This window comes from Canis lupus, chromosome 23 (genome assembly GCF_011100685.1).
Source record: "Canis lupus familiaris isolate Mischka breed German Shepherd chromosome 23, alternate assembly UU_Cfam_GSD_1.0, whole genome shotgun sequence".
NCBI lineage: Eukaryota > Metazoa > Chordata > Mammalia > Carnivora > Canidae > Canis > Canis lupus.
Genome location: NC_049244.1, coordinates 9068869 through 9140589, shown reverse-complemented (window position 1 = coordinate 9140589; position 71721 = coordinate 9068869). Strand labels below are relative to the sequence as shown.

Genomic DNA, 71721 nt, shown 5'->3' with positions numbered 1-71721 from the left:
GGGATCCCTGGTGGCGCAGCGGTTTAGCGCCTGCCTTTGGCCCAGGGCGCGATCCTGGAGACCCGGGATCGAATCCCATGTCGGGCTCCCGGTGCATGGAGCCTGCTTCACCCTCTGCCTGTGTCTCTGCCTCTCTCTCTCTCTCTCTCTGTGTGTGTGTGACTATTATAAATAAATAAAAATTAAAAAAAAAAAAAAACAAGGACAGCCTGACAGAGAAGGATGGGATGGAAGAATGAGAGATGTAGATACCCACTTCTACTCACACCTTGGTCTTGTCTCAACAATACTTAACTTGTGATAGAATGTTTTGAACATCAAATGAGATAAATTATGTTATGTGAAAACATTCTTTAGCTTGAGACTTGTAGTAGAGTTCTCCAGAGAAACAGGATCGATAGAATATATGTATTATACATAATTATACATAATACGTATATCCTATTGGTTTATATGAGAGAGACATTTATTTTCATGTGATTGTAGCAACTGGCCTGTCTGAAATCTGCAGGACAGTCTGAAGACAAAATTCTTTTTTCCTCAGAGAATCTTAGTATTCTCTCTTAAGGCCTTAGACTGATTGAATGTGGGTGGACCTGATTCAGCTCGAGGATGAGGTCCACCCACATTCAGAGGGTAATCTGCTATATTCAAAGTCTACTGGTTTAAATATTAAGAACATGTAAAAAAAAAATACCTCATAGCAGCATTCAGCCCACCTCCTCAAAATGATTTCTAATGATCTGTCACATGTTAACTCCATTATCTTCTTCCTCAATTTTGCTGAAAGCACGAAAAGGCACCTCGTGTTATCTGGTTCCCGTTTCAAGACAGGAAACAATTACAAAAGATCTCATACTCTTCCTTAACCCCTGAAAATGGTTATGGAATTTTATAAGCAAATCCTTACTTTCCACTCTCCTCCCAGGATCTGTGAATGTTTCAGCTACTTCCTCACTCTTCTCAAGGGCCGACTCTACTTTCTCCTCCACTTGCCAACATTCCTAATCACAGGTCTTTAATTCCATCACCATTTGATGTCCACTAGCCCTACTTCTTAACCAATTCTTGCTTTCCTCTTGGGGATGAGCAGTGTTTTTAATGCCCCAAGTCTACAGGGTACCTGAGTGTCTCAATTGGTTAGGCATCTGCTTTGACTCAGGTCCTGATCCCCAGGTCCTGGGATCGAACCCCGAATTTAGCCCCACTTTGAGCCCCCACGTCAGGCTCCCTATTCAGCAGGGAGTCTGCTTCTCACTCTCTACTCCTCTCCACCACTCCCACCCCGCTTGAGCTCTTGCACACTCTCTCTCTCTCAAATAAGCAAATAAAATATTTTTTAAAGATATTTTTCCTTTTTTAAAAAAAAGGTTTTATTTATTTATTCATGAGAGATGCAGAGAAAGAGGCAGAGACACAGTCAGAGGGAGAAGCAGGTTCCTCACAGAGAGCCCAGAGTGGGACTCGATCCCAGCTCCCAGGATCGGGCCCTGAGCCGAAGGCAGACACTCAACCACTGAGCCACCCAGGTGTCCCAATAAAATATTTTTTTAAAAAATCCCTTAAGTGGGGATCCCTGGGTGGCGCAGCGGTTTGGCGCCTGCCTTTGGCCCAGGGCGCGATCCTGGAGACCCGGGATCGAGTCCCACATCGGGCTCCCGGTGCATGGAGCCTGCTTCTCCCTCTGCCTGTGTCTCTGCCTCTCTCTCTCTCTGTAACTGTCATAAATAAATAAAAATTAAAAAAAAATCCCTTAAGTGAGACCCCTGGGTGGCTCAGCGGTTTGGCGCCTGCCTTTGGCCCAGGGCGCGGTCCTGGAGTCCCGGGATCCGGGTGCCACCTCGGGCTCTCGGCCTGGAGCCTGCTTCTCCCTCTGCCTGTGTCTCTGCCCCTCTCTCTCTCTCTCTCTCTATTTATCATGAGTAAATAAATAAAATCTTTAAAAAAAATCCCTCAAGTCTGTTCCCCTGTAGTTGCCTATTGAGAACATCTTGAAATGTCCAGTTTCTCTAATTTATTGACCACAATTGATGCCTTTTTCCCTAAGTTGTGGAACCTTGTCCAAATGGCACATCTGAGGGATGCCTGAGTGGCTCAGTCATTTAAGCATCTGCCTTCTGCTCAGGTTCCAGAGTCCTGGGATCAAGCTCCGAATTGGGGTCCCTGCCAATTCACCCTTGTTCTCTCTCTCTCTCTCTCTCTCTCTCTGTCTAATTAATTAATTAATTAATTAAAATATTGAAGATAAAACCCTGAAGGGAGCATCTGTAACGGTCAGTTAGGCAGCAGCTCAAGTCCTCCCAGCCTAGGAGTCTTTACATCTAGATGCAGGGATGCCTCACCCAGCCAGCCACACCCAGAAGCAGAAGGGCACACAGCAACCCTGGAGTGCCCCCCACCATGGGGTGTGTTCTTCTCACTTCTCAGCTGAAGAAGACACCCACTTGTTGCTATGATCTCAGGAGGCACACAGCTTTTGGCAGGAAATAGAACTACTCCCTCCTTCAGCCTCTCCCCCTCCTTTTTTTTTTTTAAGATTTATTTATTTATTTGAGAGAGAGAGAGAGTGCACACCAGCATGAGGTGGGGGAGAGGGTTAGAGGGAGAGGGGAAAGGGGATCTTTTTTTTTTTTTAAGGATTTTATTTATTTATTCATGAGAGACACGGAGAGAGGCAGAGACACAGGCAGAAGGAGAAGCAGGCTCCCTGCGGGGATCCTGATGTGGGACTCGATCTAGGACCCCGGGATCAAGACCTGAGCCAAAGGCAGACACTCAGCGACGGAGCCACCCAGGTGCCCCAGAGAGGGGATCTTAAGCAAACTCCCCACTGAGTGAGGAGTCTGATCCAGGGCATCCCATGACCCTGAGATCATGACCCGAGCCAAAATCAAGAGTTGGCCTCTCAACTGAGCCACCCTGGCACGCCCCTCAAAGAAATGTTAACTCAGACTGTTCAAGGCAGAGAGCAGTGTCCTGAATTATCACTGAGTCAGCTCTCAGTACCTTCTAAAGTCAGCAGTTTTCCCACTTACTTTTGCTCATTTCTCTTCAGCACACATTCTGTGGTCTGCATATGCCTATCACTTGTCTACATGGGTTACCTTCTTGCATAGAGAGACAGAAAAAAACTCTGATTACACAGATATCCCCTCCAACCCCTGAATCCACCCCCACACACACACACCTCCTTTGCAGACAGTGCTCTGCCCATTCTCCAAATACTACATCAGAGGTCTCGGCTCAACCTGTGAACCTCCCTGGATGGGGTGGAAAAAGCCCTTATTTTATGTAATCATTCATTTATCTCCCACACAGTTTGAAGCCTGGAGGCAGGGCCAGTGAAAGACTCTGCCTTCAGTGAGTTCACCATCTACGGGGGAAAACCAGCATGATAAACAACCTTATGTCTGGTGTGGTGTCGGTTACACCAGAGTCAGCACAGTGCAGGAGAGCCTCCAGCCTCTCTGGGAAGAAGGCTATAGAGCAGGAGGGTAAGAGATGCTGGCCTTTAGGAGCTGAACCTAGAGCTAAATCAAAGGCCAACTGGAAGTTGGGAAGGGAAAGTAACAGGAAGCTCTGAATCCAAGGGAATAGCCTGTGCACAATGGACAGTGCTTAATCTCTCCTATGGGCAGGGATGGGGAAAACAGAGTTGGGGGAAACGGTCCTCCATGGGGCAACATCAAGAAAAATGAACAGAGGGAAGAAGATGAAAGTGGCCACAGGAGACAGAGTTTAAAATTAAGCTAGCCTTAGTGCATTATCCACCATATATGAATTTTTCCACCTGATTTTTTTTTAAAAGTAGGCATCATACCCAACTCGGGGCTCAAATGCACAACGCTGACATCAAGAGTCACATGCTCTACTGACTGAGTCAGCCAGGCACTCCACATATGAATCTTTTTGAGGAGTTGTGACAGATCAATCCAAGTAGTAACGGATGTCCAAAGTTTAAAGATAAAAAGATAAAATGCAGAAAATCTTCCCTTCTCCTTGCTTCTCCCTACCCCCACCCTACCTCCCAAAGGTCTAGGGAGAGAGGGGAGAAGCTATGATGAGTCCTGTCAAAGGCTGTGTCAATTTCCAAAAAAGGAAAAAGAGTCTGAAGGCTTGTGATTTTTAGGAAGCATCATGACTCAAGATAAGAAGAAGCATCATGATTCAAGAGAAGAAGGTACTTTGGGGAGAGGATTGAAAGGACATTGGAAGGTAGGGAGAAGGTGGGAGAGTGAAAAAAAGGTGAGGTGATCTGTGCAGGACCATCTGCACCAGTCAAGAGACCATCCGCAGATAATCATGAAGATTAAAGCAGGAAGATGAGGATACATTAGACCAAGAGACAATTACCACTCTATATGGTTTCCATTCTATTGCTGGGGATCTGGAATAACAATGAATAAAAACCCATGGTCCTTGCACGTGCATGTGTTCTCTGGGCGGAGATGGAAAAGCAGCTCATCCACACACACCTCGCTATTTCCTGGCTCAAGCCAGCACTCCAACACAAATCTGTGTACTACAAATCCATGATCTCTCCATTGTCCCTGCCTAGTCACCTTCTAGAGCAACTTTTTCAGTGGTTGTTCACTGAAAGAATATTTCGAAGTGCCTCCTCTGTTTCAAGTGTGGCAGCAAGTGCTGAGGTTACAAAGACAAAACAGATGCAGTCCACATCCTGGTGGGGCGGACTTTAGAGAGCTGAAAGAAAAGCATGGCAACAGAGAATCACCCATGTAAATAACACAGATGAGCCAAGTGGTCCACAAGGAAGGTAGATTAGGTCTGGGAATGCTGTAGGAGGTTTTCTTACTGTTTCTGGAACATGACAAACACACTTCTGACTGGTGGTGCCTCTGCCTGGACCACTCGTCTTCCAGATTTTACCTGAACCATTCCCTGGCTTCATGCATGTGATCAGTAGTTATCCGCTCAGAGAAATGGTCCACCTAAGGCAGCATTCTTCACCACCACACTTCTCCTTTCACCTTCTTTTATCATTCTTCAGCACACTTATTTAACTGCATTTGTGCCCATGTTCTCCGCCTTCACATCCATTACTAGATGAACTGTCCATTCTCCTATTTAAGGCCAAATCTTGTGTATTAAGGCCAAATCATGCTTCTCTCTTCCTCCAAGATATCTTATCAGCAACTCTCTCTTCATCCCGTGTCATTCATGTTTTCCCTATCATTCCCATCGCATGCAGATGTGCTTGCATTATTTCACATCTCAAAAAGATTTTTAAAAGCTTCTCCTAAAACTCTTCCATTTCTGGGAAGCTGGAATAGATACACACTCATCTATTCTTTATGCTAGGTACAATAAAAAAAAACCTGGACATTGCATATAAGACAAATACAAGAAACTCTGAATAATGAAGGAATAGAGCAGACTGTCTAGAACCCTAAGGACCCAAGGGAGGACATGGTTGTTCCCTAGCTTTGTTTTTGCCTCATATATCCTCACCAAGAGCTGAAAACTCAAACTAATGGACACAGGCGAAAACAAAAACAAAACCACCAAGAAAAGGCTTCTCTGTCTAATCTAAAGGACCAGGAAAGGAGTAGCCCAGCAAGACAGAAACCTTTAAATGATAACCATTCTACTTTAGCACCACACCAGAGGAAACACTGGCCCCACCCCTGCTCGTGTCAGCAAATGGCAAGATATATGGTGGGAGAAAAATCTTTGCAAACTACACAGCCAACAAGAGACTAAGAGCAATAATATATTTTTTCAGCTCTCAAGATTAATGGTAAAAAATGCAAACAATCCCATTAGAAAGTGGGAAAGTCATGTGAAGGACATTTCACTAAAGAAGATATACAGAAGGGATGCCTGGGTGACTCAGTGGTTGAGCATCTGCCTTTGGCTCAGGGTGTCATCCCAGGGTCCTGAGATCGAGTGCCACATCAGGCTCCCCACAGGGAGCCTGCTTCTCCCTCTGCCTCTACCTCTGCCTATGTCTATATCTGTGTCTCTCATGAATAAATAAAATCCTTATGAAAAAAAAAGAATATGTACAGATGACAAATGAACAAGCGAAAAGACATTCTACATGGTTCACCATTGGGATAATGCAAATTAAAACCACAATAAGATACTATCATATATCTCTCAGAATAGTGAAAATAAAAACAGTGACACATCAAATGTGGAGAAACTAAATCACCCATGCATTGCCAGTGGTGTAGACACTCTAGAAAATAGTTTGCAAGTTCTTTAAAAACTAAATGTACAGCTACCATATGGCCCAGCAATCGTACTCCTAGGAATTTATCCTGGAGAAATGAAAACTTATGTTCACACATGCATAAAAAATCTGTGCACAAATGTTTATAACAGCTTTATTTGTAAAAGTCAAAAACTAGAAATAGCCCAGACATTCTTCAACAGACAAATGGTTAAAAAAAAATTGTGGTATATCAATACCATGGAGTCCTACTCAGCAATAAAAAGAAATGAGCTATTGATATAAGCAACAACCTGGATGTAGCTGCAGAGAATTATACTGAGTGGAAAAAAGCCAATCCCAAAGGTTTACATACCTTTGGAATCATAGGATTCCATTTATATAACATTCTCAAAAGTACAAGATTCTAGAAATGCATTAACAGATTGGTGGCTGCCAGAGGTTAAGGATGCGGTGTTACTCTTAATGGGCAACAGAGGGGATCATTGTGGTTGCAAAAATACTTTGTTTCCTGATGGTCAATGTCAACCTCCTGGTTGAGATACTGTTCCATAAGCTCCATAAGTATGTAAGATGTTACCATTTGGTGAAACTGGGTGTACATGGAGTCTTCCTGTGTTATTCTACTATTACCTCCAAATCAAAACTTAAATCAAAAAATAAAAAATTTGGGGACCTGGGTGGCTCAGTGGTTGAGCATCTGCCTTTGACTCGGGTCATGATCCCGGGGTCCTGGGATCGAGTCCCACATCGAGCTCCCCACAGGGAGCCTGCTTCTCCCTCTGCCTGTGTCTATGCTTCTCTATGTGTCTCTCATGAATAAATAAGTAAAATCTTTAAAAAATAAAAAAATAAAAATAAAAAATCTTAAACTGACAGAAAAAAATTATAAAGCATTGATTCTAAAAACACCTCCTGAAATCATTTCCCCTTCTCTACTACAACCCATTTCTAAAACTAGAAGAAGAGGGAGGGGAGCAGAGGGAGGTAGACAGCCAGGTAGGCAGGTCCTGGCACCAGCAGACCAAAGCCACCAAGGATCTAGGAGCAAGAAACAGACCTCATTGGGGCCTGGAATTTAGCTTAGCAGGAAGATGGAAAGCCGAATTACCCAGTATTCTCCTTCACAGAAAAACTCTTTCTTAAAAAAAAAAAAAAAAAAAAAAGGTTTCTTGTCTATTTCTTGACTCCTATTTCTCTCTTTCCATTCTCTTTTAAATGCACTCCAATCAAACTTCTGTCCACATGGTTTCACCGAAATAGCTCTGACCAAGTTCATTTACTCCACCTTTCAAGCTTCTTCTAGCTGGTCTAAGAATTAAATTAATATGAGACTGATTAACAGGAAAAAAGAGCAAAGTTTAATTATGCGCACACAAAGGCCCAATCATGAAATTGAGACCCAAAGAAATGACCGAGGTAGGCAGCTTTCATAGTTTTTAGACAAAGAAACATAAATTTAGATTGGAATTGACAGGACAAAGAAAACTTACGTTTGGGAACTTCAGTTAGCAAGGAATTTTAAGGAGAATTTGGGCTGGGGTAATAAATTAGTAAATGTAACAAGGTTTGTTTATATAGGCTTCTTTGGCCCTCAATTCCCTGTCTCTGATGATAAGGATGTCTCTCCCCCTGCTGGTGAAGGCAAGGTACCTTTCATGTGGGAGATAAATTTTCTGCTTTCTAGAGACAAAGCAGGGGTCAAAGTGTTCTTCCTACCTTGCCATTTAAGTGACTCTATTTTGAAGTTTTTTTAATTTGTTTTTGTTGTTGTTGTTATTGTTTTGTTTTTTGTTTTGAGAGAGGGAGAGTGCATGCAAGTGGGGATGGGGGCAGAGGGAGAGGAAGAGAAAGAATCCTCAAGCGGACTTCCTATTGAATGCAGAGCCCAACCTGAGGCTCAATCCCACAACCCTGGGATCTCCACCTGAGCCAAAATCAAGAGTTGGATGGTTAACCGACTGAGCCACCAAGGCATCCCTCTTAATTCAAAATAATCAATATGACAAAGTGGTACATTTTAGGGTGGCCTGCCCTGGGCCCTCACATGAGAGATTGATGATAAATATAAGAAACGGGCATGATATGATGCAAACAGAGCTGTTATTCATCAGGTATGTAGTTGTAAGGCAGAGCAGTTGAAACATTTCTGTACATCTGCCCTAAAGCCTAAGTGCCCCTGGCTTCCCTGACTCTTCCCAGGAACACCATCTGCCTCCATCTCCCTAAGATCCTAAAGGATTGATACTCAGCACAGCAGGGGTCTGTAGGATCTATACCTTATTCCACACTCTATATTTCTATACCTATAGTGTGGGTTGTTAAATATTTTGTATATCATCCCTGCTAGGAAGATGGTAAGTGCTATAGAAATGACAAATAGAGCAAGACAATGGGATAAGAACAGTGATTTTTAATCGAATGATCAAGAAGGTGGCATTTGAGCAGAGATCTGTAGGAAGGAAGGGAATGAGCTTTGCAGTTCATCTGGGAGAAAACAGTCTTGTTAGAGGAACAGCAAAGGGGGCAGAAGGGCAAGAGATGAAAGCAGTGAAGTAGTGGGGTGTCAGATCCTGGTGGAGCTTCTAGGTCATTGTAAGGGCTTTGACACTGACTCTGAGTGACATGGGAGCCCTGGAGGGTGCTCGGCAGAGGCAGGATGTGATCATAGATATATAGATATGGCTGTAGGCATGGATGGCTTTAATGAAATATAATTTATATACCATATAATTCATTCAGTAAAACACGCAGTTCACTGCGTTATAGTATATTCACAGGGTTATGTAGCCATCATCAAGGTCAATTTTAGAATATCTTCATCACTCCAAAAAGCAACCCCTTCCCTTTGGATGTCACCTCCTCACCCCAGACCGTAGTAATCACCAGCCTACTTTCTGTCTCTATATATACTTACTTATTCTGGACATTTTGTATAAATGGGATTGTATAATATGTGCTCTTGTATGACTGGCTTCCTTCACTTAGCATCGTATTTTCAAGATTTATCCATGCTGCGGCACATTTCAGTACTTCATTCCTTTGTATGACCAAATAATATTCCATTGTCTGTATATACTAGATCTTGTTTATCTCTTCCTCTGTTAATAGAGTTCAGGGTTGTTCCTACCTTTTGGCTATTATGAATAATGGTGCTTTGAACATTCATGTACAAGCTTTTATTTTTGTTTGGGCTTATGTTTTCATTTCTGTTTGGTGTATACCTAGGAGTGAAACTGTTAGGTCAACTGGTAACTATGTTTAACTTTTTATGAAAATGCCAAACTGTTTCCTAAAGTGGCTGCATTTTACACACCCACCAGCAAAGTATGAGGGTTCTTTCTTCACATTGTTGCTAACACTCATCTTATTTTTATACTAATTGTCATAGTAGGTGTGAAAATGTTACAGCACTGTGGTTTCGATTTACATTTTCCTGATGACTGATGATGTTAAGCATTTTTTCATGCGCTTAGTGGCCATTTATTTTTCTTCGGAGAAATGTCTATTCAGATCCTTCATGTATTTTTTAATTGGGTTATTTGTCTTTTTATTGAGTTGCAAGTATTCTTCATATATCCTGGATTGTCAAATATTTCCTCCCATTCTGTGGGTTGCCTTTTTGCTTTCTTGACGGTATCCTTTGAAACACAAAATTTTTAATTTTGATGAAGTGCAATTTATCTATCTTTTTCTTTTGTTGCTTATGCCTTGGTGTCACAGCAAAGAATATGTTGCCAAGGGATGCCTAGGTGGCTCAGCGGTTGAGCATCTGCCTTTGGCTCAGGGCATGATCCTGGAGTCTAGGGATCGAGTCCCATATCAGGCTCCCTGCAGGGAGCCTGCCTCTCCTTCTGCCTATGTCTCTGCCTCCCTGTGTGTCTCTCATGAATAAATAAAATCTTTGAGAGACATAGAGAGAACACAAGCGTTCAGAAGGGAAGGGGTCAGATTCCCTGCTGAGTATGAAGCCCAATATAGGACCTGATGCAGGGTTCAATCCTAGGACCCTGAGATCATGACCTGAGTCGAAGTGGGTCACTTAACCAACTGAGCCACCCAAGTGCCCTTAAATCAGTCTTAAACCAATTTTTTGAGGCCTTGTCTTATCGAGGCTATGAAAAAAAAATACAAAGAATTTGGGCTTTTACATTTAACTCTTTAATTCATTTTGATTTGATTTCTGTGCATTGTGCAAGGTAGGGGGTCCAGCTTCATTCTTTGGCACGTAGCTATCAGGTTGTCCCAACACCATTTGTTGAAAGAACTATTCATTTGCCTCATTGAATGATCTTGATATCCTTAATTAATGAACCATAGATGTATGTATTTATTTCTGAATTTCCACTTCTATTCTATATATATGTGTATATCCTTACACTAGTACCACACTGTCTTGATTGTTATTTCTTTGTAGTTTTGAAATTGGGAAGTGTGGGTCCTCCAACTTTTTCTTCTTTTTTCAAGATTGTGTTGGGTATTTTAGGTGTCTTGAATTCCCACATGAATTTTAGGATCAATTGTCAATTTCTACAAAGAAACCTATTGGGATTTTGATAGGGGATGGCATTGAATCTATAGATGAATTTGGAGAATTGCTATCTTACTAATATTCAGTCTTTTAAATTATGAGCATGAGATGTTTCCATTTATGTAGATTTTCTTTAATTTCTTTCAACTTTTGTAGTTTTCAGAATATGTTTTGCATTTCTTTTGTTAAATCTATTCCTAAGTGTTTTATTCTTGTGATTGCTCTTATAAATGAAATTGTTTTCTTAATTTCATTTTTGGATTGCTTATTACAAGTATATAGAAATCCAACTGATTTTATAACTGGTATCTTATCATTTCAGTCAGCTCATTAATTAGTTCTAATAGTTTTTTTAGTGTATATCTTCGGATTTTTCAGAATATAAGATTATGTCATCCACAAATAGAGATAGTTTCATTTCATTTTCAATCTGAATGTCTTTTGTTCATTTTCTTGCCAGATTCATATTTTGACAAATGCCTCTGGCTGCCATGTTGAGAATACACCAAATCAGGATGAGAGAAAAGTAAAAGTCCAGGTGGGAAAAGATTGTGCATGGGAAAAGGCAGGAGCAGGCAGGAGTAGATGGGAGCAGAAAAGTCACAAAGTGGTTCAGGGCATTTCTCTTTGGTTCTTCTCTTATTTCCTCTTTGTTTTACTGATCATCTTGAAGATTTTTCACCTTGACCAAAAACAAAGCCAGCACTAAATTTCTTAAAATCCTCCTGTGGTAAAATTCTTAGTAAGCAGTTCTGCATGAAGGAAGCAGATACCAGACAGAAGACAAGAGAAACTCAAACCCTACATGTTCCAATTCTGCAAGAACAGATCCTACAAGACTAGTTGGACTGGAAGACCTATTTTTATGAAAGGGAGAAAAGAGAAGTATCCATCACCAGGTCTCAGAAATGCTGCAACCCTCAGCAACCAGCTAAAGATAGCCCAGGAAAGGAACTCTGTGCACAGAGGGGCCCTCAATACTGTGGGTATAGAGGATATTTCAGGCTTCTCCATCACTGAAGAAGCCATCTCAAATTATCTCAAATGATCAGATCCTTCACTTTGGGAAAACCAGCTGAACCAGTCTCTCAGGAACTTCTCCCTGAAGACAGAAATGCAGGAAAATTCTCCATAAGTCCCCCTCACATAAGCCCTTCAAATCAGATGTGATTGATCTGTCCCTCATGGTAGGCAGGACTCTAGCATTCTAATAGGGTCTGGGGGCCTAAGGTGAGGCCAGGAAGGCACTCTAACACTAGCATGACTCTGAGAGTGATGGCCTCATTAAATTGCATATCCTGGGTGCTTTGCTTTTGCCTCACTGTACTGCCAACCCTGGTTCACATGCCAGGTCTACTACTGACAGGCCATGTGGACCAGGACTAATCCATCATCCTCTTTGGGCCTCAGTTTATTCATCTGAGAAGTTGAAGTGGAGGACTTAAATCAGTGTTTCTCAATAGTGACCCATGAACCTAAACTAATCCTTAATTGTCAGATTCATAGAACCTTTACCAAATATCCTAACTTCTTAAAATGTATAAATTGATTTTTGAAAAAAGATTTTATTTATTTATTTGAGGGGGGAAGGTGAAGAGGAAGAGGGGAGAGAAATTCTTAAGCAGACTCCATGCTGAGCACGGAGCCTTATTCGGTGCTGGATCCCAGGACCCTGAGATCACGACCTGAGCTGAAACCAAGAGTTGGACTCTTAAACATCTGTGCTACCCAGGTGCCCCTACAAATTGATTTTTTTTTAAACCTGCCTCATGAGAACTTAATGTATGACTATAGAATTAGTAGATATGTTCAGTATTCTCCATATGACTCAGCCTTCTTAAAGAAACTGCTTTTTTTTTTTAATTTTTATTTATTTATGATAGTCACAGAGAGAGAGAGGCGCAGAGACACAGGCAGAGGGAGAAGCAGGGTCCATGCACCGGGAGCCCAATGTGGGATTCGATCCCGGGTCTCCAGGATCGTGCCCTGGGCCAAAGGCGGGCGCCAAACCGCTGCGCCACCCAGGGATCCCAAGAAACTGCTTTATCTTATGTACAGCTTTGTAGGGGTTTCCCCAGGAACTATTCTAACTTTGGCTCCCTGCCCTGACCAAAGGTGATCAAACCAGAGGTAGACCACTGAAAGATGAACCAATCTATAGCCTGGATGGAGCCAAGTAGATTATTCCTTTCAAGCCACGGGCATTGTAGAGCCCCTATAGTCAATAATGGTGTGCAGTCCAGTGGTCAAATCAGACAGATAGAAGTTGGTGGCTATGGGGCACATGTGCAAGCAGGGGAAGCTGTTTACAAGAAGGAGGAGGCAGAGAGAAGCATGATGAGTAAGTCCTATAGTCCATGAAAGATAACAAACTACTTAGCTTTTGAAAGATGTAGAGGATCCTCAGTTCCCAACTTTCCTGTTCTAGCACCAACGTGAGTCATGAACTATCCTCCCATTCTTGATATGAGTCCCTTACACAAACTACAGCCAAAGAAATTGTAATTAAAGTGGAGGAAAGGACAAACTCTTCAACAATATAATTGATTGCTATACTTGGGAAAAGATAGGATTCCTGCCTCATATGTAAAGAAAAAATTCCAGAGGGATTAAAAAATAATGTTAAAGAAGAGAATTTTAAAAATGTGTATTCCCAAACAACACTCATTTCTATACTGCCTACAAAAGACTCATTTTGGACCTAAAGACACCCACAGATTGAAAGTGAGGGGATGGAGTGGGACGCCTGGATGGCTCAGCAGTTGAGCATCTGCCTTCAGCTCAGGGTGTCATCTCGATCTGGGGATCGAGTCCTGCATCGGGCTCCCTGTGAAGAGCCTGCTTCTCCCTCTGCCTCCCTCTCTGTGTCTCCCATGAATAAATAAATAAAATCCTTATAAAAAAAGAAAGAAAGTGAGGGGATGAGAAATATTTATTATGCAAAAGGATGTCAAAACAAACCTGGAGTTGACATTCTTCTGCCAGACAAACTAGACTTTAAGCCAGACTGTAACAAGGGATGAAGAAGGACCCTATATGATAATTAAGGGGTCTATCCAACAAAAAGACCTAAAAATTGTAAGTATTTATGCCTCCAACATAGGAGTACCCAAATATATAAAGCAACCAATAACAAACATGATGTTTGTTTGAGTTCATTGATAATAATACAATAATAGTAGGGGAGTTTAATATCCCAGTTATATCAATGCGCAGATCATCAAACAGAAAATCAATAAGGAAACAATGGCTTTCAATGACACACTGGGCCAAATGGACTTAAAGAGATATATTCAGAGCATTCCATCCTAAAGCAGCAGAATACACATTCTTTTCAAGTGTACATGGGAATTCTCCAGAATAGATCACATACTAGGTTACAAATCAGGCCTCAACAAATACAAAAAGATTGAGATCATACTATGTGTATTTTCTGACCACAACACTATTAAACTTGAAGTCAACCACAAGAAAAATCTGGAAACACCACAAACACATGGAGGTTAAACAACATGCTACTAAATAAACAATGAATGGGTCCACCAGGAAATCAAAGAAGAGGGATGCCTGGGTGGCTCAGTGGTTGAGCATCTGCTTTTGGCTCAGGTCATGATCCTAGAGTGCTGGGACTGAGCCCCTCACTGGGCTCACCTAGAGGAGCCTGCTTCTCCCTCTGCCTATGTCTCTGTCTCTCTCTCTGCCTCTCATGAATAAATAAATAAAATCTTTAAAAAAAAAAGGAAAAAAAAAGGAAATCAAAGAAGTAATTTTTTTAAATACATGGAAACAAGTGAAAATGAAAACACAATGGTCCAAAACCTTTGAGATGCAGCAAAAGCTGTCCTAAGAGGCTGGTATATAGCAATATAGGCCTATCTCAAGAAGAAAGATAAATCTCAAATGACCTAGCCTATATGTAAAGGAGCTAAAAAAGAACAATAAATTAAGCTTGAAGCCATCAGAAGGAAGAAAATAAAAAAAGATTAGAGCAGAAATAAATGATATAGAAACTAAAAAACAATAGAACAGATCAATGAAATCAGGAAATGCTTCTTTGAAAAAATTAGTTAAATTGATAAACCCTAGCCAGATTTATCAAAAAGAAAAGAGAAAGTACCTAAATAAATAAAATCATGAATGAGAGAGAAAAACTAACAACTAGCACAATGGTGGTGATTAATTCAGGCAAGAATCATCAATGGATACTAAGTCAAATAAATGGAAGTTTAATGAGATGAGAATACTGACATGGTTTAAGAGTACCTTTTCACAAAATACTTATCAAGTTCAAAGAGAAAAGTGATGACATAATGTGGAAAAACCTAGAGGACAACAAATTTACCAAGTGATCAAGATTAACATCACCAGTAGTCGAATAGGTCAATATCAAGAGCTTCCTTATGTGATGTAGTGGGAAGAGCATCCCTTCATTATATTCCTCCCAAGAATGCATGTCTGAGTCCTGTCCTGAGGAAACCAGGCCAAGCTACATCCTACAGAATGAAAGGTCTATACTCTTCAAAACTTTTAAGGTTGTAAGGACAAGAAGAGACTAAAGAACTGTTCTAAGTTGAAGGAGACAAAAAACATGATTATTAGGTGAAAAGCACGAACCAAACAGGAAAGAGACATCATTGAATAGTTGGTGAAATTTGAATGGTCTTTGGATAGGATGTCAGTGTTATATCAATGCTGATTTCAGATTTCCTGATCTTGAGGGTCATATTTAGGAAGGGTCACACTGAAGATTTTGGGAGTTTAGGGCATCATGTTACAAAGATATAGATTTATGTGGTTTTCATTTTGTAATTGAGATACTATATAAACAAATTACATGTATATGACATTTATCATTATAATCCCTAAATACAGATTATATAATTTTGTCTTTCAGTCCTATCTACTTTTCAGTCCTATCTACTATTTTTTCCAGTTTATTTTTTTTTCCAGTTTAACAAATATATCTAATTTCTTGGAATTCCTACTTGCCACTTTTTCCATAACCATCTGTTTTTGTTTTACAAATAGAATATGTTCTCAATTCTCCCTCTAGTTCTGGACACTGCCAATTGCACATGCCACAAGTACCTCAATATCAGCCTGATCAAAAAGGAACTCTCCATCTTCATGCTTTCAAGTCTGTAGATCCTGCAGTCTCAGAGGCCACTGAAAGCAACAGCTTCCTCTCTGAGTGCCATGGGGAGCCAATGAAGGGTTTTGAGTAGAGAAGTGACATGATTAAATTTGCTTTTCATAAAAATCAGCCTATCTATCTCCATTGAGAATAGACTGTAAGGACGCCATGGAAGAAGCAGAGCTCAGGTAGAAGTAGGATGAAAAATTATCCTAGTTTTCTGTGGGGCTGAGGGGGTTTCCTGAGACTGAACTTCGAATGAGAAAATCAGGCAAACTGGAAAGAAGTGATCATTCTAGTAAGGATGTTATTACAGAAGGCCCAGGTGTGAAATGATTGTTGTATGGCATAGGTGACTACAAGGTGTCATATTCTGGATATAAAATGAGTATATTATATAATGTATAATGCATGAGATGTGTCATATGAGAAAAAGAGAGGCTTCTCATGTTCTTAGGTAGAATGCTAGGAAAGCTCATTACTGTTTTCTGTAACAGAACCAAGGACTATGGGAGGAGCCATTTGGGAAGAGGGATGTTGAGATGAGGAGCTCAATGTTGAACCTATTAAACATGTGATGTCTTTTGACATCCAAAAGGAAATATGAAATAGGCAGTTATATTCACGAAGTCTTGAGATCAGAGGAGACAAGTTGGGGCTGTAGATATTATATATAGATGGTCTTCAAAAAGAAGTTCATGAAGAGTGTAGCTAAGAGTTCAAGAACTTAGTCCTAGAGACTCCAGCATTAAGAGGGTGGACAGTGGAGGGTGAACGAGCTATGGAGAGTGAAGAGGAGTTGCCAGTAAGATTGGAGGTCAACCAGGGGAATGTGAGGGCTTGAAGCCAAGTGATGACAGTGTTCAAAGAGGAGTGATTGCCTGCATCTGACTTAAGATGGGATCTGAGAATCAAGCATTGGATTTAGTTATAAGGAGATCATTGTTGATCTTGACAAGATTTATCTTGGCAAAATGGTGAGGGCAAAATCTTTGATTAAGACAGAATGGAGATGAAGAATCAGAGGCAACTAGTTTAGACAAGTTTTTCAAGTTCATCTGCAAAGGGAGGATGAGAGAAAGGCAGTACCTGGAGGGGAAAGGCAGAGGATTGTTTGTTGTGTTTCAAGACATGAAAATACCTGCCTGTTTGCATGCTGATGGGAATGATACAGTAGAGAGGGGAAGATGATACAGGACAGAGGGGAGGCAGAGGTGAAGCCACATCCCTAGGATGGAGAGAAAAGATGGGATCTAGGGCATAGGGGAAGGAGCTGGGCTGCTCTAAGAGCAGGGACAATGACTTCATGGTAAGAGGAAGACAGAGGATCAGGTGATTGGGTAGATATGGTGTTGGGAGCTCATGCGAATTCTCTTCTAACTCTTCTAATTCTCAGGGAAATCAAGGTGGCCTGCTGTGGGTGAGGATGAGGGAGGCCATACTGGAGGTCAGAAAAGAGAGATAGAGATATACAAACATTGTTTATAGGAGGAAGGGAGTGAGTTACTGAATAGCACGCTGGGTCACTTGAGGTTTTGGTAGGCACGAACTTAGAGACCAGTCAGCAATTTAAAACTTTCAGTTCCCTGAATTATTTTTGTTTGTTTTTTTTTTTTTCTGTTTGTTCATCTTGGTCCTTCATCAATTTTGTTGTTGATTTTGCAGAGACGTCTGGTGGTTAGTCATTGCCTATTCACGATTGAAACGAAGGGCTAGGTTAATTCATGTAGGTGACTGAGATACAATCTTGTTGGAAAGACCCTCCAAGTGCTGCATAGACTAAATGGAAGTAGACCTGCAACTAGACACAAGTGGTCAGGCCTCAGAATAAGGTATTCAAACTCAATCTAAACAGCCTCTGGTAGTTAGATAATAGATAGATAGATGATAGATAGATAGATAGATAGATAGATAGATAGATAGATAGATTATATATTGTAACAGCAGTAAATGTCACCTGCAAAGAAAGGAGTATCAGACCGTTATCAGCAACCCAGGAGGCTAGAAGCCAAACACCAAGCCTTCAAAATTCTAGAGGTCTAGACCCAGCTCCATTACCAATACAACTGGCGAGTAGTGTAAACACACTTTTCACAGTATTGGGATGTATCCCAACAAAATAAGGGAATAAACAGAGGCAGAAAAGGGTAAGAAATAAGGAATCCCTCTCAGGAGAGCAATGAAGGGAAATTCTAGGAGAGGTTTACTTTTAGTTACTCCTGCTTGCATACCTTTCCTTAGATTTGAATGTCAACCTTGTGCATTTATCACTCTTACAACTGTTAAAAACAAAAGAAATAATAGGCCCAAGGTAGTCATTTGCCCCCAGGGTAGCAAATCAAGACTTAATTGTAGTTTCAACCTCTCCCAGGAGTGGAATTTTAAACCAATCAGTCTGGCATTTCCTGGTCAGCATGAATGAGGTCATCTGCCTGATAAGACCCCAAACTTCCCCCAAGAGAAGGTAATCATGCTTTAAATAATCCTTTTTTTTTCTTTTGCTAATAATCTCCTTGTTCTACCCTCCTTCCTATAAAAGCCTTCCATTTTTTGCATTTTGTTTTTTTTAAGATATTTATTTATTTGAGAGAGAGAGAGAGCATGCAAACACACACACACACACAGGAGCAGGGGAGAGGGGCAGAAGGAGAGGAAGAAGCAGGCTCTCCACTGAGCAAGGACCCTGGGATCATGACCTGAGTCAAAGGCAGACGCTTAACTGACTGAGCTACCCAGGTGCCCCATTTTGTACAGCTCCTTGGAGAGCCTGTCTATTAGGTGTCTTAAATTAGCCTGTCCTATGACTAGGAGTCTACTGTATTCACAAATTGTTGGATAAGGCCAATTAGGTCTCAAGGTAACTCAGCTGAATTTTTGTGGGTTTTTTTTTCTGGGGCAGGGGTGGGTGGTGGGGGGGCTAGTGAGTTAATACCCATCCAATCCCCCCCCACCCTCAAGTAATTACATTCCGGGCTTTCACTTTTTCTTCCAGTTCTGAATCCTTCTGGTTTTTTCCTCTTACGAGAGAAAAGTCAAAGTAGACTTAAGGTCATCAAAAACAAAAAAACATTGGCCAAGGGCTCATTACTTGTTTGTCTTAGATTTTTTGCGGCCACGAAACTCCATCATATTTCTGTGTGGTCTCCAATCCAGGTACATGTTCACTGCCACTTATAAAGTGAAGGATATAAATGAGGGTATATCAGCTGCTATAGTGAATAGATTTTGTGAAGTGCCTTCTGTTTTAATGCTTTAAGTTTATTACATTTTGTTGACTCCTGGCATTCTACTTTCCTAGATTATAAAAAGCCCTGTGTATGCAATTTGATTTAAAAATGTGCCAATGCTCTATTCTGTTCCATTAATCTATGTGTCTGTTTTTGTGCCAGTACCACACTGTCTTGATGACCACAGCTTTGTAGTACAACCTGAAATCTGGCATTGTGATGCCCCCAGCTATGGTTTTCTTTTTTAATATTCCCCTGGCTATCCGGGGTCTTTTCTGATTCCACACAAATCTTAAGATGATTTGTTCCAACTCTCTGAAGAAAGTCCATGGTATTCTGATAGGGATTGCATTAAACGTGTAAATTGCCCTGGGTAACATTGACATTTTCACAATATTAATTCTTCCAATCCATGAGCATGGAATATTTTTCCATCTCTTTGTGTCTTCCTCAATTTCTTTCAGAAGTGTTCTATAGTTTTTAGGGTATAGATCCTTTACATCTTTGGTTAGCTTTATTTCTAGGTATCTTATGCTTTTGGGTGCAATTATAAATGGGATTGACTCCTTAATTTCTCTTTCTTCAGTCTCATTGCTAGTGCATAGAAATGCCACTGATGTCTGGGCATTGATTTTGCATCCTGCCACACTGCTGAATTGCTGTATGAGTTCTAGCAATCTTGGGGTGGAGTCTTTTGGGTTTTCTATGTACGGCATCATGTCATCTGCAAAGAGGGAGAGTTTGACTTCTTTTTTGCCAATTTGAATGCCTTTTATTTCTTTTTGTTGCCTGATTGCTGAGGCTAGGACTTCTAGTACTATGTTGAATAGCAGTGGTGAGAGTAGACATCCCTGTCGTGTTCCTGATCTTAGGGGAAAGGCTCCCAGTTTTTTCCCCATTGAGAATGATATTTGCTGTGGGCTTTTTGTAGATGGCTTTTAAGATGCTGAGGAATATAGAAGTGGACCCTCAACTTTATGGTCAACTAATATTCGACAAAGCAGGAAAGACTATCCACTGGAAAAAAGACAGTCTCTTCAATAAATGGTGCTGGGAAAGTTGGACATCCACATGCAGAAGAGTGAAACTAGACCATTCTCTTACACCATACACAAATATAAACTCAAAATGGATGAAAGATCTAAATGTGAGACAGGATTCCATCAAAATCCTAGAGAAGAACACAGGTAACACCCTTTTTGAATTTGGCCACAGCAACTTCTTGCAAGACACATCCATGAAAGCAAGAGAAACAAAAGCAAAAATGAATTATTGGGACTTCATCAAGATAAAAAGCTTCTACACAGCAAAAGAAATACTCAACAAAACTAAAAGACAACCTATAGAATGGGAGAAGATATTTGCAAATGACCTATCAGATAAAGGGCTACTATCCAAGATCTATAAAGAACTTAAAATCAACAGCAAAGAAACAAACAATCCAATCATGAAATGGGCAAAAGACATGGACAGAAATTTCACAGAGGAAGACATAGACATGGCCAACAAGCCCATGAGAATATGCTCCACATCACTGGCCATCAGGGAAATACAAATCAAAACCACAATGAGATCCCACCTCACACCAGTGAGAATGGGGACAACTAACAATATAGGAAACAACAAATGTTGGAGAGGATGTGGAGAAAGGGGAACCCTCTTACACTGTTGGTGGGAATGTGAACTGGTGCAGCCACTCTGGAAACCCTGTGGAGGTTCCTCACAGAGTTAAAAATAGACCTGCCCTACGACCCAGCAATTGCACTGTTGGGGATTTACCCCAAAGATACAGATGCAGTGAAATGGCAGGACACCTGCACCCCGATGTTTCTAGCAGCAATGTCCACAATAGCCAAACTGTGGAAGGAGCCTCAGTGTCCACTGAAAGATGAATGGATAAAGAAGATGTGGTCTATGAATACAATGGAATATTCCTCAGCCATTAGAAATGACAAATACCCACCATTTGCTTCAACGTGGATGGACCTGGAGGGTATGATGCTGAGTGAAGTAAGTCAATTGGAGAAGGACAAACATTATATGGTCTCATTCATTTGGGGAATATAAGAATTAGTGAAAGGGAATAAAGGGAAAGGAGAGAAAATGAGCGAAAATATCAGTGAGGGTGACAAAACATGAGAGACACCTAACTCTGGGAAACGAACAAGGGGTAGTGGAAGGGGAGTGGGGGGGGATTTGGGGTGACTGGGTGATGGGCAATGAGGGGGGCACTCAGCGGGATGAGCACTGGGTGTTATGCTATATGTTGGCAAACTGAACTCCAATAAAAAATTTTTGTAAAAAATAAAAGGTTTCATTTGCCTAAATAAATAAATAAAAATGTGCTAATGCTGGGGCACATGGGTGGCTCAGTTGGTTAAGTTTCTGACTCTTGATTTCATATCAGGTCATGATGTCAGGGTCATGGGAATGGAGCCCCAAGTTGGGCTCTGAGCTCATGGGGAATCTGCTTGAGATTCTCTCCTCTTCCTCATCCTCTGCTCCTCCCTGCCTCAAATAAATATTTTTTTAAATGTGCCAATGCCTATACATTAACAAGTTTTTTAAACATAAAACTGCATAAAACATTTAATTTATTGTCTTTGGGGATATTTGATATATCACCAGTGTATCACAACTGAGCCATTAATTGTTTCATCTACATTCTCATGACACTGCTGAGGAATCAGTTGTTGAGAAATGTGCACGTTCCTACAACAGCTGTATTCAGTCTGTCAACACTTCCATCATTCACAATGTTTATCTTCTTAGTAGTGGTGACTGGTTTTGTTTTGTCTTTAATCTCAAAGCTTTTATGGCTGCCTAAATGAAATACATTCCTGGAATTCTGCCCTCATAGCTTTTCATTGGTGACTATCTTCGAGACCCTCTTGCAGCAACTTGAGCTCCAGGTGACACCAGATTTTTGTTCTTCAACAGACTTGATACAGTGACAAGATCTGAGGTGGACTTCTGGGGGTGGTTGGGGGTCAGTGAGAAACACAGGCATGGTATCCCTCGAGGCCTTTTGAGTTCATGGTCTTTCTTGCCATTTCTGAGGGCCATTTGGCTCTCAGTCCTGAGCTCTGTGCCCTGCACCGAGCTCCCCATCTAATTGGCTCTCCTCCCCAGGGCAGGTCAGATTGAGCTGGCAGCAGGTTCCTCCCAGAGCCAAGTGAGCTACCAGGTGGTTCTGGTTGGAGCCAGGCTCATAGCCCTTCGGATCGCAATTCCCAGGTTTTTCAGTGGGAAATCTCAACCTTTGCCATGTTAGGAATCATTCGTGGTTATGGCTGGAGTTGTCTGGGTCCAGTTTAAAAACCCAACTGGGGGATCCCTGGGTGGCGCAGCGGTTTAGCGCCTGCCTTTAGCCCAGGGTGCGATCCTGGAGACCTGGGATCGAATCCCACATCGGGCTCCCAGTGCATGGAGCCTGTTTCTCCCTCTGCCTGTGTCTCTGCCTCTCTCTCTCTCTCTCTGTATCTCTCATGAATAAATAAATAAAATCTTTAAAAAAAAAAAAAAAAACCCAACTGGGTTCAGCAGGAGGCCTCAGGTGAATAAAATTTGTTTCAATGGGATGCTTTGTATCTAAAGAACTGAGCATGCCATCTTCTGGCACCTGTGCTTACCATAGTCCTGGCAGGGTGGGAGGCAGGCGAGGGGACCAGCATCAGAGTAGGGGACCATCTGCAGGGTGACAGAGTGCTGGACCCACGGTGGGCCCGTGTACCCATACGCCCAGGCCTGTGCACGCCAGCTGCTCTGGGATACCCAGGCTGAGGAGGCAGTGGCTGGGGAAGGCTGGTAGGTCAGCAGAAGGAGGATCAGAGGCTGCAGATGCCCTGTGCACAGAGTAGGCATGAGGCAGCTAGAAGCTGGGACCCTGTGTCTACAGAAGACCTCTACTTTATGGTGAAAGGAGAGGTACAGAAGGCAGTCCACACTGCTCAGGGATTATTTGACAAATGGACAGAGCTCTTCCAGCACCCCTTCACAGCTAGGAGGCAAGAAATCAGCTGGATCGCCATCAAGCTGAGAAACAACCTCTCGAGCATGGAGTGGGATCGAGAGGACCTTGAGATCATCAGCATGGTTGAAGCAAATCCTCGAAAATTCAACCTCAACGTGACTGAATTGAGTATAAGAAAAACCTTTATCCAAGTACTCAGCCAGTTGTCAGGGACATGAAGGATCAGATGTGAGCTTCATCTGTGCAGGCATTAGCTGAAGAAAAACTAGACAGGCACTGCTAGGGGACAGTGGTGGCCCGAACTTGAGCTGGAACAACAGAGAAATACAGATGCCTCAACTCTGAGCTCCAGTTGGCCAGCTCCCATTTCACTGAGGAGCAGCAAGCACAGCAACAGTGGGTCTGGAACAGCAGGATGAGCAGTTGGAGCGGGTCTCTGGCAGCGTAGGGGTGCTGAAGTCCCAGCACATTGGAGGGGAGCTGGAGGAACAGGCTGTATATAGATTCCTTTTTTTTTTTTTTTTTTTTTTTTAAGATTTATTTATTTATGATAGACATAGAAAGAGAGAGAGGCAGAGACACAGGAGGAGGGAGAAGCAGGCTCCATGCCAGGAGCCTGATGTGGGACTCGATCCCGGGACTCCAGGATCGCGCCCTGGGCCAAAGGCAGGCGCTAAACCGCTGAGCCACCCAGGGATCCCCTGTATATAGATTCCTTGAGCGGATTCCTGGAGTGTTGCTGAGAATGGGAACCTGAGACAGATAGGGTTCTGTAAACTCCCTGGAGATTTGGGCACCGAAGAGGGTAGGCCATAAACTGCCTTCATTTTATCATCCCATGACTCCTCTGCTCCATCAAACAGAACTTCTTGCTCTGCATCTTAAACTTTAACTTAATTTTTAAAAGTGTGTAAATTTAACTTCAATTAATAAAAAAAAAAAAAACTTCCATTTTGGAAGAATGGCAAAATTTTACTGAAAGTGATGTAGCACTGCAAGAGCCATTATGAGCAACATTCCACTTAAACAAGACTGCTCATTTAAGAAACTGGCACTTGAACAGTGTGGTACTGGCACAAAAACAGACACATAGATGAATGGAACAGAATAGAGAACCCAGAAGTGGACCCTGAACTTTATGGTCAACTAATATTCGATAAAGCAGGAAAGACTATCCATTGGAAGAAAGACAGTCTCTTCAATAAATGGTGCTGGGAAAATTGGACATCCACATGCAGAAGAATGAAACTAGACCACTCTCTTGCACCATACACAAAGATAAACTCAAAATGGATGAAAGATCTAAATGTGAGACAAGAGTCCATCAAAATCCTAGAGGAGAACACGGGCAACACCCTTTTTGAACTCGGCCATAGTAACTTCTTGCAAGATACATCCACGAAGGCAAAAGAAACAAAAGCAAAAATGAACTATTGGGACTTCATCAAGATAAGAAGCTTTTGCACAGCAAAGGATACAGTCACCAAAACTCAAAGACAACCTACAGAATGGGAGAAGATATTTGCAAATGACCTATCAGATAAAGGGCTAGTATCCAAGATCTAAACTCAACAGCAAAGAAACAAACAACCCAATCATGAAATGGGCAAAAGACATGAAGAGAAATCTCACAGAGGAAGACATAGACATGGCCAACACGCACATGAGAAAATGCTCTACATCACTTGCCATCAGGGAAATACAAATCAAAACCACAATGAGATCCCACCTCACACCGGTGAGAATGGGGAAAATTAACAAGGCAGGAAACCACAAATGTTGGAGAGGATGCGGAGAAAAGGGAACCCTCATACACTGTTGGTGGGAATGTGAACTGGTGCAGCCACTCTGGAAAACTGTGTGGAGGTTCCTCAAAGAGTTAAAAATAGACCTGCCCTACGACCCAGCAATTGCATTGTTGGGATTTACCCCAAAGATACAGATGCAATGAAACGCCGGGACACCTGCACCCCGATGTTTCTAGCAGCAATGTCCACAATAGCCAAACTGTGGAAGGAGCCTCGGTGTCCATCGAAAGATGAATGGATAAAGAAGATGTGGTTTATGTATACAATGGAATATTACTCAGCCATTAGAAACGACAAATACCCACCATTTGCTTCAACGTGGATGGAACTGGAGGGTATTATGCTGAGTGAAGTAAGTCAATCGGAGAAGGACAAACATTATATGGTCTCATTCATTTGGGGAATATAAATAATAGTGAAAGGGAATAGAAGGGAAGGGAGAAGAAATGTGTGGGAAATATCAGAAAGGGAGACAGAACATAAAGACTCCTAACTCTGGGAAACGAACTAGGGGTGGTGGAAGGGGAGGAGGGCGGGGGGTGGGGGTGAGTGGGTAACAGGCACTGGGGGTTATTCTGTATGTTGGTAAATTGAACACCAATAAAAAATAAATTAAAAACAAAAAACAAAACAAAACAAAAAAACAAAACAAACAAAAAAAAGAAACTGGCACTTGAGAGATGCACAAGAGATTCCAAGCTGAATAAACAAAATAGAATACCTACTTTAATTGATATGCAGAAACTTCCTAAAGGCTTCAAGATTCCAAAATAGCCTCACTAAAAGACTCATCACAAAAGGCTAATGAAAGATTAAAAAGGCAAGGGAAGGGAGAAGAAATGGGTAGGAAATATCAGAAAGGGAGACAGAACATGAAGACTCCTAACTCTGGGAAATGAACTAGGGGTGGTGGAAGGGGAGGAAGGCGGGGGGTGGGGGTGAATGGGTGACGGGCACTGAGGGGGGCATTTGACGGGATGAGCACTGGGTGTTATTCTGTATGTTGACAAATTGAACACCAATAAAAAATAAATTTATTATTATAAAAAAAAAAAGGCAAGAAGTACCAAAAATGCAAGGTGAGGATAGCCAGTGTGATTCCTACCACTTCCGTGCAATCTCTTTTCACCTGAGTGCTCACATTTTACTAAGTTCTCTGTCTGAACTGCCTTTCACCCCTTAAGAGGCTACTAAACAGTTACCTTTTAAGATTTATGTATTCATTTTAGAGAGAGAGGGAGAGCATGTGAGCGGCACAGAGGAGGGGCAGAGGGAGAGGGAGAGAAACACTCAAGCAGACTCCTTGCTGAATGGGGAGCCCCATGCTGGGTTGGATCATGACCTGAGCTGAAATTAAGAGTCAGCAATTAAAAAAAAAAAAAAAAAGAGTCAGCGATTAACTGACTTAGCCACTCAAACACCCCTAGACAAACCCAGGTATCCTCATTCAAAGTTACAGAATTGCAGGGGTGCCGGGGTGGCTCAGTGGTTAAGCATCTGCCTTTGGCTCAGGGTGTGATCCTGGAGTCCCGGGATCAAGTCCCACATCGGGCTCCCTGCATGGAGCCTGCTTCTCCCTCTGCCTGTGTCTCTGCCTCTCTGTGTCTCTCATGAATAAATAATCTTTCAAACCAAAACAAAGTTACAGAATTTCCTACACCTATAGAGGAAACTCAAAAGCTTTTGAAGAGTGTGGAGTCGCCACCCAGGCCTGTGACTCTGGGCTGCCAGATCTCTATCAGCTTGTGCACTTGTTGGCAGGTCCTTGGGAAGCCCAGGTGGATTCAGAAAGCAAGATGGCAAATGAATTCGAGTGATGAATTAGAGATCCTCAACCAGAAGTGGCTGGCAGAATCTTTTTATAGGCTATTCCTAGAGTCTTAACTGCTTGCACTGATTGGTGTGTAAAACAAACATGCAGACAAAATAAAGATAAATCTGTGGCAGGTTTTAGAGCCCTTTTGGAAGGCCTTTTTCTATGGCATGTGGGGTTCCATACAATAAATCAGGTCACCCAGCCTGCCCTTTCTGTAAATGAACCATCTCCTGAAATCAGTAGTTGAAAATAAGGCAGGAGGCCACTGCCTGATTGAACTGTAACCATAGATGAGCAATTTGAAAGGACCCTGAGCAAAATCACAAAAATCCATCAAGCTAATGGCTCCATGGCTATAACATCTTCAAGGCCACAAACTCAAAATAACACCTCTCCCACTGCACTCTCCTAGGGCTCCATCATCAGAAAAACGCTGGTCCAAAGAGTAATGCCTCAGGTATAAGACACTGGGACACTGGAAAAGAGATTGCCTTCAAAGGTCCTATGTGAATTCTCAAATGTCCTCATGTCTACCTTCAAAGGAGGGACCCCATAGGGGCCCCACCACAGATGACGGCTCTAAGGGGTTCTCCAGTAAATTATTGCCAATAATTCTCCTGAATAGCCTAGGGGAAACTAAAATCAAAATTAATGGGATACCTTGTCAAATTCTAGTTGAGAGATGCTTTCTACTTTGAACCCCACCCTCATAAAACAACAAATCCCTCAGAGTAAACAGACTTTTTTTTTTAATTTATTTATGATAGTCACAGAGAGAGAAAGAGAGGCAGAGACACAGGCAGAGGGAGAAGCAGGTTCCATGCACCGGGAACCCGACGTGCGACTCGATCTCGGGTCTCCAGGATCGTGCCCTGGACCAAAGGCAGGCACTAAACTGCTGCGCCACCCAGGGATCCCAAATCCCTCAGAGTAAAGAGGAAGTTTCCATGGTAGAGTCATCTAACAAAGTCCAGAGAGAATCATCACCATCAGTACAAATGGCTCTGGGACCTTTTCCTGAAAAACACTTACTATATGATACAGCCCCAGTCCCCAGGCAGAGATTTTCTGCTAAATTAAAAGGGGGAAAAAAAAGGGCATATGTTGGGCACCTGGGTGGCTCATTTGGGTAAGTGTTCAACTCTTGATTTCAGCTCAGGTGGCGATCTCAGGATTGTGGAATTGAGGCCTGCTTGGGGTTCCTCTCTCAGCAGAGTCTCTTTCCCTCTCCCTCTGCCCCTCCCCTCTCTGCCCACTTTTGTGTGTGTACTCTCTCTCAATCTCTCTAATAAATAAATAAATAAATCTTTAAAAAAATAAAAAATAAAAGGACTATTATATTTTGCCTCCAATGAAGACTTCATATTAGAATTCCTGATCAAGTTTAACCTGATCTTCTATGTTCCTTACAGTCTGTCCTTGACACAGAAGAAGAATTCAAAAACAGTCCACTAATTTAATTGAGGTGCCTAAAAACCTGTGGGCTACTTCTTTTTTTAGAGATTTATTTCAGAGACAGAGACAGAGACAGCACAAGTGGAAGGGTCAGAGGTAGAGAGAGAGAATCTCAAGCAGACTCTGTGTTCAGCATGGAGCTGGATGCAGGGCTATATCCCATGATCCTGAGATCATGACCTGAGCTGAAGCCAGTAGTCAGATGCTTAACTCATTGCACCACTCAGGAACCCCTGTGGCCTACTTCTACTGCTGACATTGGAAGAATAAAAAGTGCAGAACCTATACAGATTCAGATAGATATAACCAAACCTCCCCCTACATTACATCAATTCAGACCTGAGGCCACACAAAGCCTCACATCCAGAGAAGAAGGCCTAATCACCCAGGGGCTTGTCATTCCCTGTACCTGTCCCTGCAACATTCCTGATCTTGCTGGATCATAAATCCAATGCACAAGGATAACCGTGTGTCCAGGACTTAAGATCAATTAATAAGACAGTTATTTCCCATTTCCCAGTTATTCTGCACCCAAGGTCCCTATTGTTAGTTCTACTGTTACAGGATTTCTTTTCCTTCAGTGCCCATGGTTCTCAGGTCATGCTACTTCAAAGGATGAAGAGGTAGACCAGACAAAGGGTGGTGGGCAGCAGAGCAGTTTATTAAGTGATAGTAAAGTTTATTGAGTGATAGTACAAAGTCCCCAAAGAGGGAGGGAACCCAAAAGGGTTGCTGATTTGGCATTTAGATCTAGGGGGTTTTATGGGCTTATTGGTGGGCTATTTTAATCTGATTAATCCTCCGTGCACCTGTCACCCAATCAAGTTTTTGTTACTTTATTTGGAACAACCAACAATATAACTGGACAATCATGCCTCAAGCATTCACTGAAGCCCATTCTTATTTCTCCCAAGTACTTTGTAGGGAAGGAGAAAGTCTTCCTCTACCCTCTAAGATCTCCCAGCTGAACTAATTGAATTTACAGGAGACAGATTAGCAAGAGAAAAAAATGCAAGGTTTTATTACATGCTCAGGGAGGACCAATGATGAAATTGAGGCCCAAAGAAATGACCAAGGCAGGCAGTGTTCATACATTTTATACAAAGAGGCAATAAATTTGTGAGGAATTTACAGGATGAAGAAAGCAGGTGTTTGGCTGCTTTAATTAGGAGAGAATTTTAAGCAACAGTTGAGGTAATAAATTAGGGGAAAGGTAACGATTTGCTTCTACAGTTTTCACAACTTTAAAGTTCTTGTCTCTGGTGATAGGGATGTCTTTGTATTTCTTAGTACAAAGATGATATTTTTTATCCGAGAGATTTGTTTCTTGTTTGGAGGGAACAGAGGAGGCTCCAAGTGTTCTTACACCAGTTGTTTCCTAAGTAACTTTCATTTAAAATAACCAATATACTGGGACACCTGGGTTGCTCAGTGGTTGAACCCGGGGTCCTGGGATCAAGTTCTACATCAGACCCCCAGCAGGGAGCCTGCTTCTCCCTCTGCCTGTGTCTCTGCCTCTCTCAGTGTGTCTCTCATGAATAGATAAATAAAGTCTTTAAAAAATAAAATAATCAATATGTCAAAGTGGCTCATTTTAGGGTGGCCTGCCCTTGATCCCTGCAACTTCAAGATTTAAGTACTCCTGTTCTCTAAGAAATCCACCCATTTACGATATGTAGATACCTTCTTGCTGTGGTCCTTTGCCAAAGAGGCGTCCATGTATTTGCTGCAACAGTTAGCTGAAAAGGATGCAGAGTCTCTGAGGAAAAATCACAATTATTTCTAGATATTATTCATTACCTAGGTCAGAGTCTAAGCCAGCTGTCTCTAAAAAGAATCCAAGTAATCCAGGAATTGTCTACACCTACAACAAAACCACAGCTTTGTAGATTCCTAGGCCTGGCTGGATGTTGTAGACTGTGGGTTTCTGATTTTTCTCTATCAACTTCTGTACTCTGGCCTACCTAAAATTTCCATCCCTGAATCGCTTCCTTGGGAAGATAAACATGAGCTTTATAAGACTAAAATAAACTCTGTAAGAACTGCCTGCTTTAAAGCTACCTAAGTATTCAAAATCTTTTACTTTATTTGTCCATGAAAGGGATAATCAAGCTTTGGGAATGCTCAGGCAAGAAAGCAGTAATAGACAAAGACCTTTACAGCATACTTGATTCTGTTGCCCGTGTATCCTAGTTGTCTTAAGGCTCCAGCCTCAGCTACGAGTTAGTGCAAGCTCAGCAGATTTAACCTTAGAAGATGACATTTATTTGCAAACTTCACACATTGTCCAAAGTCTTCTTCAACGTTAAGAAGTTGATGCACTCAACATCTCTTTGCAAGTAACTTCCTATGAGATCCCTCTGCTTTTACCTCCTAATCTACTTAAATGTTGCAACATTACTACCTTTACCTGATGGTGAGCCTCATGACTGAGGGAGTAACGTCCAATTTTAACAGTAAGTCCTGATTTACAAGACACCCCTTAAATGAATCCTCATCGAATCTCGTTCATTGCTGTAGAAATTAAAAAGGGAATTGCTCTGCTGTTTGTGCTGTGACTACCCAGCGTGACCTACTCAGAAGGGGAGAGCTCCTACGAGCTCGACCAACCCAATGAGCAGAGCTCCATGCCTTGATCCAAGTGTGCCAGCTACCAGAAGGACAAACTGTTAATATTTATACTGACAACCATATGCCTTTGGGGTCATTCATAATTTGGAGATGTATTAGAAACAAAGGAGATTTTCTCACATCCTCTGGGACTCCAATTAAAAATGGGCAATAAGTAAATGATCTTCTTCCTGCTGTTCCCTTTCTGAAATTGCTATCCTCACAATTGAGACTCACACTGAAACGACTGAACCTGAGCATCAGGAAAATGCCCCAGATGACTTCTATACAAAAGCAGCAGCTACAAATTCTAAAAGTTGTGGCACATTTGCATGACATCCATTCTGCTTCCGTAGAAAAATGACCCCTCTTTGCCAGACTTTTGCCATCCTGGTTTGTCCTTGTAACATGGCAATGATCTGCTCCTGAACCAGAGAAATTAAGATAGGTAAACAATGGCTGTAAATTAGACAAACAGTCAAGACTTTGGGAAAACCAAGACAGCTGCTTGGTTCTTCCCAGCTCCCTAGCAGACAAGGGAAGAACCAAAACATTCTTCGGTTTTTGCATTCATTCGTCCACTAGAGTGCATCTAATGACTCAAATTATGAATTTGGTATGGAGACTTCCATAAAATTGCAAAACCGATCTACCAGTAATGTCTGGCCTGTCAGGTCCACGATCCTGGATGAACTATGTTTGTCCCCAGAGGCCTCAGAACTCCTCCCTCTGGGCCCTCTGAACATCTGTGACCAGACTTCATTCATCTCACACTCAGTATAGGTTAGCAATAGTCCTAGTATAGGACTAGCAAATAGTCCTCGTTACTATCTGAATGCTTTCCCGATGTGTTGAAGCCCTCCCCTGCCCTGCCCTCCCAGTGGCAAAAAATCTGTTCGAGAGTGTGTTTCCCACTTGGGATATACCTTTGTCAACATGAAAGCAAAGAACCAAAGTCAGAGGAAATACTTATTTGGGATTAAAAAATTGCAGTTTGGGAAGCAGAGACTCCAGTGATAATCAGAAAAGTGCCGTACCTGTGGGATGAAACCAGGGGTTTGGATGAGAAAGAGGACATGGAGCGAAGAGTTGGATAAGAGAAAATGAAATGGTCAAGGGGCTGAGCCGCTAACACACATTCATGGTCAATTCTATCAGTGTTAGCGAACGAAACCATCCCTGGCCTGCCTGAGTTAGCTATTCTGCGTTCAGAAAGTCCATGACATGACCCAGGTTCATGATCAGGATGACTGTTGTCCTGTTGACTTCTCAAACATTTGCTTGTGAAACAGTTGCTGCTTTGCCCAGTCCAGAGATTCTGGCCCAGTTTAAACAGACAGGAGAGGCGGTCTCTCTGTTAGGGCCACTCTGGCTCTATTCCAAAATGGTTCCAATCATGTCAATTTTTCACACCTTCTGCAATCTCCAGTAACCAAGACACCAATTCAGCAGGCAAATCACACGAGCCTTAACAAAAGTCTTGCAAACATCTCAGAATTATCACTGACCCTGTCACCCTCAGTCAGCAGGTGATGTCGAGACAACTAATGGGATCCTCAAGCTTAACATTTTTAAACTTGTCCAAACTACTGAACTCCCCTGGCCTTTGGTCTTGCTGATTATTTCGGGCAAGGTTATTTGTTATGGGAATCAGTACCCACAAGAGACCACATGATTTCTGACACAAACTACAAGTCCAGAAGTCTTCCTAAAACCACCCTCAGGAAACAAACAAGCGGTGGTGGAAAGGGAGGTGGGCGGGGGATGGGGGTGACTGGGTGACGGGCACTGAGGGGGGCACTTGATGGGATGAGCACTGGGTGTTATGCTATATGTTGGCAAATTGAACTCTGATTAAAAAAAGAATATGTAAAAAAAAAACCACCCTCAGCTTGGATAATTTGCTAGAAAAATTCACTGAACGCTGTTTTAGTTGTGGTTTATTACAGGGAAAGGATACAGATAAGGTTAACTAAGAGAAGGGGTGCATAGGGCAGAGTCCAATCATGAAGCTTCAGGCTGTCCTCTTCTGTGGAACCACAGACACTGGCATTATCTCCTACCAGCCACAGAATATGACGGTATGCAGAGAGTAAGTGATGAGACCAGTAGGAAAGTCCCCCCAAGTCTTCAGTGTCCAGGGTACTTATGGGAGCTCGGTCACACACTGCACTGCACAGGTGATCGACCTTTCATCCCCAGTCCCTGCCGGGTGTGGATGAAGACTGTGGTCTCCAGTTTATCTGACAGCATGGCCCACAGCCCCTGTCTTAAGTCTCATTGTTAGATTGCCTTGTGGCCAAAGTCCCCAGGCAAAGAGAGACATTTCTACAGGCAGGACATTGTGGGGGCCTGGATACACCTCCCAGACCTCTCTCTGGGTGAAGTTAATCCTCACTATATATCTTACTTACAGAGACCAGTAAGTGATTTCTTTGCATGGCCTTCCCTGGGTTAAACACACAACTCTTGCCCCAACATTCACACCACCACTTATTACCCACCATCAAGCCTAAAACCTCTGCTTCTTCCCCTCCCTCTCCCTCTCCTTCTGTTGTTCCCCCTGCTTGTGCTCTCAATCTCTCTCTCTGTCAAATAAGTAAATAAATAAATCTTTTTTTAAAGATTTTATTTATTTATTCATGAGAGACACAGAGAGAGAGAGAGACAGAGACAGAGACACAGGCAGAGGGAGAAGCAGGCTCCATGCAGGGACCCCAATGTGGGACTCGATCCCAGGACCCAGGATGACACCCTGAGCCGAAGGCAGACGCTCAACTGCTGAGCCACCCAAGCATCCCCAAGCAAATCTTTTTTTAAAAAGCTTTTAAATAATAAAATCTATGTTATCTCTTATTTTTATCTGTTTATGCTTTTGCTTATTGTTTCTTCCCTCCATTAAGAATGTAAGCCTCATGAGAGCAGGAAATTTTCTCTTCTTTATTCATCCCTGCATCACCTGCTTCTAGAACTGCACCATCCAGTACCAGAGCCACTAGCCACTTGTGGCTCGTGAGCACCAGAATAGTGGCTATCCCCAAATTGACATATGCAATAAGGGTGAAATAGACACTGAATTTTAAAGACTTCATATTTTAAAAAATGCAAAATATCTCATTAATAATTTATAGTATTGGTTATATGTTGAAATGATATTTGGGACGTACTGGGTTGTATAAAATATATTATTGAAATATATTTCAACTGTTTCTTTTTTATAAACTTCTTTAATGTGGCTGTTAGAAAATTAAAATTACATATATGGCAGGGTGCCTGGGTGGCTCAGTCAGTTAAGTCTGCCTTCAGCACAGGTCATGATCTTAGGGTCCCAGGATTGAGTCACATCAGGCTCCCTGCTCAGTGGGGAGTCTACTTCTCTCTTTCCTCCTTGGCTCCTGCTCTCTATCTCTCTCTCTCTCTCAAATAAATAAAATATTTAAAAAATAAAATAAAATAAAATTATATATGTGACTCAAATTGGAGACTTGCAATATATATCAGCACTGAACTGAAGAGACGTTAGCAAACTTTTTTCTGTAAAGGATTAAACAGTAAATACTTTAGGTTTCATGGGCCATATGATCTCTGTTCAGCCCTGCCGTTGAGGCATGAGAGCAGCCATAGACAATATTTAAACAAACAGGTATGGCTCTATTCCAATAAAACCTTATTTATCAAAACAAGCAGCCTCACAATTTGGCCTATGAGCATAGTTTGTGATCTGTGATCTAGAATATTGTGTAGTCCATAGTAAATATTCAGCAAATATTGAGTAAATGGATAAAAAGAAGGCTAATACGACAGAGCATGGTGAGCCAGAGGCAGCCTGGTTAGCTTGTGTTGGAGAATGTAGGGCCAATCGCATGTGGATTATATTTTATGCCATTGGAAGGCTCTAAGCAGGATAGTGATAAAATGTGATAGGCAGAAAGAGAAACAAAAATGACATTGTAATACAATTATTTTGTGTTTTATTTATTTTTCTTTTTTTTAAGACCATTTATTTATTTATTTATTTTGACAGAGAGAGAGCGTGAGCACAAGCAGGGGAAACAGCAGAAGGAGAGAGAGAGGAAGAAGCAGTTTCCCCACTGAGCAGGGAGCCCGATGCGGGGCTCTATCCCAGGACCCTGGGATCATGACCTGAACCAAAGGCAGACGCTCAACCACTGAGCCACCCAGGCGCCCCGTTTTTATTGTTTTTAAAGATTTTATTTGAGAGACAGCACATGTGTGCACAAGAGTGGGGGGAGGGGCAGAAGGAGAGGAACAAGCAGACTCCCCACTCAACAGGGAGTGGGATCCTAGGACCCTGAGATCATGACCTGAGCCAAAGGTAGACAGACGCCCAACTGAACAACCCAGGTGCCCCATTTGTGTTGTATTTATTTACAGTACTTCTTAACTGGTTAGTCTTTGAGAGAAAGGTATGAACTGAGTATTTGTGTCTCTAACCCCAAATTTGTATGTGGAAGTCCAAACCCCCAATGTGATGGTATTTGCAGAGGTGGCCTTTGGAAGGTAATTAGGGTTAGATGAGGTCATGAAGGGTGGGGCCCAATTGACAGGGTTAGTGTCTCTATAAGAAGGAGCTCTCCTTGCACCCCTCCCCTCCACTGCCCTGAGAGGACACAGCAAGAAGGTTGGCATCTGCAAGCTAGGAAGAGGCTCTCACCAAAAAACCAAATCTTGACCTTGGATTTCCCAGTCTCCAGAACTGTGAGAAATAAATTCCTGTTGTTTAAGCTGCCCGGTCCCTGGTATTTTATTATGGCAGCCCACACTAATAGACAAGCTATTGATTTTTTTTTTTTTTGCCCACTTTGTAATCAGCCACCTGGTGACATTCTATATTCCACTCAAGAGCAATTAGACCAGACTGAATAAAAACAAACATAATTCATCCACTCTCCTGGCCATGATCGCTTTAGACCTGAGAAAGCATTCCTTCTATACGGCTGTTCCCCAGAAATATTCCCCTTCCTTATTTGTGGCTAAACTGGAGGGACAATGGTTTCTATAAATGAATAATACATTTAGCAGTATAATCTCTCATATGTTCTTTCTCCCATCTCTTCTTCTAATCTGATTAGCATGCATGAAAGTGAGAGAACGAGTGAACTCTGCTGTGCAGTAACACTGGCAGAGCAAGAAGATATAATCCAGTACCAGCTAGAAAATCTTAGAAGGCTATTCATACTCTTGCTGTCAAGAGGAGAATGTGTTGGAATAAAAAAATTTTCTTCTACCGAGTTAGGTTCAGTACTGGGGGTCTGTGAATTAACCAACAGCAGACACAGTAAGAGGGAAGAAGCCAAAGCTTTACCAGGGACCCTTTTGTGTATTGGCTCCCCAGATATCCAGGGACAGAGGTTTATAAGCCCTCTTGGTAAGGAGAAAGAACTTCTATGGAATAAATGCTTCCATAGTTTACTAGTTTACATAGTTTTAGATAAAGTTTACTTAAGCAATTACTTATCCTGGTGATAATGGTTAGTCTCCTTTCTTGCTGTAAACCTCCCAGAGAGGGAGGATCTATGGCAACTGGATTTTTCAGGAGGTCCTGCTTTCATCTGCCAAAGAAGCTTAGATGAGGTTTTTCTGTGGCTGCTGTGCATTCAGATGTTTTGAGCTTAAAATCATCCTGATGCTACTGAGGTCCATTTTTAACCCCTCCAGGTGCAAAACCATTCATGTAATGAGACCTTTTCAAAGGGCATTTCCTATCTCAGAGATTTTAGTCAAAGCTTCCTGGGTAAGAAAAATGTACCCAGGAGCCACCCCACCCCCAACCCCCACCCCTCGCCGTGTGAAACAAAGCACAAGACTTACAGAAAGTTGGCCACTAAATTGGTTTTTGACCTTTAGTCCAACACGTGCCAGCAGGCAGAAGTTTCAGACTAGAAGTGAAACTGGAAAGAGGTTTTCTTTTAATATGCTTTTTCAAAAAAGATTTTATTTATTCATGAGAGACACAGAGAGAGGCAGAGACATAGGCAGAGGGAGAAGCAGGCTCCTTGTGGGGAGCCTGATGTGGGACTCGATCCCAGGATCCCAGGATCATGACCTGAGCTAAAGGCAGATGCTCACCACTAAGCCACCCAGCTGCCCCTGGAAAGAGGGTTTCTTGAAGGAAAGTGTTGTCCTGCTCCCACCTCAGGTCTGATAGGGGCCTTTAAGAGCACCCCTGGGGAGCCTGGCCCCTGGGCTGAGTGGAGAGTAGGAGGCAAGAGGGCTGAAGGTGTCCTGCAGCACACTCGAGATGCGTATGCAGGTGGGGAGATGGCGTAAGCAGGCGTCTTGGGGTCATGTCGCCCTGTTTAGGGAATGGCCTTCCCATGGGTGGCATCTGTAGCATACCCACAGGGCAGTCCAAATGAGGAAGAGCCAACGTTTGGGCATAGGACCGTTCCAGAGGCCACCACCAACATTTTTCCTGCCCTGTGTCTCTCCTCCCTCTCCTTCCTACACCCTGAGTCTGGAGCTACAGTGGATGGGTAAGGGGTAAAGGGAACCACGTCCGGAGGGGAAAGAGTGAGGTAACTGGCTATACCCTCCTTCCCTACCGAGTTTTCAAGCTGAACCAGGGCAGCTTCCCATCATCCCACCTTGTTCACCTCTCCCGCCTGCCCAGCTTGCCTGTTGTGTTCTTACCTTCCAGAGTCCAAGTTCAGGGGACAGGGCAGGGAGAGAGGGAAACGGCAAGGAGAGAGATCACAGGACTGGTACTTTCCTAAAGCATTGATTCCTGAGCTTGGCAGATGTTCAAGGCTGGATCTTTCTATCATGGGGTGTTTTGAAGGTTCTTTGAGGACCCCTTCCCAAACCCCATCCCCCTATTACTGACATGGTAGATGGACCTCCCAGCTCACTCCTGAGAATTCCCATTTAGCCACTGGATTAGAAGTTTACTCCAACAAATATTCTCTCTTTGGAGTTCCCATTGGGCTCCAGGCAGCCCCCCTGGGCAAGGACTTTGAAGAGGTCTCTCTCTACCTGGGACCCTAGTATTTTCTATTCAGACATCCTAGTCTCCTTTCTAGATCCATCCACCTGACAACAGGCTTGCTCTACCAGGGCCCACCTCTCAAGGCCTGGGAGTGGCCATGGGGAGGGGAGTTTATGGATTCCACATGGACCTGCAGCCTGGGGCATCCTCACATATACATGGTCCCCTCACAGTGCGGAACAGAACAAGGACAGGAGGAAAAGACGGGTGAGGCCAGAGTCCATTTGTATTCATGCTGCTGGTGCAAATGTTAGGGGAGGGGAGGAGGCTGATGTGTCCCCAGCAGCTCGGCAGAGAGAACAACAGGTGCTAAGATCCTCAAGTGGGAGAGAGCTTTGTGCATCTGAGGACAGGACAGGGAGTGAAGGAGAGGGTGCTGTGACGCAGGGTTAGGGACACAGATGGGGCCGCTTCGCTCAGAGCCCTGGGAGCCCTGGCGGACTTTGATCTCATCCCCAGCGCAATGGGAAGCCTTGCTGGGAATGAAAGGTAGGAAAGGGTGGCCTGGGCTTCAGCAGGGGCTCTGGAGGTGGTGTGACTGCGGATGCTCACAGTCCAGCCACACTGGAGATAAGATATTTCCATACTTGGAGGTAAGGTGGAAAGGTGAGGTGCCTGGAGCCAGGGAACCTTGTCGTGCTTCAAATTCAGCCAGTGAATTATAGTGCTTTTTTATTCATTTATTTATTTTACTTTTTCTTAATTTAAATTCAATTTGCCAACATATAGTATAACACCCAGTGCTCATCCCATCAAGTGCCCTCCTAGTGCCTGTCACCCAGTTACCCCATCCCCCGCCCACCTCCCCTTCTGAAACCCTTTGTTTCCCAGAGTTAGGAGTCTCTCGTGGTCTGTCTCCCTCTCTAATTTTTCCCAGAATTATAGTGCTTTGATCACACTCTGTTTTCCCAGCTGGACAGTAAATGCCATGACAGCACAGACAGAGCCTGTCCTGTTTACCCTGTATCCCCAGCTCCTAGCAAAGAGCCCGACGGAGAGGCTCTCATAACTATTAATTTCATGAATTGTATCTATTCCTGCATGACGAACTTCCTCAAATTTTAAGTGGCTTAAACAGTTACAATCATGGGGCACCTGGGTGGCTCAGTGGTTGAGCATCTGCCTTTGGCTCAGGTCGTGATCCCGGGGTCCCGGCATCAAGTCCCACATCTGGCTCCTCAAGGGAGCCTGCTTCTCTCTCTGCCTATGTCTCTGCCTCTCTCTGTGTCTCTCATAAATAAATAAATAAAACCTTAAAAAAAAAAAACAATACCAATCATTTTGTCCACAGTTCTGCAATCCGAGATAGTTCCTCTCTGCTAAGCAAAGCGTCAGCTGGAACAACTCGCCTGGGGACTGGAATACCCACTTGTAAGATGGCTTGCTCTTGTGGCTGGCAATTGATGCTGGCTGTTGGCTAGAAACTCAGCCAGTGCCGTGGGCTGGGGCCTCAGCTCGTCTCCATGTAATCTCTCTATAAGCTGCTTGGGCTTCCACACAGTGTAGCGACTGGGTTCCAATGTCCCCAGAGAAGCAGGTGGAAGCTGTGTTGCCTTCTATGGCCCAACCTCAGAAGTCATAAAGTGCCCTTCCACTAGTCCCAACTCTGCCTGGATGCAAGAGGATGAAATATAGACTCCTTTCTACCAACTGAAGGAGTGTCAGAGTTGCATTATAAGGGACATGGGATGGAATAGGACATACTGGAGTGACCATCTTTGGAAAATGCATTCAGTATGTCCCATGAACAACAAAGTCTTGTTTGGCTCAAGGGGGAAGGGATGTATGGAATTTTCTAGAAAGGTTCCCCTGTAACTGAAAGAAGATAAAACTTTGAAGTCTAGAGGGTGAATTGGCAGTTATGATGATAATTCACTTGCGTGTTCTATCTGCTTCTAACCAAAATGTAGGCTCCGTGCGGATATATATAGCTAGAAAGAGAGAGAGAGAGAGAGAGAGAGATCTATATATAAAATCTCCAGTGCTTAGACTAGAGCCCAGCACATAGTAGCAGTGCAAAGCATCTTGCAGAATAAATAAATGAGATGATAAGATGTAGTCTTGGGAGCCACCTGGGTGGCTCAGTGCTTGAGCATCTGCCTTCAGCTCAGGTTGTGATCCTGAGTCCTGGGATCGAGTCCTGCATCAGGATCCCCGCAGGGAGCCTGCTTCTCCCTCTGCCTATGTCTCTGCTTCTCTGTGTCTCTTATGAATAAATAAATAAAGTCGTTTTTAAAAATAATAAATTAAATTAAATTAATTAAATGCAGTCTCGGTCTGTAGAGGTGAAGTGTCACTCGAGGACGTGCTGCCACCTGCTGGGCACTAGGGGTCATGCCAGCTATTTCCAACCTTCCACTTGCCCACCTGCCTTTGGAGCTCTGCATCTCTCTTGCCAGAGGTGCTTTCCTGACCTTTATTTAGTTTTTGACAACAACCCTGACGCCTATATTGGTTTCCACTTGACCACCGAGAATTGTGAGGACCAGAAGAGTTACATACCAGGAGCATCTCTCCTGGGTGCCTCCAACATGTTCACCCCTCGCCCTCCACAGCCCTCTGCAGCCTGGAGGTGGCTTTTGGGCCAAGTCTCCAAGGGTGTCCTTGGTGAATCTGGCAGCCCCTTCTTGCTCCTTCTCTTGCTCTATGGGGCACTGAACAGGGACGCCCCCTTCCCTCCTTGAAGTGCATTCCTCCCTTGGCATCTTCCCAGACCAAATCCTCTTGTGGTTTTCTCCTGTCTCCCTGGCTGCTACTTCCTTCTGCTACTCTGCTGCAGTCCACCATCTCCCCCGTCTGTCCCTGAGCCTGCCCTTCCTGGCAGAGCTCTGGGAGAGCGCCTCTCCTGGCTGCTGCACCCCCCTTGCCCACAAAAGGCTGCCCAGTGTCTGTCCCCTGTCCAGAGGTCCAGAGGTCCAAATACCATTATCTGGACCCTGAAGACTGGCTCTGCCACCTTACCCTCATCTTGTTCAAAGTCAGCCTGTCACCCCATCTGCCAGCCCCCCTGCCCTCCGCCTAACCCCCCTTGCTGCCTCAGGGACAGCTGGGGACCGCCCCTCCTCACAGTCAAGTACACTGGACAGTCTGCCACCTCAGACAGCTCAGCAGGCACTCAGGCACCTGTAAGCTCTTTCTTTTTTTTTTTCTTTTTTTTTTAATTTTTATTTATTTATGATAGTCATACAGAGAGAGAGAGAGAGGCAGAGACATAGGCAGAGGGAGAAGCAGGCTCCATGCACCGGGAGCCCGATGCAGGACTCGATCCCGGGTCTCCAAGATCGCGCCCTGGGCCAAAGGCAGGCGCCAAACCGCTGCGCCACCCAGGGATCCTGTCCTGTAAGCTCTTTCACGTTTCGTCTGTTCTACCTCCTGAGAACCCCGCAGACTCAGGCCCTCAGCCCTTCCATCCCTCCTCTCTGCCACCACCAATCTTCATCACTTGGGACTTAGGCTGCTGGGACCTGCTCTCATCACCTGTCTCCTATGACCCAGACTGCTCCTGAAATAAACCCTTCGGAATGGGGCCCAAACTCTTTGCCTGGCACTCACAACTTGGCCCCATGCCCACTGTGCAAGACCACTCCCCATGCACTCAAGTCACACAGCATGTGTCACCCCATCCCCACCTGCATCGATGCCCACTCTCTTCCCTCTGCCCAGAAGCCCTTCCCTCTTAGCCCACCCCTACTGTCCAGACAGGGAAACAGAGGCTTGGAGAGCTGATACGACCTGTCCAAGATGTGAGCTGGCAAGTGAGGAGCTGGGGCTTCAGGGGAGGGCCTCCTAAACCAGCTCCTTCACTACTCCACAGGGTCCCGGCTCTGCTCAAGCCTCTGGCTCCCCATGTGTGAAATAGGAGGATGAAAGACTGGGCTCTTCCTTGTCTGACTGCCCCTAACCAGGATTTCTGGAGTCTGAGATGCTCTGAGGCTCTCTGGTGACCTGAGGGTGCCGCACATAGCTGCCTGAGACCCCAGCCCGCCGCACAGGGGAGACTGCTTAGGCCGAGCTCCAGGCTGGCTGGCTGCCCGTTGCAAGTGGGCAGGCGTGGCCTCCCGCCCGCCCTCCGCTGCTCCGGGTTCCACTCTGTGAGGTTTCTATTCCTGTGAGGCAAAGTACCACAAACTTTATTGGCTCACAGTTCTGCAGCTAATCCAGAAGTCTGGCATGGCAGGGCGGGGCTCTGGGCTCTGCTCAGGGAATCAGGCTGGAATGAGGCTGAGCCTCATCTGGACCCTGAAGAAAACTCCTCTTCCAAGTTCATGCAAGATGCTGCCGGAATCCAGTTCCTGCCATTGTTAAGACACAGGTCCCCATTTCCTTGCTGTCCCCCTGGAGCCTCTCTGTTCCTTAAGGCACCACATTGCTGCTCACGTGCTCCCTCTATCTTCAAGTCAGGGAAGGTGTGCCAAATCCCCCCAGGCCTGCAGTCTCAGCGACGTCCTCTCCTGCCACCCGCAGAAGAAAGCTCTCCACTTCTAAGAGCCTTCCCTGATTGGGTCAGGCCCACCCAGATAATCTCTTTATTGTAAAATCAGCTGACTCGGGACTTTAATCGCACATGCAAAATCCCTTCCCAGCAGTGCCTAAGTAGTGTTTGATGAATCACCAGGGAGCAGGAATCTAGGGGGACCATCATTCTTTTTTTTTTAGATTTTATTTATTTATTCATGAGACACACACAGAGAGGCAGAGACACAGGCAGAGGGAGAAGCAGGCTCCCACAGGAAGCCCAACGCAGGACTCAATCCCAGGACCCTGGGATGACGCCCTGAGCCAAAGGCAGATGCTCAACCACGGAGCCACCCAGGCATCCCAGAAATTAATTTTCTCACTGTTCTGAAGGTTAGAAGTCCAATCAAGGTGCTGGCCAGTTTGGTTCCTCCTGAGGTTTCTCTCCCTGTGTCCTCACGTGGCCTTTCCTCTTTGCACACCCATTTCCAGCATCTCTTTCTCTTCTTATAAGGGACATCAGTCCAGTTGGGTTAGGACCCTACCCTTTTAGCCTCATTTTACCTTAATTATTACTTTAAAGGCCCTCTCTCCAAATACAGTTACATTCTGAGGTCTGGGAGTTAAGGCTTCAACATATGAATTTGAGGGGGACACAGTTCAGTTCCTGATGCCCATCATCTCCTGTCATCAAGTACCTCTTCCTTTGGAGGACTCAGATCACAGGCTACCTCCTCCTTGAAATCACCCCGAGTGCCCCGACTTGGAGTTTGCTTCTCCTGCCCCAGGGAGCCTCAGCACCAAGCGGGTACCTCTGTCCTCACCAGGTCCATCTCCTACTGAACTATGGGCTCCCGGGGCAGGCTTTACAGGCTGCCACGTCCTGGGAATCAGCCAGCATAGGGTGTGGCTCCCAGTGAGGGATCAGTAAGGACTGGGGAAGGAAAGGGGGAGGGGAAATTCTCCAGCAGTATGCTAACAGGGTCAAAGGGCAGGGCCCCGTCTCAGGAGGCTGCCAACTGCTCCCCTCCCTGGCCACAGGTGTTCTGGGGTCCCCAGAATCTATGCAGGACCAACAACAGTTCTCCAAGCCCAGGGATTAAGGGGCAGCCACCTTCAGGCTTCAGCTATTCTATCAGGCAGGGCTGGGCATCTTGGTGGTGGCCGTGTGAGACCCAGGTCTGTCTCATTGCCATCACATCCGTCCTCACAGAGCATTCCCAGGGGCCAGACCACCCTGACCCCTGGGGGCAGGAAACCTGACCTCTGGTCCTTGCTGAGCCTGTCACTTCTCAGAGCCTTCATTTCCTCGCCTGTAAAATGGACACACAGAGACTGGTCCCTGCACCTCTCCCCCATACCCTCTTCACTCCACTTCAGTGGACAGTCTCTGTCACAGCTTCCCACCTCAAACCCTTGTGTCTCTTGTCTGAGGGGCAGGCCGGAAGTATAGGAGAGCTGGGGCTTCCCAGATCATCCCTCAAGCAGCCGGGGTGAGGATGGCTGGAGGAGTAGCCCAGGCTCCTTGTCCTGGTGACACATGTATCTGCACCAGCTCCCAGAGGCCCCCCGGTGGGATCAGGCCTCAGCTTGTCCACAGGAGTAACCTGCCTTCCTCCTGCCCCCAGTTCACTTCTATACCCGCCTCATTACCTTCCTCCCTCCCAGTTAAGTCACTTGCTCCCAAATGCTCCTCTTGGGGGTCAACTCTTGGAGGATCCCAAGCTAGGTCGCTAGGGAGCAGAGAACTGAAAGACCTTCAGAGGTCATACAAATAGAGACAGGCTGGTGATCTGATCCCAGCAGACTGACACCAGATCCCATGCTCTCAGAACCCGCTCTGCTGCCTCTCACGTGGTAGCCACATTCCTCTGGCAGGAGGGAGGAGGCTCTGCCCTCCAGAGTGCCCACCCTCAGAGCTGACCCCAGAGTAGAAAATCCCTATTCTGGGTTCAGATGGTTTTATCAAGAGGCGGAGCAGATCTGTCTCCTGCAGGCCTGGGACAGACCCAGTCTGGCTCTCAGAGCTGTCCCTTGGCACCTATGTCTGCTTCCCAGCTAGAGGGAAGTCAGGACTGCCAGCCAGAGCCTTGAAGGGCACTTGCTTTCAGACCAAGAGGACAGACTGGGATCTGGGACCTGGAGAAGCTGGGGGTGGCAGGAATCCAGGAAAAACTTAAAGAGCTTAGTCATTTATTGAGCTTCTAGTGTGCCAGGCACAGCTCTAAATTCACCGTGTGTGTGTGTGTGTGTGTGTGTGTGTGTGTGTGTGCGCGTGAGAGAGAGAGAGAGAGAGAGAGAGGTATGTTCTTCACAGCAACCCTTTGAGGCATGCACAATTATTACGCCCATTTTAGATAAGGAAATTTGAAGAATAGAGGGGTAAGGACTTGCCAAGGTCACACAGCTAGTGAGTGTCACAGGTGGGATTCACACTCAGGCAGACTGGCCCATAATCATCCCTAGACCCTATGTCTCTCCTGAAACTTCCGGTGAATCTGCCTCCAGCTACTGACTCTGAGCTCTGCCATCGCGTGCCAGCTCTGCAGGGAGACTAGGAACTTCTGACCAATCCCCAACTTTGGCGGAGCCCCACTTGGAGGGAGGAGCTGACAGAGGAAGGCGCCCTCAAGACGGAGGAGGTGTGGGTTCCAGAAGGAGAGACTGGCGGCCCTGGAAACCACCACCCCTCCCCCAAGGCCCTTCTGCCTTTGGACAAAGATTGATTAATCAGCACAGCCATTCAACCTCGGCGGATTTATGTATTCCCAGCCTCATTCCCAAGATGCTTCAAGGGAGCTGAAAAAAAGAGATGTGCAATGTCTCCACCAAAGATACTCTGATGGGGCGCCTGGGTGGTACAGTTCATTAAGTGTCTGCCTTGAGCTCAGGTCAAGATCTTGGGGTCCTGGGATCTGGCTCCACACTCAGTGGGGAGTTTGCTTCTCCCTCTCCCTCTCCTTCTGCCCCTCACCTTGCTCATGATCTCTGTCTCTCAAATAAATTAAAATCTTTAAAAAAAAAATACTCTGATAAATCATGTCTCGTAATCGACATTCTCGTGATGTGGCACTGTTGGATCATTACACATAGGATGACTAACTTATTCTGGTTTTCTTTGAGTTTTCCAGCTTTAAAACTGAAAGTCCTTTATTCTGGGAACCCCTCAGAGACAGGCAGCAGTTGGTCACCCTCATTGCACAGGATACAGCCTGCAAAGCCTGCTGGCTAGACTATGAATGCAGCTCAGAGCTACCTGACAGCCAAGGCAGAGAGGGAAATAACCTTTGTTGTGAGATTTTTGGTGTTGATAGCAGTAGCAGTGCAACAGAACTTTCCACAAGAATGTGTCCAGCATGGTAGTTACTAGGCACGTCTCTATGGAGCACTCAAAAGGTGGCTGGTGTGAATTTTTTTTAAAGATTTTATTCATAAAAATAATAAAAATAATAAAAAATAAATAAAGATTTTATTCATTTATTCACGAGAGACAAAGAGAGAGGCAGAAACACAGGCAAAGGGAGAAGCAGCCTCCATGCACGGGAATCTGGTGTAGGACTTGATCCCAGGACCCCAGGAGCACTACCTGAGCCAAAGGCAGACACTGAAAACACTGAGCCACCCAGATGCCCGAGAGGAACTCAGTTTCAATGAATGAATTTATTATAGTAAATATAGTCATCTGTATTGAAAAGGACAGTGGTACTGGCTAAGAACAAACCAGATGATCAGGAAAAGTCTGGGGAGCAGGCAGGCAGGTGGAAAAGCACAAGGGAAGCCAAAAGAGAGAATGGATGCAGGAGAAGGGGTCCCCAGATGCCCCTCTCTCTGGCCCCACGTTAGTGCAGCATGACTCATGCTGACTCAGTGGAAAAAGTGGGCAGTGCCTGGTATCACTGCCAGGCTGTCAGAAGAAGACCCTGTTGTGCCAGGTAACAGAATGCACCTGTATGGCCTTGGACCCAGAGCCTGGGTGAAACGCCTCCTTCATGAGCGCACTGGATGCTCCCTGATGCCCCTCACCCTTCCTGGTCAGGATGCCAGGATCTCTGGACTCTGCTAAGCACCTTGGGTTCAGGGAAGCCAAAAAGGGGGAGGCATGACCCCCCGCAGTCGTCTGTGACTGGGATGCTGATGACTCCAGGATCAGAAATAACCCCACAGTCAGCTTGCGGCAGGCCACTCCTCCCTTCCCCTCCATTCCCAGAAGGTCTGGGCCCTGAGTCAGAGAGGAGAGTCCAAAAGTAAACAAGAACCCAGATAATCTGCCATGAAAACCACAGGACCATTCTGTGGAATTCTTTGATAAGTCGATGAAGAGCTGAGGCCTAGAAATTCAGATGTCTTTCCCGCACTCCAGTTGTACTCTGGACTACATAGACCAGTGCTATGGTACATGAACAGGAAGGACAAGAGAGGGGATGGGGGAGGAGAGCTGGGCTTACCCTTGTCCAGGCCAGGAGCAGAGGAGAGGGCCCAGGCCTGCCCTCTGGGGGCCTCCAGTCTCCTGGCACAGTGGACACACATATCGGGAATAGTCAGAGGCCAGTCCAGAGTGGTGGGTGGGGGGGTAGGATAAGGGGGTAGGGTATCCAGGTGTCAGATCTTGATTCACTCCCTCAAAATAGTCTGGGACACCTACACCCCACACCATGGCTGAGTCACTGACCCCAATCCCCAGATGAGACTTGAATGAAGCTGTCCCCACTCCTCTTCCCCTCACAGCAGAAAGGACATGTAACTGATTCCCTGGGATGGAAGGGGAACTTCCACAAGCCCTAAAAATAACTAAGCCACTTCATACTCTGAACTTAGCCTCCCGCCCCCCTGCCCCCACCTGGCCCACCCCCTCGCCAGCAAGATAAAGGCAGCTGCTAGGGCTGGCAGACGACAGAGACCCGAGCCAGGGCAGCAAGAAGGCGTCTAACGAGGCCAGCAGAGCAAGACAAACCCTGCACAAGAAGTCCAAGAGGAAAGACAGACCATTAAATCACACCTGCCACAGATAAAGAGCACCCCTCCGCCAAGTGGGACCTCCAGGTGAGTAGCCCACCCTTTTGTCTTTCCAGGGCAGGCTGGCTCTGTGGGCTGGGATCCCCCCATGGGCAATGTGGATGCCTCTCAGGGTGGTGTGTAGCAGGATCAGCTCTGGGTGGAGGAAGGGGGTCGCAACTGGATGTAGGTGAGTAGAGGGGTCCCTGATACCAAGATCCCGTGAGTAAGTTAAAAAAGTTAAAGGAGCCTTAGCATGAGCTCCATGGGAGCTTTCAGAGTGGCTGCCACAGGCCTGAGTCCCACAGAAGAGACAGGTTCTGACCAGTCTGGCATCATTCAGAAAGGCTTTCAAGAGTAGGTGGCCTGGGATTGCCATTTTTAAAATTCAGGTACAGATCTCTTCAGGCTTCAGGGCATCCTCTCAGGGAAGCCCTAGGCAGGCCCAATCCCCAGAAGAAAGAGGGACACAGGGGACCTGAGTGGCTCAAAGGTTGAGTGTCTGCCTTGTTGTGATTCCTGGGCCCTGGGATTGAGTCCCACATTGGGCTCCCCACAGAGAGCCTGCTTCTCCCTCTGCCTTGTGTCTCTGCCTCTCTCCGTATGTCTCTCATGAATAATTAAATAAAATCTTTTAAAAAAGAGAGAAAAAGAAAGAAAGAAAGAAAGAAAGAAGAAGAAAGAAAAAAGAAATAAAGAAAGAAAGAGAAAGAAGAAGAAGAAGAAAGAAAGAAAGAAAGAAAGAAAGAAAGAAAGAAAGAAAGAAAGAAAGAGAAAGAAAAGAGGAACACAAGAGAGGTGGGAGGGAATGGGGCTAGAGGTTAGGGTGTAGGCCCAACTTGGCATTGCTAGGACAAACCCCATGCCCAGCTGTTACAAGCGAAAGTCTTGGCATATCTGGCACTAGGAATATCTCCCCAGGGCTGGCCTGAGCCCAGCTCCCCACCTATCATGGCCGAAGGCCTGGAGTAGAAGGCAGACTTTGCCCCAGGCCACAGTCTTGCCCAGTAAGAAAGCTCTTGGGGCAAATCTGGAGCCCCAAGGTAGGAGACCAGGTCTGAGCCTTCCCAGATGTAGAGACCTGTGGAGGAGGAGAAGCAGACCTGGGGTCACCCTGAGAGGCCGGCTCAGCCCTCAGAGGCCAAGTTCTGGCACACTTCTTGGGGTTCAAGCCTGACCCTAAGTCTGGTTGTCCCAGTTCCAATTCCGCCCACACCCCATCTCTGTCCTTGCCCTTTAGAAACTGAAGCCCTAAGGAGTTTCAGGCCAGGCAGGGGCAAGGGCGGGAGGGCCAGGCGTCAGAAAACCTTTGGGTCTTGCTACTACCTTACAGAGTGCCCTGGAACAGCTCCTTTCCTGTCTCTGGGTCTTAGTTCCCCTGTCTAAACAAGGAGGGGGTTAGGTTCCTTGACCTCTGAGGGTGTATAGTTCCAACTTTCCCGGGGCTCCATGATTCTAATACTTTGTGACGATAGCAGGGATTGTGGAGATTCCTGGGGTCAGTGGGTGGGGTGGAGCTGTGGCCTACACATGCCATCTGCTCGGGCCACATGGTTGTGACAGGACAGGGAGGCATGGTTTAACTTTGTTCCTCTCAGAGCCCAGAGAGGAAAAGAACCCCCCAGAGCATGTGAGGAGACTTGGGCTACAGGTTTTAGTTTTCCCTCTTCAGGGCTCTGGTGTCTGGTGTGCAGACTGGATGGCTATCTCAGAAGGGGGGTGGCAGGGGCTCCTGGGAGCTCAGTCAGTTAAGGAGCTGACTCTTGATTTCGCTCAGGTAATGATCTCAGGGTCCTGGGATCCAGCCCCGAGTCTGGCTCTGTGCTCAGCAGGGCGTCTGCTGCAGGATTTTCTCTCTCTCCCTCTGCCCCTGCTCCTGCTCGTTCTCACACACTCTCTTTCTGATATTGATAAGTAAATCTTAAATAAAACATAGGAAGGGGGTGGCAAACAGGTCTCAATTCACCCCACTTCTGAGGTGGAAGAGGAGGAAGTTCTGCCCCCCACTGTGCCCCGTGTCCCTAAACCTCCCCCCACCACCAGGCCCCAGCTCTGGTTGTCCTGCAGGCCAGGCACCTGATAGCAGCTCAGGAGGCAGGGGGCAGGATCAGGGAGCCCAGGACAGAGAAGGAGATGAGCTGGGTGAAGGAGCCCAGGTCCCAGTGACTGGGCCTGGGCCTCCCTGCTGAGCCCTGGGCTGCTGGGCCGAGGCCAGGACCTCAGCTATATTTAGCATGAGTGTGGAGCAGAGCAGTGGGTCAGGGGCAGCGAGAGGGGGGACATGCTTCCCATTCCTTCCCTACTGTCCTCTGGGGACTGTCAGTACACCTGTCACAAGACAGATAAGACACAGAGAGGACAGAGACCAGAGAAGGGCTTGAGGGGTGAGAGGCCATGGAGGGGTGGGGGAGCTGAGGAGAAGCAGTGCCTTGATGGAAGCTGATTGACATGAAGAGGGAGAAAGAGAAGCATAGGAGTTTGGGACTGGTCGCCTATACTGGGGAAGATTCTCCATGAGCGAGGGCAAGGCAGGGCTCTGCAGTAAGGTCTCTGTCCACTGCCTTCCCTCCCTGTGGGTGTCACCCTCACACTCTGCGAGGGGTGGCTGCTGGGGAACAGAGGGGCACCACAGCCAGTAAGAAAGTTTCACACCCCCTTCCCTTGTATCTTGCAAGCAAGGCCCCCAGTAGGGTCTAGGAGCTAGAGCCAGCCCAGCCTGTCCCTCACCCGCCCAGATCTGATTCCTTTTACACTTCGGTTTCCTTGTCTTTAATTGTGAATGGTTGGACTAGAAGGTCCTTGAGATCTCCCTGGCTCCCACTTTCTGAATCTTGGGGTATGGCACAGAAAACTCCCATCCGGGATTCAGAATCTGGCTCTGCAGACCCGTGAGATGGCTGGCAAACAACTGCCCCTCACAGAGCCTCGGCCGCTTCTACTGGCATAGGCTGCGGCCCCTGCTAAAGCTCCCCCTGACCAGAGGGATGGAGAGGAGTTGAGAGGCAAGAGGTTAAAGGCCAGACAGGTCTCCCGGCAAAGTGGCAAGTTCGCCCTCTGGTGTTAAGAGAGGGAATTTCTCCTCCATGGGAAATCGTCACCAGTTTAGGGCCCTGCCTCTCCTGGTGCTGGAACCCCATAAGGCAGGATTCCGTCCGGGGGGGTTCACTAGGAGAAACTGACTTTAGTAAACAAAGGTGAGGATGGAGCATGTCCAGCTTGCCTCTTGGAGGTTTGGACACCCCTGTAGGGCTAAAGGACAGAGTTGCATGTACACTGTACGCTGCTTGCTCTCTAGCAACCGGGTAATTCTGGGGATGCAGGACCCACTTTAATGGATGGCTCCATATGCCCTAAGTTCAAGACTTTTCACATACCAACCATGCAGGTGGCAGAGTGATACCCAGGTGAGGTCTGGAGAGGGAGGGAGTCTCTAAACACAGGTCACCGCAGGACCACTCTGCCCCCGGGCCCGGCCCCCTGTCATTTCTCCCAGCTACCAGCACCATCCTCATCTCTGCCCCTTCTCCTCAGAAGGATGGCCAAAGCCCAGACGCAGGCAGCCCCCATGCCGACCCTCCCGACGGCCGCTGCAGAGGACCTGCCCCTCCCGCCCCCCCCAGCCCTGGACGATCTGCCGCTGCCACCGCCCAAGGAGTCCTTCTCCAAGTTCCACCAGCAGAGACAAGCCAGCGAGCTCCGCCGCCTCTACAGGCACATCCACCCTGAGCTCCGCAAGAATCTGGCCGAGGCCGTGGCTGAAGACCTGGCTGACGTCCTGGATTCCGAGGAGCCCACTGAGGGTGACGTCCAGTGTATGCGCTGGATCTTTGAGAACTGGCGGCTCGATGCCATTGGGGACCGTGAGAGGCCGCCTGCCAGGGAGCCCGTGCCCGGTGGCAATGTCCAGGCCACCTCCCGCAAGTTTGAGGAAGGCTCCTTTGCCAACAGCACAGAGCAGGAGCCAGCCGGACCTCCGCCATCCGGAGGCGACGTTCGTGCAGCCCGCCAGCTGTTTGAGACAAAGCCGCTGGATGAGCTGACTGGCCAGGCCGAGGCGCTGGAGGCGGCGGTGAAGGAGCCCGAAGCCAGCGGCGATGTCCAGGGTACCAGGATGCTCTTTGAGACGCGGCCGCTGGACCGCCTGGGCTCCCGCCCCTCCATCCAGGAGCAGAGCCCCTTGGAGCTGCGCTCGGAGATCCAGGAGCTGAAGGGCGATGTGAAGAAGACAGTGAAGCTGTTCCAAACAGAGCCACTGTGTGCCATCCAGGATGCAGAGGGTGCCATCCACGAGGTCAAGGCTGCATGCCGGGAAGAAATCCAAAGCAATGCAGTGAGGTCTGCCCGCTGGCTATTTGAGACCCAACCTCTGGATGCTATCAACAGGGACCCCAGCCAGGTGCGGGTGATCCGGGGGATCTCCCTGGAGGAGGGGGCCCGGCCCGATGTCAGTGCAACTCGCTGGATCTTTGAGACTCAGCCGTTGGACGCCATTCGGGAGATCTTGGTGGATGAGAAAGACTTCCAGCCATCCCCAGACCTTATCCCTCCTGGTCCAGATGTTCAACAGCAGCGGCATTTGTTTGAGACCCGAGCCCTAGATACTCTCAAGGGGGAAGAGGAGTCTGAAGCACAGCACCCACCCAAAGAGGAAGTAGTCCCTGGTGATGTCCGTTCTACCCTGTGGTTATTTGAGACGAAGCCCCTGGACACACCTAGAGACAAGGTCCAAGTGGGTCACCTGCAGCGAGTGGGTCCCCGGGACCATGAGGGGCTCATATCTGAGCATCTATCCAGAGATGGCTCCTCAGCAGCATCCCACTCTCAGAGTGCCGCCCAGAGGGATGGGGTGAAGGGGGACGTGAAGGCCTTCAAGAACCTTTTCGAGACCCTTCCCCTTGACAGCATCGGGCAGGGTGAGCCTTCAGCCCATAGGAGTATGAACAGAGCAGAAGGAACTGATTCTACTGGGCAGTCCCAGGACGTAGGGTCCCCAGTATATGCCATGCAGGATGGCAAAGGCCACCTCCATGCCCTGACCTCTGTCAGCAGAGAGCAGATAGTTGGAGGCGATGTGCAGGGCTACAGATGGATGTTTGAGACACAGCCTCTGGACCAACTGGGCCGAAGCCCCAGTACCGTGGATGTGGTACGGGGCATCACCCGGCAGGAAGTGGTGGCCGGAGACGTAGGCACTGCCCGGTGGCTCTTTGAGACCCAGCCACTGGAGGTGATCCACCAGCGGGAACGGCAGGGACGCCAGGAAGAAGAAGGAAAGAGTCAGGCAGGTTCCCAGCCTGAGGCACTCCCTAAAGGTGACGTGCAGACCATCCGGTGGTTGTTTGAGACATGCCCCATGAGTGAGTTGGCAGAGAAGCAGGGGCCAGAGGTCACAGAGCCCACAGCTAAGGCCAAGCCCCGGTCCTGCACCTGGATGTTTGCGCCCCAACCCCTGGAGAGGCCAGAGGGCTCCAGGGAGCAGCACCTACAGGTTAGCCAGATCCAGGCTGGGGAAAGACAGACAGACAGACATGTCTTCGAAACTGAGCCTCTGCAGGCCTCAGGCCGTCCCTGCGGAAGAGGGCCTGTGCGATACTGCAGCCGAGTAGAGATCCCTTCAGGGTCAGGTATCTCGGCAGAAGGAGGTTTTCCAGGCCCTGGAGGCAGGCAAGAGGGAAGAGCAGGGGCCCAGGGTCCTCCCCGAGCCCATCTCTGTGGGCTCCGTGCACAAGTTCACCTGGCTCTTTGAGAATTGCCCTATGGGCTCCCTGGCAGCCGAAAGCATCCGAGGGGGCAACCTCCCAGAAGAGCAGCCCACAGGCCCCTCGGGCAGCAGGGTGCCCGAGAGGCAGGAGACCGGGGGCTGAGGGGACCCTGCGGACCCTGCACACTCTGCCCGGCCTCTTGCACGACGGGGGCATCCTCATGGAGGTCCGAGGCCCGGGGGAGCTCTGCCTGGCCAAGTATGTGCTCCCAGGCCCGGGGGAGGGGGGGGCCCCGCGTCCGGAAGGAGGAGCTGGTGTCTGGCGAGCTTCCCAGGATCGTCCGCCAAGTGCTGCGCCGGCCAGATGTGGACCAGCAGGGGCTGCTGGTTCAGGAGGACCCAGCGGGCCAGCTCCGCCTTAAGCCACTGAGGCTGCCAGCTCCAGGCGGCAGCGGGAATATTGAAGACACAGACTCTGAGTTCCAACAGCTGCTGGCCTGCGGCCTGGGGACCTCAGTAGCAAGGACTGGGCTGGTGATGCAGGAGACAGAGCAGGGCCTGGTCTCGCTGACTGCCTACTCCCTGCAACCCCAGCCGAACAGCAGGGCCCCTGAGAGGGGCAGCGTGCAGCTGCTGGCCAGCTGCATAGACAAGGGAGACCTGAGTGGCCTGCATAGTCTGAGATGGGAGCCACCAGCCGATCCAAGTCCAGTGCCAGCCAGTGAGGGGGCCCCGAAGCTGCCCCCAACTGAGAACATCATCCATGTTCCCCCCCTGGACCCCAGTATGGGGCTGGGGCATCTCAGAGGCCCGGGGGGCACCTCCCACCTCCCACAGACCATGGAAAAGCCAGTGCCTCTAGCTGGGGAGAAAAAGCAAGAAGATAGTCACACTGGGCAGAAAGGGATGGCAGCTTGGGGAAAGTCCGAAGAAACCACTACTACCCCCCTGGGGCCTGGGGCCCCGGACCTCCAGGCTGCCATGCAAGATCTGCGGATGGCCACCGCCGAGGCCCAAAGCCTGCACCAGCAAGTTCTGAATAAACACAAGCAAGGCATTAACCCTGGAGCCACCTCGGCACCCCTGGAGCCACCTCGGCCAGCACCGGCTGTGGCCACTGTGGCTGCTCAGAGCCACACTAGGCCTATGGCTGGAGGCAACCCCAGGATCCCGGCAGCCCCCAGAAAGGTCAGTGGGGAACAGAAAGCACCTCCCAGAGGGCTGCCTGGGGGGTGGGTGACTATTCAGGATGGCATCTACACTGCTCACCCTGTGAGGACCTTTGAGCCACCTGGGGGTGTCCAGCCTTCTGAAAGAGAGCCCCTCTCAGTGCAGGCTCCCAGCCCACTCCAGGAAGGCCCAGGCCGGACTCTGGGGCCTGGGCGGGAGGAGCCTGGGGGCGGCACACAGACGGCCTCAGGACCTCCAGAGAAGGCAATGGCAAGAGATGGCCCAGGAGGGCTCCAAGCTGCAGAGACCACCCTGAAGGTTGCCTCTTTAGCCCACCCCCCTCTGGCCTCTGGGCCTCTGCCTGCGGGTGCCAGTCTGCACTCCCGTAATGCCTCTGTTCCCCCTCCTCCTCTTCTCCCAGCTGCTGTGACGGGACCTGACTTCCCAGCCCAAGCCCGCCTTGATGAGGACTCTATCCGGCAGGACTCCAAGCTTCTCCCCTCCCACGGCAGCCCTGCCAGCCAGCGGATGCCTGGGGAAGCACAGACAAGGACCCCAATACTGGAGCCAAAAATGCCCCCAAGGAAGAAGCCTCCGCTGCCTCCCAAACCTGCCCACCTAAGCCAGATCTGCCCTCCTCAGAGGCTGCCCACGCCCTCAGCTCTATCTCCCAGCTCCTGCAAAGAGTCAGGGCAAGGAGAACACAAGCCAGGTGAGAGAGACGCAACCACCCTTCGGCCAGCCAACATTCCCACCACCGCAGGCCAGGGATGCGTGTCTCTGTCTGGAGGCCCCAGTGAACAGAACCAGCCCAGCCCCCAAAGCGGCCCCAGCACCATGGCTTCCAGACCTACTGAGAGCCAGGCTGCCAGATGCCATGACCAGAGCCCTAAGTCCCCCAAGTTCTCAGCTCTCAGCAGCCACCGTCCCCGCACCACAGGAGGGTCCCCATCCCCCAAGAGAGAGGCCCACAGCTGGTTCCCAGCAAGGGGCCCCTGAGAACACGGAGATTCTGCAGGGAAGCCAGCAAGAGCTCCAGGGCCTGCTGAGCCAGGTGCAAGCCCTAGAGAGGGAGGCCACAAGCAGTGTGGATGTGCGGGCACTGAGGAAGCTCTTTGAAACTGTGCCCCAGCTGGGAGTGGCCCGCCCGGCTTCTGCGGCCCCCCACAAACCCAAGGCCTCTGTGGTGCAGGCCTTTGGGGAGCTGACAAAGTCAGCACAGAGGTGGCCCTGCTGAAGCAACAGACACTAGCCAGGCTGCTGGACATTGAGGAGGCTGTGCACAAGGCGCTCAGCTCCATGTCCAGCCTCCAGCCTGAGACTAACACCAGCGGCCATTCCCAAGGACCGTCCAAGGACCACAGTGCCTGCAAGAGCAGCGACACAGATGGGAGTAAAGCCAGACCTCACTGCTCCAGCCAGGGGGTCAGAGGGCAAACTGCAGTCAAGAACCAAACCCAAGTTGCAAGCCAGACTGAGGTCCAGAGTCAGGCCAAGGTCAGAAATCACACAGAGGCCGGGGGTCAGGCAGCCTCAGTCATCCCTTCCCCCAGGAGGCCAGAGACATTGAGAGAAGACTCAAGCCTCCCTGGAGCCTTGCCTTCCAACAGAGATCCATCTTGTTCCCCAACCTTCATCTCCATTGAGTCAGCAGTAAGGAAGCTTCCAGAGGCTCCCAGCCCCAGGGGCATCTTTGAGGTCTCAGTGAAAAGCACACACCTGGCACAGGCTGGACTCCACCAGAAAGGGCTCCAGGACAATGCTGGAAAGAAGGAAGTCACCCAGTGCCCTTGGCAGCCTGAGCCTGCCCCCGCCTTAGCCAGCCCTCTGCCCACAGGGCAGCAGAAGAACGTTCTGGAGCTGCAGACTGGACTAGATGGTTCCCGGTGCTATGAAGCCACAGGAACGGTTACCCAGCAGTGTGATGGGGTGGACCAGTGCAGGAGCCCGGTCCTCCTGTCCTCTACCACGGTCACGGAGCAGGCAGAGATGACCAAGGGCCCAGGCCCCCACCTCGAGCTCCACGCTTCACCCCTGCTCCGGCAGTTCCTGCGCAGCCCAGCCAGGCTCAGCGGTGCACTGGCAGAAGCTGAGACAGTGCATGCCCCCTGTGGCTACTCCCAGCCGGGGGCCCAGTGAGCTCCTCTGCCTCCACCACAGCCTCCCACAACCTCCCACTGGCACCACAGCATCACCCTGCAGGGCCCTGGGACCGAGGTGGGCACATCCTCCTGTGCACATGAAGCAAGGACCAAGAAGAAAGGGCATCTTCCTGGACGTACAGGCAGGTTCCCTCTCCTCAGTTCCATCAGTAGGCTCAGTTGTTGCAAAAGGTGGGGAAGAAAGGTTGGGAAGAGCTCCGCCAAGTAGCATGGGCCTGGGAGTAGCACGGGTGCTGGTTGCTGCTTGGAGGATGGAATATGTACAGACACGTGTGTTCCTCACACAGGCCTGGCCCACAGGTCGACCCTAAGAAGGAGCCCCCTGAGTGATCCTCCCCTCTCAGCTTTGTTTTTTCTATTATGAGTCAAAATGTTCTCAGCCATCTGCTCCTTAATTCTTGGAGAGGACAGGGACAACTGGACCACGGGATCAGTCTCTCTGTTCAAGGTTGGTCCGACGGCTCTAGAAGCCCCTTCATCACTAACTCTATCGCTCAGCGGGTCATCCTGGCAGCCCAAAGGTCACACAGAAAACCTCGGCAATCAGCAAATGTCCCTAAAGCCAAAGATGCTGCCTCTCCACCCATACTGCCCTACACTCTGCACCCCAAATGGAAAGGATACAGTCTGAATAAACACAAGTTTTAGTCTGTCGTCTGTGTGTGTGTGTGACAGTTTGCACGTCTGTTCTAGAGTCTGGGTTCCCACTGTGGGAGAAAAGATACCCACGACCTCCAGATTCCCCCTTTTCTTGGCAATAGCAGTGTTGCAAAACTCTGAAAAAGCCACCCCTTCTTTTACCACCTTGGCTGGGAAACAAAGAGGCTCTGCACATCCCCCTGCTCTTCTTGCTCCCTTTTCCTGCCTTCCCCAGCCCACTCATGCACAGCTGCCCCTCAACCTCTGGCCTCCCCGCCTGGAGGTTGTTTGTGACATCATCCTGGAGTGAAATCTGACCAGAATCCTACTCCAGAGTGAGAGAGTAGCCGTCAGGCCTGGGAAGGAGGGAGGGTCTCAACCCAGGAGAACTCCAGTGGCTAAGATGGCTGGGCCCTCTCTCCTGCTCAGGCCAGGTGCTGTGTGCAGAGCAAGAGCTTCTGAGAAGGGGAGTGGATGGAGCTTGCCCGGCAAAGCCAGAATGATTTAGTGCAGGGCCCTTTACACTCTTTCAAAAGGCACTGAGTGCCTGCTGCATGCTAGGCCTGTTCTAGGCAGCAGGGACACAGAGGTGAGGGTGTATGGGGTCATGATTTCAGGGAACTGACCTTTTAGAAAAAGGAGCCAGAGAGACCATGAATAAACAGGAAACACCAGATGGTAAGGGTAATGCGCCTGACTAGGCCAATCTTCCACTCTAGGGCAGGAGAGTGTTAAAATACGGTGATGTGACAATGACAGGTGATTGCCTTAGAGGATATGACCAAAGCAAACCTCTCTGATAAACCTCCCCTGAGATCTGAATGACAAAGACCTAGTTATGTGAAAATCAAGGGGAGCCATGTGCTAGGCAAAGAGAAGATCACATGCAAAAATCCAACGAGGGCAATAAGTGTAGCTCCTCAATTTCCTGGATACCCCTCCATCTGCCTATCTCCTCCTCCATCCTGCCCCCCCACAGAGTTATGTGGGAGCTTGTCCACAGTTTGCTTCAGTTGAACAGGTAAGCTCCTATCCTAGTGCCAGCCCCAGAATCAGCCTTCTGTATACCATGTCCCAGGCCCTCGTTGCCTACTCCTCGCATGCGTGAACTCCCCTGGGGAAGCAGGTCTCTGAACCGGAAATAGCTGGTTCCCTGTGGAAGACAGTGGTGTGTGGGAGCAATTAAGATACCAAATCTACCCCCTGGGGGCTAATATCTAACATCTCTCTGGGCCCCTGGCCACTTGTCCTCCCTCCTCTGCCCTCTGTGTGATCTCACTCAATTAAGGGCCCAGCAGCTTACAGCATCACTGTTCTCGTTCTCATCTATACAATGGGCACGATTACAGGGCCTACTCTTGTGAAGATGAATTACTATGTGCAGAGTGCTTGGAGCTCTCTGTCTAGCATCTGGAACTCAAACACGTTAATTTCTTAGTATTATTGGTAACTATTAGTTTTAATATATCCTTCTCACCTCCAGGTGGAGTTCCTGCCTTATTCATCTAAGTATCACCGGTGCTTATCAAAAGTGCCTGGAAGGCACTGTGCAAATGTCAAATAAATGAACGCACGGATGAAAGAAATGATTCGTGAATTCAGTAATTCATCCGACTAACATTTACTGAGCACGTGCTTCATGCCAGGTTCCATTTAGGAGGCTGAGGATAGAGATGGACAAGGCGGAATTTATCCCTGACTCCAGGGAACTTGGGTTTAAAGAGAGAAGACAGTGTATTAAAGCAGATAATTTTAGAAGGGAGCGACCCTGTGAGGGGAATCAAAACCAGGTCAGGCCATGAGAAGAGGACTGGCCGTTACTTTAGGTCGTGTGGTCAAGGGAAAGCATGTCTGAGGAGGTGAGCCTGGGGACGCCGGAGCCGGTCCCGACGACTGGAGGTGGCACCCTAGGGGGAAGAGGTAGGTGGACGGGTGGTGAGCACGCGGGCGGCAGCGTGCACCCAGGGGAGCAGCCGCCGCTCGGTGAGGCCTCGCCGCGTGCCGCGCACCTGCCGCCGCACCTGCCGCCCGGGCCCAGGCTCCACCTCCCGCCCGGAGTGGGCGGGGCTGGGAGGGGCCGGGCCGCGGGCGGGGCGGGGCGGGCGGGGCGGGCGGGCAGCGTTCCCCCCCCCGCCGTCTCCAAGGGGACGGTGACGTCACCCGGGCCGCGGGGTGGGGGCGTTCGGGCGGCTGCAGCCGTTGCCCGGAGACGCCGGGCGGGCGCGCAGCCAGGGGCCGGCTCCGCGCGGCAGACGCTGGACGCCGGTGCGCGCCGTCCTGGCCGGCCCTGGCTCGGAGCCTCCCTCCGCGGTCCGGGCGGGTGCGGGTTCCGGGCCTCACCCAAGTCGCGGCCCCACCCGGGGCCGACCTGCCGGGCAGGGCGCCTCCTCCCTTTCCGTCACTGCCCGTGGCTGCTGCTGCTGCTGCTGCTGCTGCTGCTGCGTCCGGAGTTGTCCACCGGTCCCCACCTCCACTGCCGCCACGCTGCCTCGGACCTCCGCCCATTCCCTGTCTCCTGGGCCGCTGCCACAGCCTCCCAAGTGGTCTTCCTCGCCTCCCCGGTCCGTCCTAACAATCTGCAGTTCACCTGGCAGCCAGAGCTCGTCTGAGAGTTTACTAGATCAAGTTGTTCCCCTGGAAACATCCTCCAGTGGCTTCCCAGCTCACTCAGTCTGAAATCTAACTCTTCTCTGCCTTCAAGACCAGAATGATTTGTCTCTGCCTTCCTCTCCCGACTGACTTTTTTGCCCCTACTCTCTTCCTCACACACATCTCCCTAGTTACATGCCTTGATTCTCACAGAATCTTTACAAAACTGATTCCTGCCTCAGGGCCTTTGCACTTGCTGTACCCTCTGCTTGGCAGTCTCTTCCCTCAGATCTTCAGTGGCTGGGCTCCTTATCACTCAGATCCCGTTTAAATGTCTCTCCAAAAAGGCTTTCTTGAGCCATCCCTCCCCTCTCCTATTGCACACACACACACACACACACACACACACACACCTGCCCCCATCAAGAGGCCCTCCAACAAGTTATCATGTTATTTCAGGTTTTTATGAAGACCTCTCACGATAGGAAATTATCTTGCTCACGTATTTGCTTATTGTCAGTGTTCTCACTACTATTCCTGTATAGCAAATCACCTCAAACGTAGTGGTTTAAACAACAACCATTTTATAATAGTCATTAATTCTGTGGGTCATGAATTTGGACAGAACACAGTGGAAATGGCTTGTCTCTGTACCATAATGTATGGGGCCTCGCCTCAGCTGGGAAGACTTGAAGGTTGAGGTAATTTAACAGCTAGTGTCTGGAAACATCTGAAAGCTCATCCACTCGTGTCTGGCAGTTGATGCTGGCTCTTGGCTGGGATGTCAGCCAGAACACATGTGCACAGCCTCTACACATGGCCTGGGCTTCCCCATGGCATGGCAGTCTCAGGGTAGTTGGATTTCCTACATTTCATCTCAAGGATCCAAAGGCACATGTCCCAACTAACAAGGCAGAAGCTGCACTGCCTTGTCTCACCCAGCCTTGGAAGTCACACAAAATCACTTCTGCTGCATTTTGTTGGTTACAAATGAGTCACAAGTCTGCCTCAACTGAATGCAAGGGGTATGAGACACTACCTTTTAATGAAAAGAGGCAAAGATCTAGAAGAACATGTGGCCATTTTTGGAGGGTGCCATGTCCATCCACATGGAATCTTCCCCCACTGGAATATCACCTCCATGACAAATCATTTCTCATTCGTTTATTGTTACATCCCCTGCGCGTGCTAGAATGGTACCAGAGCACTCAGTAGGTGCCTGACCCATGTTTTAGAGTGAATGAAGGAAGGTTTTTCTTTCCAGGAGGCATCGGAGCCCAGCTCTTCTCCCCATAAGCGTATTTCCTGCTCCAGTCCTTGATTTTAGCCTGGTCTGCTCTGGAGGAAGCCCAGTGTTTGCATTGGAAGATGGGAGTCAAGTACAGTTGTTTGTTTCTTTGGCGGGAAGGGGGAGTTATTGGAGATTGGGAAAGCCAAATGAAGTTCTGGCACAGTATTCTACTGTAAAGGCTGTTGAAAATCCAATCTGACTTTCCTCATTCTAAACTCTGGAAGTGCCCAAGAGAGGACTGCAGTTAGTCCTGCGGGCCACAGGGAGAAGGAAAGTGACCCAATGGAAATAGAGCTTTGGAGAGGTGCCTGGGGCAGCAGAGAAGGGGGGTGGGGGTTGGAATGCCTAGTAGAAGCTACTGCGGAGATCTGGGCAATAGGCGACTGACTCTGAAGCCACCCACAAGCCGGTTGTGGTATGCACATTTTCCCTGCTTTGTTATTGGGGAAGAACTTTCCATCTGATCTTCCCACAGTCCTGAAGCCCCATACAGTTTCTTCTCTTTGTTTTCTCCCTTTTCCCTGAGAATTAGCCCAGACTTCTCTTCTTGATCCACCTCCTCACATCACTCAGCCCACTTTCCAAATCTCTCTTTGCCTTTCCCCACAGTTCCATCTCCACCGGCGCTCTGGGACTTGGGATGTCCTGTTGCAGCAACAAACATCCCGATGTCCTCCCCACCTCCGGTGACCCCTCCAAACTGTCAGCCCTCCAGCCCAGCCCTGCAGGGATTCTTCACCAGCTCTAACCACAAAATTCACATTCCTTAAGGTCATTCAGGGCTCTTCCGGTAAAGCTGCTACCTGTGTTTATAGCCTTTCTCCATCCACCCCCACCCCCACCCTCCTAATAGTCTATCCAGGGTGTGTCACCTTGGTTTTGCCCAGAGCCAGCTTACTCACTGGTCACAGCAGCCAGGGGGCCTGGAGCCCACAATACTTTTAAGGGCCCATGAAAATGTTTTAACATCCTCTACAATCAGAAAGGGAAAAAAGGGAATTTTTAGGTAGAAAAAAAAACTTTTTTTTTTAAAAGATATTTTATTTATTCATGAGAGACACTGGGAGGGGCAAAGACAAAGGGAGAAGCGTGGGGAGCCTGATGCGGACTTGACCTAGGGACTTCCAGGCCGATGCCCTGAGCCGAAGGCAGAGCCCAACCAACTGAGCCACCCGGGCCTGCGGAACAAACTGTCTTAATACTTATCATTGCCATATTAGTCTTCACACCACCACAGTCATAAAATCTATTTTTAAATACTTCTTGTATGGAGGAGGACTCCGCTCCGAGGCACCCTCTTCAAGGAAGCAAAAGCCATCTAGAGTGTCCTCCTCTGACCTCTCTCAACCCTGCGCGGTCTGGGAGTTTGGGAAACTCGACGGTAACTTTCGGAGCGGTCCCTCCCTCTCCGCACCGCACTGTGGGTACCTGCAAGCCAACAACCACCCCCACCTCCGCTTCCTCCTTCTGGGGACCTGGTCCCCACCTGCGGCAGAGCTGCCACCCCAGCCGCGCGCCCAACTTCCGAAGACAGTTCAGGCCGAGGCTCGAGCTCGGGGCCCTGGCGGGCACCCGGGCGGCCCCGGAGGGTGCGCGCGGGGCGGGGCCTCGGGGGGCTCGGCCGCGGCCCGGCGCGCCCGCCCCGGCGGAGGAAGGGAGCGGCCCCGGCGGCGCCCTCTTCTTCCCCAAAAGCTGCTCACTGCTCCTTCCGCCGCACCCCTCCCCCCGTGAGGGTTCGGACGGAAAAGTGCCGCGGAGAATTCCCAGAAGGTCCCGGATGTGAAGTCACCGGCGTGAGGTCACCGAGCCTGGTTCCAGGAATCAAGCCTGGGGGAGGCAGGGAGGTGCCCACGCTCGGCTCCCCCCGACCCCGCGGCAGGGGTGGTCCCGGACCAAGGGCTCCGCTCCTCCCGCGGCGGGGACTGCCGGGTGGACGCCCGCGGGCCGAGCCGTGTTAACCAGGATCGGTCTGACGCCGCCTGATAGGGGAGTGGGTGGGGACACGGGAGCGACCCCCTGGGGGCGGGGAGGGCCGGCGGGCTGGGTGAGGCGGGGCCTTCCAGGCTGGAGCACAGCTTCCCTATTCCAACAGAACTTTAAAGGCACCTACCCTTGAACCTGACGGTTGCGCGCCTGGGGATTTGTCCTGCAGACAAGACTGCAAGGATAAACTCCCAAGGTGGCTCGTGGCAGCACTGTTTGTTGATAGACCGGAACGTGACTGGGAGAGAATCAAGAGTACCGGCCCTACAAGCCTGAAGTTGTCCTTTACCAGGATGGGGAGGACGGGGAGGAGCCAGGCTTTTAGTGAACAGGGTGAGGGATCAGTAGTCTCAACTACTTATGTGGGCCAGGAGTTCAGGGGTGATAGAGATCTCAGAGTTATTTGGAATCTGTAGCAGAGATGTTTCCAGAGGGAAACAGCTGATGCACTTGGATTGAGAAATTTGAGGAGGGATTAATAAAAGAGCCTTTTACACAAGGGTAGCAGGGTGTAGAGAAACCAACAGGACAAAGTAGGACCCCTGGACCAGTAGCGATGGGGACTTGACCATCTTTAGTTCTAATGGGGGAAAGGGGAGAGTTGCTGGCACCTGGGGACAGAGAGAGTGAAGTGAAGAAGGCAGTATCTAAACTTGTGTGGTTTCCTCCAGGGAAGGGGACTTGCTTTTGAGACACAAGTTTGGATGTTGCACACTGACCGGAGTGGAGAGCTTTGGTGGAGGAGTGTAGCTAGTCCCTGGCAACCCTACATGGAAAACATATATCCTGACCTCTCTCACCTCCCTCTGAACTCATGTCTGTGTTGGCCAGCGGTCAAAGCCCATGGAAAGCCAGACAGCTCAGCTCCCCCAGTGCAGAGCTGGGAGGAGGGTGGAGAACTGGTCTGGGCCAGCAAATGGAGGAATGGAAGAACCCAGCACAGGGGTCAGTGGTAGGGTGCTCTGCAAGGCCACGGCCGGAGAAGAGGCTGCTTAGGAGGTGAGCACAGGTAGAAAAGACGCCAGGGTCGCTGCCCTGGAGCCCTCTGATATTTGGGGAATGAGAGATAAAATAGAACCAGGAGAGGGTCCTCCAAAGCTGCATCGATTGAGACAGGAGAACAAGGAGAGCCATGCTCAAGGCCTAGTGACAACAGTGTGTCTAGTCGGAAAGAGGGAGGGAGGGAAAGAGCAGGAGGGCTGGGATATATATACCCCTTTAGGTCAAGCAGGACGAGCGATATATATGTCTGTGGGGGCAGGGTATGAATAATGTACATACATTGCTTCTAGAAAAAGGCAAAAAGAAAAAGCCCTGTTAATATGCTTCTAGAAGAGACCTAGGATAGGCAGAGAGAATGAGACTCAATTTTTTATTTTCTTCCATTTTGGATATTTTTAACAAAGTACATGTATGAATTTTATCAAAGGGAAGAAAAAATAGTTGTTGCTTTTTTTAAGAGTCTTCCATGATGGATGCCTGGGTGCCTCAGTGATTGAACATCTGCCTTCAGCTCAAGGCATGATCCCTGGGTCCTGGTATTGAGACCCTCAATGTGCTCCCTGCAGGGAGCCTGCCTCTCCCTCTGCCTATGTCTCGGCCTTTCTCTCTCTCTCTCTCTCTCTCTCTGTCTCTCACAAATAAAATAAGTAAATAAAATCTTAAAAAAAAAAAAGTCTCCCATGGCAAGAGAGATATAATTTTACAGAAAGAGCAGATCCGTAGTTTTCCCTAATAATAACTGGAAGACAGTCTTGGGGTAGCACTGGGACTTGAAGCAAATGGACGGGATCCTGGGAGAGGCGGGGCTGAGGAGTGTTGCTGGAAGAATCTCCCTGTGTCAGTCCAGCCAGTGCCTTTAGGAGCAGTGACCTCGGAAATCTGGTTCGAACTATGTTCTGTTTGCACTGTAATCCCCTCCGTGACTTGCCCTGCCCCCCTGCTTTGCACAATCCAAGACTTCAGGAAAACTTAATCCTTCACATTTTAGTAACTTTTTAGTAATTGTACATGTCATGCTTTAAGTATTTTCAGTCTTGTATATTAAAAAAATAAATAAATCCCCTTCCTTGGAAGAAATCGCATAAGCTTGGATGTAGTCATCTTGGAAGACAGTGATTGCTCATAATTCTCTCTCTGCTGAAGCTGTGCTTGGACAAGGTATTTCTTCCCTGCAGAGCACAGAATCCTTTGGAATAGAAGCGTGTATGTGTGTGTGTGTGTGTGTGTGTGTGTGTGTGTTTTCCGATTAAGAATCAGCTTCAAGTGGATATTACTTCAGGATCATGCGCTGATTCTTATCCCCATGGCGGATCCTGAGGACAGGGACCCAGCCTGAGGAGCCTCAGGCCAACTTCAGGAAACTTCTCTGAACCACTGGAAGTCGCATTGGGAAGCCCATGTCCCCTCCTTTTCCTGGAGCCCCCTCCTTGGGCTGGGAAGGGGTACTCCCAGTCTGATAGACTTGAGACTTTTCTGATTTGGGGTTTCCCCAAGAAAGAGGCCAAAAGAGGGAAGGGAGCCGCCAGCCTCTCTCCCCCATCCTGGGGACTGACTGTGACATGCTAATCTGGGTTCCACTTCCCTCTCCATTTCCCACTCCTAGAATAACTGAAACTTCTCAATATGCCCTATGCCTTTGAGTCTCTTCGTCTCTGTCCTGCTGAAAAGAAATTTCTGTAGGAGGAGAGACCTTGCGTGTGTTACATGCCACTACTAATCAGTGACTACAGGAGTGTCTGGCACAGGTTGGTAAACAGCATGCATGAATGCCCAAAAGGACTTGTCCACAGCACTACCTACATTTCAAGAAGACTCTACTAACCATCGTTCACTACAATCTCTGTCATGTCAGAACTTGGTTCCTGACGTTGGCGGCCTCCACTTAGTGGTATACCAGAGCTGGCACAAGCTCCTGGAGAGCTGCCTGGAGTGTGCCCATCTCTTCCCAACTTCTCTTGCAGTGCCAGTAGTTTGAAGTCAACCGAGGTAGGAGAATTTACACTGTGGAAATTGGCAAACGCTGCAAATCATGATTTCCCCCACCCCCACCCCCAACTGATAGTTAAACATTTACCAGAACACTACTGCCTCCGATCTTGTTTCTGCCACTTACAAACTCAGTGATTCAGAGGAGTCACATGATCACTCTGAGCTTCACTTCTCCAGAATATGGAGATCCCATAGTATCTACCTAATAGGATTGTCTGGAGGATTAAATGCAAATAAATAACATTCTGTAATGTGTTTAGCACAATGTTTAGCTTCTGGTAAATACACAGTACACTTTAGTACGGGTTCCGGGTATCTTTGGCTGCATAACAAACCACCCTCAAAACTTAGTGGCTTAATATGCACTTATTTTGCTCATGAATCTATAATATGGTCAGGACTTAGTAAAAGCCCATAACTGGACAGGCACAAAGGCTGGGATCATCTGAAGCCATGTCCACTCATATATGTGGCATTTAAGGCTGGCTGTCAGGGGCCCTTAGCTGGGGCTTGATCAGAACACCTACATATGGCTTCTTCCTGTAACCCAGGCTTCCTAGTAATCCAGTGGCTGGGTTTCAAGGGTGAGTGTCCCAGGAAACAGCCAGGCAATAGCTATATTTACCTTGGAAATCACACAGTTATCACTTCTTCCACGTTGTATTCGTGAGAAGCAAGTCACCAAGGCTGGCCCAAACTTCAGGGAAGAGGAATTAGATTCCTCTTTTGATAAGAAGAGTGTGAAAGAATTTATAGACATGTTTTTAAACCATCACAGCTGTTACTATTGTGACCTTTAGGATACTATAGCTTCTCATAAGTGAATTATCCCACTTCTTAGCTCTCTCCAGGAGGGCAGGGATCCATTGATTCATTAAGATCCTTCTCCCTCACTGCTCCCCAGGTGAACCTAGGGCCCTGTTTGGGGCAGAGTTCAGTAAATATTATAGAAGTTTATTTCTTCTTGCAGGATCTGGCCCTGGACATTTGTGCTCTACTGAATGACACCCCTGTTGGTCTCATAGAAACCAAGGTGAGAGACCTGGGCAGGGCACAGCCAGGAGGGCAGGTGGTTTTACCAGCAGGACCGTGACCCCGAGAGCCTCTATTCATCCTGGGGTTGTGGGTGACCACAACGGTAAGTTTGTGGCTTAAGCAAACTTTCTCACAAGCCTGCTGTGAAGATGGAATGGCAAATAACTGTCTGGGAGTCAGATCATGGGCTCATGATAGCATTTCTGTCTTGGTGTTAGGTGTCCCAGTCTGTCGACTGAAGTAAGAAAAGGTCTGTGGGTTGGGTATTTGGAATAGATGATCATATTATTTATAAAGCTGACCTAGAACCCAATTTCCTCTTCTGGAAATAGTTGACAGGGTCGCAAGCTTCTCTCATAGCAAATGGGGAAAAAAGCAGAAAGAAATCTCTCCTCTTCTGCTATGGACATGAATCCATCTCACAGTATCTTTGAGATCCACGGAACTAGGATCAAAGAGAGAAGCATGTGTGTGTGTATGGGATGCTTGGGGAGGACTTCTTCAGGAAAGACTCAGGAAAGAAAGACCCAGAAAAACCTTCATTTAAATGGTAGAGGCAGAAAGCAGGAGGCTGGACAATAAGCTGGAGGGGCTCAGGGTAATGTAGAAGTGCAGAGCAGTCAGGCCAGCCCATCATCCACCCCCATCCCTTATTCCTCAAGGTCCCTGTGTGCCACATCTGGGTCAGGAGTTCTGGTCAGACCCTTCAATACAGCCCCTGAACATATTGGGGCCGCCTCCTGCACTGATTCCATCACAGGGAACTGGGCTGCCTGTGACCATAGAATGACCACCGGCTCTGGACCTTAGGCATTTGTAAAATCAGCAGAGTCATCTAGAAAACACTTTCCTAAAGTGTGTTCATGAATCTCATGGCCAGCAAGGAATTTCAGAAAAAAAAAAAAAACAAAAAACAAACTATCTTGGGCTCATTTCCCCCAGAAGTGGACCCTGAAAGGCACCTGGGTGGCTCAATGGTTAAGCATCTGCCTTTGGCTCAGGGTGTGATCGAGGGGTCTTGGGATCCAGTTCTGCATTGGGCTACCCAAAGGGAGCCTGTTTCTCCTCTACCTAATGTCTCTGCCTCTCTCTGTGGGTGTCTCATGAATAAATAAATAAAATCTTTTTAAAAAAAGAAGAAGTGGACCCTGAGACAAATATTTGAGTAAAAGTGTTTCACTTGGGAGGTGATCCCATTAAGTACTAATGGAAAGAAGGGGAGACAGGGAAGGAAATCAACACAGGGTGCATTGACGAGTGTTTGCTGCTGTCAGCAACATGGCTCAGAGAGCCCCACTCTAGCCCACTCAGTTTAAGGTCCACATCTGGGGCATTAGCTCCCTGGCACTTCTAGCCTGCCCTGTGTGCCAGTTGAGCATGGTCCTGTGACAAGAGAAACACCCCAAGTTGAGTGTCGCATGTGTTTTCAGTGAGAAGCCATCAGCGTATGTGGGAATTGTGAGTACAACAAGACACAACTAGTACAAGACACAGCAATTTTGTTCTTGTACATTTCACAATGAGATAAGTGGGGCGTCTGGGTGGCTCAGTTGGTTGAGCATCTGATTCTTGACTTGGGCTCATGACCTCACAGTCATGGGAATCAAGCCCCGCGTAGGGCTCCACACTCATTGTGAAGTCTGCTTGAGATTCTCTCCCTCTCCCTCTGCTCCCCCCTCAGAAAAATAAATAAATCTTGGTGCAGCTCTTTCTGCCAACAGGTCCTGTCCCCATGTTTTAATAAAACTACTCTTTTTGTGAATAAATAAATCTTTTTTAAAAATGTGAGATAAATGATGATTTCCATAAAAATCCATTACTTTGCAATAATTATCATGGTTTTGTAGGTGCATCTGGGCTACAAGAACTTATGTGGCTAGTTTAGTTCAAGCTCATATGTAGTGAAGAGAATGCCATTAACTGTAGTTCAACTTGCTAAGTAAGATATTTTCAACCACGTTCATGTTATTGTTTACATGTTATATTCCCATTTTATTGTCACTATTGTATGGTAGTGTGGCCCCAAATCATAAAGACGGAACAGTAGTTCCAAAGACGTTCATTAAAGCAAAAAAGCTGTATTGGAAGTAGTAACAAAAGTGTGCAATATCAAATGCAACCATATATATAATATATATACCAGGATAGATGAGTATGTAGAAGGAGATGATTTTACACAAGTAGAAAAAAAAGCACAAATTAGTAAGAGATGTGAGAATGGATATCTGAAAATAGGATTTTTTAGCTGGTAATGCATTTCCTCTAGTCCCTGAGGCATCATCTATTATGAAACTTTGTTAAATAATGGCATGAGGCCCACTGAGACTTTTGCATCATCTTCACATCAGGCCCTGCAAGCTAAGTCAGAACACCCATCTAATCCTTCCAGAATATGGGTGAAATAATCATGTCTGTGTGATAATGATGCATCTTGCCACTAAAGACAGAGAAAAGATCAAAACCAGAGAAGCACCATTAAAGTTGTCTAACTTACAGTGAAAACCAACACACAGTTCAAACTGTGGCTTGTAAATTGAGTCATAGGCTACTGGGGAAAAGCAGAGCAAGCTTTTGGCAAAATTACTTGATCAAATAACACTTTCGGATGTCACATAAAATCAATAGCACATAGTGTGAAAGAGCAATTTCTATCCTGAGTGAGTGCTGGCAGACAATTGCTTTATTGTTGAATAAAACCACTTGTGGCCTTGTTCATTGTCGATCCAGAATTTATTCCATCCCTTCTTTCTTGATAACAGATTCCTGATTTTGATCCATGCACCAACGTCTCCAGTCTCAGGCAGTTAATTACAAGTAGTCTAAATCAATCATAACCAGCTCATTTCCCACTTTCCCAGTCTCCCTGGCTGCTTTAAGAGACCACAAAACCAATTCTGGCCAATGAAATACGATGGGAAGTCTGCTGAGGGTACATCTATGAAAGCTTTTGTTTTTGTTTTTAATAAAATGGGTATACATGCTGGTACCCTTCTTCCCCCTCTTCCTAACTTAACCATGGTCATGATGTCTGGTGATGGGCTGCCATCTTATAAATATGAAGCAACCAGCACAAGGTAAAGGCTGAGAGAATTCTAAGACATCAGCACTGGCATTACTGAATGTCAGTGGCTGCCTACTTCCAGCCTCCCTGTTACAGTACAGAAAGAAGTAAACCCCTGTATGTTTAAAGCCACTGTAATTTGGGTTCTCTAGTACTGGTAGTTGAAAGCATTCCTAATGGGTGTACCCCAGATGTGTCAGCTCTCCACATATTTTCAGAAAAACATGAGGGAAATGTACCTGATGACTCTGTTCTATTTATCATGAAATTCCCTTGCAAGATCAGATGAATGAGCTTCTGGCTTCCAGGTGGGGTTAGCTATGGGGACCCTAGCAGGAAAAGGAGATAGAAAAGAGTGAAAATGGGCATTCAGGCCCTTGGTTCCCTGCCTGTGAATCACCCTGCGTTGGATGAGTTCTTCAGTGGGGCCTGCTGGGCCTCCCAAGGTAGCCAGCCTCCTGTGCTCAGTTCTCTTCTTTCTGGTGACCATGCCCTTTCCCTTCAGGCCTGTTGATGCTAACAGCTCTGTGGTACCGTCCAGCTATTGCAACATCCCCCGAGGTGCTCCTACACCTACATGTTTGTAAATAGTCCTTGTAAACAAGCCTTCCCCAAATCATACTACTCTGAGTGTGCCTTTATCTGTTGGTATGCTGACTGACCTACCAGCATCCATCCATAGCTTTAAAAGAAAACACGCGCACACAACTTGCATCAGAGTACAAACCACACACCACGGTATTCACAAAGACCAGCTGTCAGGCAACAATCTGGCTCCTGATCTCGATATGTGTGAAAACAAGCAGCAAGAAGAGTCAATGCACTCAATTCATGGCCTCTCTGACTGTGTCTCTTCAAATACTGTGCAGAGAAATGGACAGCGAGTACAAGACACTGTTGAACTAAGCATGCTGGCTAGTGGGGAGAGATTCACATGAGGCTCTGAAATAAGACACGACATACAGCATCCTTTTGTGGCACTGGCAGCTCTTGGCTATCCATGGCTAGTTTGAGCAGCAGGTTCAATATCTTGATTGCTCTGAACCTTTGGCTTCAGGGTGGGACTAGAGCCATTTTTCATGTTGAGGCTAAGGTATCAAGGATTTGAAGACAGAACTGGGCTGGCAAAGGCTCAGCCTTTGAGAAGATGACTCCTTCCCTACATTTGAAGAATTTTCTTCTCTTGGCAGAGAAATCAATCAATACAAAGGCAACCACTAGAAAAATTAGAAACAGACTATAAACTTTCAAATCATCAGACAAAAATACAAACACATGTGCGCACATACATGCATATCAAAGAAGACCGAGAAATACACATGGTAAAACAGAAAACAGAGGAAGCATTAAAATGGAAAACATAGCAGAGATAAGATGACAGAATTAAGACTAATCTATTAGTTATATCAACAAATGTAAATAGGATAAACCCATCCTTACGACAGAAAAAAAGACTCTCACATTGAATTGTAAAACAATCTCCTATTGTATGTTGTATGGAAGAGATGTATCTTTACCAAAATAACTTAGAAAACTTAAGAAGATAATGTAAACCAAGTTATACAAGAAAATACCATCAGTCAGGGTTAAATGGAAAATGAAAATGTTAAATGAGACACAAGGAAGCTGAACAGGAGAGACAGCAGGACCCACATTAAGAATCTAGTTTTTAGGGCAGCCCTGGTGGCACAGCGGTTTAGCGCTGCCTGCGGCCCAGGGGGTGATCCTGGAGACTGGGGATCGAGTCCCACGTAAGGCTCTCTGTATGGTGCCTGCTTCTCCCTCTGCCTGTGTCTCTGTCTCTATGAATAAATAAAATAAAATCTTAAAAAAAAAAAAAGAATCTAGTTTTTAGATACCACTATGCACTTTTATAATAGCTTCAGGGAT

The 71721-nt window shown here is 47.3% G+C and overlaps 1 protein-coding gene, 1 long non-coding RNA gene and 1 pseudogene across 2 annotated transcripts; 2 read left to right on the top strand and 1 right to left on the bottom strand.

The window, feature by feature from the left end:
* Positions 1-22931: 22931 nt before the first annotated feature.
* LOC100687413 lies at positions 22932-48464 on the top strand (annotated as a pseudogene).
* XIRP1 (xin actin binding repeat containing 1) lies at positions 47120-56896 on the top strand. The gene is given in 7 exon segments (XM_038570490.1): positions 47120-47257; positions 50741-52826; positions 52828-53064; positions 53066-53194; positions 53196-55015; positions 55017-55288; positions 55291-56896. Coding segments are annotated over 6 exon segments (5469 nt in total). The 5' UTR covers positions 47120-47257; positions 50741-50744; the 3' UTR covers positions 56220-56896.
* Positions 56897-58486: 1590 nt separating this feature from the next.
* On the bottom strand, positions 58487-59311 carry LOC119865298. Its single transcript, XR_005376682.1, has 2 exons — positions 59222-59311; positions 58487-58788 (listed from the first exon to the last, which is right to left on the bottom strand). It is a non-coding gene; the product is annotated as an uncharacterized LOC119865298 (long non-coding RNA).
* Positions 59312-71721: the final 12410 nt, after the last annotated feature.